Genomic DNA, 72089 nt, shown 5'->3' with positions numbered 1-72089 from the left:
AATTTTACAGGAAAAAAAATAGGAATTGATTTTGAGGAATCCACTTTATCCCTATAGCTCATAAACTTTTTTATTTGTTCAAAAATCGCAAACACCAGGCATAGTGGTGCACGCCTATAATCCTAGCAGCTCGGGAGTCTGAGGCAAGAGGATCACAAGTTGAAGGCCAGCCTCAGTAACTTAGTGAGGTCCTATCTCAGAAAATGAAAAGTGCCGGGGATATGGCTCCATGGTTAAGAGCTCTGAGTTCAATCCCCAGTACCAAATAAACAAACAAATAAATATCACAAATAAAAATAAATAAATTTTGTGTTGTCCTGTTTATCCCTATGACTGCCTTGTTTTTTCACCCAGATCTCATAAAAATGTGCATCTCCCCGTGGGCCTTTCCTCAAGCCTCCAAACCTGAAATATTACCACATGTTAGGAAGTTGTCTTTAGATGCGATCATAGTGGTGTGGTTTTGTATGATAAGAGGAAAATAAAATGGCTCTTTTTCCTTTGGAAATACTTAATGAAATACTTATAAATGAAATAATCAGAGCTGGTGGGGATCCAGAGAAAATAAAGTTGGCCATGGGTTGACATTGTTGAGGGGGTGTACGGTTACTTGGGTTTCATTTGATCATGGTTTTTTGCATGTTTGAATTTTTTTATAGCAAAGAAAATGTGTAGTCTTTAAATCACCATAAAATACACCCTTCTTCCCCCCACAGTCTCTCTTGCTTTGTCCCATTTGATAGTTTTTCCCAGGTTTGTCAGAGCAGCTTGACCCTGTGTCTGTCTTCCTCCCTGTTTTCCCCTGCTATGGACCTGGAGATCCCCCCCCCCCAGAGGCCCAGGAATTGAATAAAGATGGCCCTCCGCTAAGCACCATTGGACAGGGGTGGGATCTTGAGGGGGCGGGGCCTAGGGGGAGTGTTTAGGTCACTGGGGCTGCACCTCCAAAGGGGATGGTGAGACATGGGTCTCTCTTCCTCTCTCGCTTCTGTTCCCAGCCATGAGCTGAACGGGTCTGTCTGCCCTCCGTGAAGATGCGTCACCACAGGCTGAAAGTCACAGGTCTCCACTGACCATGGGATGACACCTCTATAACTGTAAGCCAAAATAAACCCATCCTCATGTTATTAGCCAGGGTCCTCTAGAGGGACAGAATCAACAGGAGGTACGATTATAAAAAGGGGACTTGTTAGGTTGACTTAGGCAACTAGAAGCTGGAGGGTCCACAGTGGCTGTCTGCAGGCTGCAGAGCTAGAGGAACCAGCAGCTGCCCAGTCCAAGAGACTGAAGCCCCAGAACAAGAGAGACTGATGGAGCTATGATAATCCAAGACCAAAAGCTTCTGGAGGATCACTGGCAGAGTCCACTTTGGAAGAGTGAAGAAGCCAGAGTCCTGTGTCCTCAGAGGATCCCAGCAGCAATCAAGAACATGTTCAAGAAGAATGGAGCTTGCATCTGATGCTGCTGCCTTGTTCTTCCAACTTTTATTCCATCTAAGCCATCATCCTATTAGAAGGTGCTGCCCGTGCTTAGGGAGGGTCTCCATTTCAGTTGGCTATCCCACATGCCAGTCATTTCTAGCCACACCCTCACTGATGCACCCAGAAGCCTCTTCATCATGGGCATCTGCTAATGCAATCCAGTTGACAATTCAGATTCAGCATTACACTCTTTATTAGCTGATTATCTCAGGTATCTTTACAGTAACAGGAAACTGACATTTGCTTCCACAGCATGAACAGACCTGTCCAAATTATTCACATCTGTGGTAGTCAGCCTCGTGGTACTGTGACCAGGATGTCCAACAAGCGCAGCTCAGGGGAGAAAAAGGTTATTTGGGGGCTCACAGTTTCAGAGGTCTCTGTCCACGCTCAGACAGCTCCACTGTTCCCTGCCCCAGCAGGGGCAGAGCATCATGGTAGAAGGGTGTGGTGGAGGAAGGCTGCTCAGCTCACGGAGCCAGGAAGCAGAGGGCAGAGGAGCCAGGTTATAAACATAATTCCGAAGGACAGGCCCCCAGTGACCAACTTCCTGCAGCCACACCCTGCCTACCTACAGCAACCACCTAGTCATTCCTTAAAATTATTAATCCATCCAATGAACTAATCCATTGCTGAGGTGAGGGCTCCCATAATCTAATCATTTCACCTTTGAACCTTGCTGCTTTGGGGGACACATTCTATCCACACTGTAATGGTCTTAGAGGACAAGACATGGAACATGTAGTAGTGGGTTTATGTCTCAGCCTCACTGTCTTCTAGCTGTAAGACCTGGAGGAAGGTGCCTAGACACAGAGCCCATTTCTCACCTGCTACCAGGAAATAATCTCTCTTTGGCAGGAAAGTTGTAAGCAAGAATAAAAACACCTACATGGGCCAATTGTGGGACTCGTCACTTACTGGATATTTTTTAAAGTTTTTTATTTGTTCTTTTTAGTTATATATGACAGTAGAATATCATACATGGAATATAACTTCCCATTCTTGTGATGGTACACGATGTGGAGTTTCACTGGTCATTTATTCATATATGAACATATGAAAGTGATGTCTGCTTCGTTCTATTATCTTTCTTATTCCCATCTCCCCCCCTTCCCCTCATTCCCCTTTGTCTAATCCAATAAACTTCTACCCCCTCCCCCATTGTGAGTTAGCATCTGCATATCAGAGAGAACATTCCACCTTTGGCTTTGGGGGATTGGCTTATTTCATTTAGCATGATATTCTCTAGTTCCATCCATTTACCAGAAAATACCATAATTTGATTCTTCTTTATGGCTGAGTAATAATCCGTTGTGTATATATACCACATTTTCTTTATCCATTCATCTGTTGGAGGGCACCTAAGTTGATTCCATAGCTTACCTATTGCAAATTGACTTGCTATAAACGTTGAAGTGGCCATTTCACTATAGTAGGCTGATTTTAAGTCTTTTGGGAATATATGAGGAGTGGGATAACTGGATCAAATGGTAGTTCCATTCCAAGTTTTCTGAGGAATTTCCGTACTGCTTTCCAGAGTAGCTGCACCAATTTGCAGTCCCACCAGCAATGTATGAATGTACCTTTTCCCCATATCCTCACCAATATTTATTACTTGTATTTCTGATAATTTCCATTGTGACTGGAGTGAGATGAAATCAGTGTAGTTTTCATTTGCTTTTCTCTAATTACTAGAGATGTTGAACATTTTTTCATATATTTGTTGACCGATCGTATTTCTTCTGTGAAGTGTTTGTTCAGTTCTTTTGCCCATTTACTGCTGAGATTATATATTTTTTGGCGTTAAGTTTTTTGAGTTTTTTTATATCAATGCTCTATCTGACTCACTGGACTTTTAACACATCCTTTTAGCTCTTTCTTTATTGTGAAAGTAGGATAATCGTTAATTTTTGCATTCTAATTGTTAAGGACTTGGGAGGGTTTATTGACTAAAAATATTTCTCCTCACTTTATCAATACTGGTCTTAGAAAGCAGAATCTATTTTTGGCTTTACTGACTTGATCTGCAAAATGGAAACTTAGGAGTAGATACATTGGGGAGATCATTAATAGAAGAGAGATAAAAACTATTTGGAACCCCATATAAATGCCAAGGCCAATTTTATAAAAATCCAAAGCACATTTGAGAAATTCAGTAATTTTCCCCAGGCTTGATTATAGGTCTGATGTCCTTAATAATTCTCTAATAAATAATCCTCTGTTACAGAATTCCACAAAATGCTGTGGTGTATCATTAATGCTTACAAACTGTCATAAAAGTACACAGAGCAGAAAACCTCCCAGCTGGAGAAATTTTACAATCTGAAGATAGAGGCAGTTAACTTTAATCTGAGGAGCTGGAAAATAACCACAGAATGGGTGGGGGATCTTACAGAGAATGTTCCAACTTGTTTTGAAGTAGGGGATGATATTTGGGAACTAACAGTGTTTTGGCTGAAAAAAAATCTAGAAAAAGATCTGAAAGTATTTATAGTGAAAGGAAAGAGAAATCAAACCGATGGGGGTCAATTCTGAACCTAACAGGGCTATCTATCAAAATTGAGCAAGGGAAAAAACAAATAATCCATCTGCAGACAGATATGTTTAAAGGGTAACACTAAGTCTGAGGTTGATGGAAATGTAAGACAAGACATCGTTATGGAAATTGGAGCTGTGCAGGGCCCCTCAGCATCCTTGGGTATCTTGACCATGACTTTCTCACCACCTGTGTCTAGATTCCACACTCCTGGGATGCTCTAGTCTCTGGTTCGCAGGTAACCAAGGTCCACCCCCGTGTGCACACATCATCTTTAGTGGACTGACCCTGCCTCATAGGATGGAAAGCCCATATCAGTAGATTAGGACTGATGACAAGAGTCTTTACACATTCAGTAGAGACATGATTTTTTTTTTCAAATATTTTTGATCCACAATGAGTTGAATCTGTGGATATGGAAGCAACAGATAGGGAGGGCCAGCTATGTTACCTGGCTCACCAAATGCCCTGTCATACCAAGAAGATCAGTGCCTGGTTTTGCAGTTGAAAATAATCCAAGCCATTTCAAATCTAGGATGTGTCTTCCAAGGGTGAAAGCATAAGTGTATCTCAACTATTGAAATCAAATGAGCAGATTCAAGTACTATTTATTGAGCACTTGCTATATACCAAGAACTAGTCAGGCACCAGGAACGTACAAAGGGGAATTGAATACACACCTCCTGCCCTCCTACCGTTTATAACCCATTGGAGAGGACAAATAATAAACAAACAGCTATAGAAAATTAAGGAAAATTAGCAAAACCGGGGTCAAGAATCCCCAGGAGCACTTAATAAGGAGGTCTATCTGAATCCAGAGGTATGGGAAAGGGGGTGAAGGAGATGTAGAAAAAGATCCTTGAGGAAGTAGCACTTCTTCCAGTTTAATCCTGAATAAGTGGGACTTGGCAAGGTTACTGAGGGGAAAGGCTCTCTGCAAACAGTGACTGGCTTGTACAAGGGCCCCGAGGCAGGAGAAGGCAAGTCGAGACTATAAACTGGGAGAAATTCAATATGGCTGAAGTGCAAAGAGAATGGGGAAGAGAAGTTAGGACCAGATGCTACGGGGCCTCGTTATGGATTTAGGACATTATTGCAGGAGCATTAAAAAATTATAGAAGTTAAAGCCAAAGCAAACATAATGATTCTTCTTGTAAAAGTCATCCCCCAGTGAAGCTGATTGTAATTGAAATGGGCTGAAAAACAGACCATTGGTAACCCGTTGGTCAGGACCCCCCGGATGCCTGGAGAACCATCGCAGGCTGAGAGCCCACTCTGCTCCTGATGAACCACGGTGCCCCCTGCTCCAGCCAAAGAGAACACGCACACCCTGAGCTCATCACTGGAAAGCAGACACAATCCTTCCAAACCACATCTGAGGCACAGGGACTTAGAAGAGATGTTGAGTGGGTGGTATGGACCCGCCCTAGAGGCCAGCTGGGAAACCAGAGGGAATAGCTATGGAGCGGGAGGGGGAGGGGGAGGGGGAGCTGCCCTGAGTCTTTGGCGTCTTTAGAAGGTGCCACTAGCTGCAAGTGGGAGTGGGGGACTGCCATCCCTAATGCTGGCCCCAGGCTGCCACCCAGGGCTCTGCTCAGCGTACCTTGGGAAGGTTCCAACCATTTGCTCAAGACAAAGCCCGGGACTCATCCTTGATTTCTTTCTCCTTTTTTTTTTTTTTCCACACACTGAATCCATCAGCAAAGAACTTGTTGTTCTTGTTTCCAAAATATATATCTTGCATCCACTTTCAGGGCTTCCGCCCACCCCCCCTCACCCCAACCCGCCCACCGGTCCAAGCCACCAGCATCTCTGGCTCTGACTGCTGATCATAGCCTCCAAGGCCATTCTCCGAGGAGTAGAGAGCAAGCTTATGAAACTTAACCCACAGCCCCTCACTTCCTGCTCTGCGTGCTGCCCTGGTTTCCTGTTGCGCTGGAAAGAGCAGCATCCATTCATTCCTCTATATGGCCTGCAGAGCCCTTTCTAGGAGATCCAGGCCCTGCCCACCTCACTGTCCCTGTCCAATGACACTTTTCTCTAACCGTCACCTGGCTTCAGTTTTTTGAATGGATGAAACACTTTTCTGCCTCAGATCCCCCAGAACAGAGCTTTCCCAAGTGTGGACCAACACCCTTGGTCATCATCTTGGAGGTACTGGGAAATGCAACTTCTGATGGTGGATTCCATGAGACTGTGTTCTAATGAGCTCTCCGGGTGGAAATGTTTAAGTGCTAAGTTCTGAAAATCAGTACCGTAGGAAATTCTGTTGCCTGGTCCTATAATACGCTCTACAATATTCAACTACAAATTCACCTAAAGCCAAAATTATAGAGGTTAAAGATATAGAAATGTGTTCCTTTTCCATGGGAAGAACTGGATAGAGAAGCCAGGGCTGGACTGCAATTGTGCTTTCCCTGCAAATCAGATCCTCCTAGGCCAATGGTCTTCTGTTCCCACCTGCGGTTCTCAGGTTCACATGATGACCCAGGTGTCACGTGATGGTCCAGCCATCCCTGCTTCATTCTAAGGAACTGAGAAATGGAAACCATCATAGCTTCCACTTGACAACATTCCCCAGAAGTTCCACACCACCTCCTTTTAAGTACCTTGGACCAAAATTCTAGGTACGTGGACACACCTCGCTGCAAGAGAGGCTGTCGGACACAAATGTCTGTTCTGACAGTTCTCTGTGTCCAGCTAAAATTTGGGACTGTATTTCCAAGGAAGAAAGAGTCTGTATTGGGGCATAATTATCAGACTCCTTCATCTCCCACTCTGCAAATGCTATACGCCAGGGTTCCTCTTGTCCTAGAAACAGGAAGAACCAAGCACAAATCCTACTTTTGCCATAAAGCAATATACTCTCAAGTGGTTCAGTAGAAGTCAGGAAATAAAAAAATCGTAGCCAAGAGAAACCCCAGGGAATATGATAGACAGGAATCTAAACTCACTAGCAGCCACAAAAAATGGAAACGAAGAAAACTCAAGTTTCAGATTTTAAAAATAAAACCATAGTTGACCTGAGAAACGGGTGAAGCTAATGGTATAGAAGAAAAGCCTGATAGATAATAAAAGGAAGATGCCCCTGTTCCGAACCTGTGTGCACCTCACAGAATTTCAGAATATGGAAGCCAATAATTGATAGAATTCAAAAGAAATAAGCCAGGTGTGGTGGTCACACCTATAATCCCAGCAGCTCGGGAGGCTGAGGCAGGAGGATCAAGAATTCAAAGCCAGCCTCAGCAATGGTGAGCACTGAGCAACCTAGTGAGACCCTGTCTCTAAATAAGATACAAAATAGGGCTGGGGATGGGGCTCAGTGGTCAAGTGCCTCTGAATTCAATCTTCAATCCCAGGTACCAAATAAATAAAAAGAAATAATCCAATCTATAATCATTAAGGGAGATTTAACACACCTGCCCCAGCAGACATTAAAGAGCCCAAAGTTAATAAGGCTATAAATGCTATGAACACAATTAACAAGGTTGAGCTAAGCCCTGTTTGGAGCCCAACAGTGAGTAGTTTTTAATCCTCTTCCAAAGTACATATAACACAGATTTTTGTAAAAATCAGTATCATGATGTATCAAAGCAGTCTTAAGAAGTATCAGAGGATTTAGATCATACAGACAATGTTCTATGTCTAGAGTAAAACAAAAGTTAAACTCCATAAAACGCTCTGCAAATCCACAGGGAAATTTAAAGCATGTACTTAATCATCAGCAAGGAAGAAAGCAAATGAAAACTACTTGGAGATAACTGACAAATCAAAACACCCTTTTTAAGATAGAGTAAAATCTCTCATTGGAGAGAAATGTAGCACCTTAAAAATCTATCAAACAAAAGAAAAACCGAAAGCCAATGAGCTAAGTGTTTAGCTTCAAGAGGCTGAAAAAAGAGTAACAGAGGAAAGTCCAGCAAGAAGGAAGGAAATCATAATGATAAAAGAAAAACTAAAGAAAATGTTCTAAGAACCCAACAGTAACGAGTATCAACCCAACCTGACTCCAGCCCTTTGAGAAGGTAATAAAATATACAAACTTATAGCAAAATTTATGGGAAAGGAAGGGGGAAAGATTATTGACAAACATGATAAATGAATAATTAGCCAACAGGTGACTTGACCATGTGATTATGGTCAAGTCACCTGTTGGCTAACTATGGATAAAATGGGATTATGGGTAAAATGGGATTATATAAGTGAAAAGTGTGGTCTACTGCCAGCAGCACCATAGAAAATTGTATTAGTCCATTTTATGTTGCTGTAACAAAATACCTGAGGTTGGTTGATTCATAAGGAAAAGAGGGTTTTTTAGCTGGAGACTAAAAAGTTCCAAGACTGTGGAACCAATATCCTGTCAAGGGCCACATTGGCTTCAGCACAGTGTGCAGAGAAATGGATCTGGTTGACTGCAGAAGGAAGTGCATGCATAAGTTGGCCACATTTTATAACACCCAGCTCTCTTGAGAACTCAGTTACAAAACCAGGTACAACAAAACCATATGGGCATTAGTCTCTTCTACAGGTGGTGTCCCCAGTATCCTAACTACCTTTCACTGTGCCCAATTGCTTCAAGCTTACACCACCCCTGGGGACCAGGCTGTACTCGAGCTGATCAAACCATAGCAGAACTCAAGCAGTGTCCGTTTCTCTACTCTAAATGAAATAGTAGATGAGTTAACATGTTCATGGGCCATGATGAGTTGGTGTCGTAATTTTGAAATGCCAACAACTTCTTAAAACAACACATCTTAAGTCCCTGAATGATGAAGCCCATAATAGCAAAATGTCTCTAATCAGAGTGCAAAAGAAACCCTTTCCTTATTGTCCCCCAGAAACCCTGTTACCCATTTTCAGGGAAACCCTAGGATAGTGAGATCCCAGCTTCAAAATGAGTCATTTAATTTGTCACCTAACTAAAGTGTCTCTTTGGAAGGCCTACGACCCCGCAGGGCACTCATCTCTACAGAATCTCCCTGAGTGACTATAGGAGAGAACCATGGGATGGAGATATGAAATCAGCCGTCTGCTGGATCTCTGCTGGTCTGCAGGAGTCTCCTGGCCTTGCTAAAAGCCCCCCAGATTCTGGGTCATTTTCTAAGTCTAGCCCCTGAACTTCCCACAGAGTCTGTAAGCCCCTTACATTCTCTAGCCAAATTCCCTTTTCCTTGCGATAACTACAGTCAGTGCCTGTTACTTATAAGCAGATTTCCGGCCAATACTAAGTGGCTTTGTTCAAAGAGTTGTGGGTTGTTAATATCCATATCATTGGGGGATTTTAGATTCACTGACATTGGAACAATAGGCTAGAATCCCATCAGTCTGTTTGGATTGAAGCCTAAAAATAGTAGGGGTCATGGACTTAACCTGGCTAAAAATATCTAAGCCTATACAACCTTTGGCAAAACCCAAAAGCAGAGCTGTCGTTTCCGTTCCTGGTGGCCATTATGCATGGGGACTCCAGTCTGCTTTCTGAGAGCATGGTTTTCATTGGTTGCAAATTGTCTTCTGGCCCTGGCTTACAAAACCCTGAAGTTCAAGCACAAGGGCCTGCCATGCCCCCTTAACCCTGCCAAAGTGAGTTTGTCAAAACAGCAGACAAACCGGACTCCATCGGACCATCCCAGGAGAATGGGACTTGGAACTCTTCAGCCAAAACAATGAAGTTCAGAGCAGGCCTTCAATCAGAAGGTGGCTTTTATCTCTGGAGACATCAGTAAGCCAACCCTAAGAAAACGGAGCCGTGTTCTCTGCAGCCTTTAAATGTGTGGGAACCAGACTGGAGTCTCTAAATGTCAGAAATTTTATTATAGAACTAACCCGAACTCCTCAAAGGGCATCGTAAATTCACAGAACACATCCATTGAGACGTTTACCCAGTCAACATGTGGGAAAATGCTGATCCTGCCCAGGCCAGTGTTCCCCCAAACATCCCAGAGACCATTAGTGACCCTGCCAAGGGGTGCCAGAGGCCTTCCCTGTGGTTTGGCCTTGACGTTGTCCGTTTATGGAACCAACTCCGTGTATAGAAAGTCTGCCCCACGAGAGCCGCTTTGTGAGAAAGAACAGAGCCCCACAAATCTAGAGGGTGTCTCTACGTAATGAAAACCATGAACTTGGAGAATTGAAAAAAACAAAGGAGTTTGCTATCTTTAGAATCCAGATGCATTCATCCTGAAGATCCTTAACCCTGGAAGATACACCAAGTAGTGGCCGTCTGATAAACAGCACTGGGAACCTGGCCAATTAATATACACAAAGTTGCTGAACCCCAGCAGCCATCGGGAAATGCAGTGAAAACCACAATAGAACATATATAGCCCCATAGCCATCAGGAAGCCAGAAGTTAAAAAGATTCACTTTGCCAAATGTCACAGAGGATGTGGGGAACTGGAACTTTCCTGAACTACAGGTGGAAACTTCAGTGGGTACAATGATTTTGAGTCGTGTCTTCTACAGTTGGACACACACGTGTCGTGTGGCTTACCAATTTGCTCCTAGGTACCTGTCCCATGTGCAAACCAGAAATATGTATATGGATGTCCTTAGAAACAGAATTTCCTCTTGTCATAAACTGGAAGTAATGAAATGATCCATTAACTATAAAAGAGACAAATTAATGTATGTAATTAATAGTACATAGCGATGCAAATGAGCTACACACCAAGTATAAGAATCTTACAAACAATGTTGCACTAAAGCCACACACGTGGGCGTGTGCGCAGACACACACACATGCACACACAGGGTATTATTCCTTTTATAGCAAGATCAAAACCAGGTACAACAAAACCATACTGTTAGAAGCTGGAGAGTGGCCACATATTTCTGGGGAGTGGGGTTTATTGAAAGGGGCTCCCAGGGGTCTTCTGGAGGCACCCAGAACGTTCCGCATCTTTAACCTCACAGATAGTTAACTGTGTACTCTCTTTATAATAATGCAACTTTGATTTGCATTTATGCATGGGACTCTTTTCTGTGAGAGTATGCTTGAAGATAAAGAGTTTTTGAAAATAGAGCTGGAGACCTCTGGGATAAACCCCTTTCCAGGCCTCGGCTGGAAGGAGGCACAGGGCTGAGCTCAGGGACTCTATTAGCAGGGCTTTGGTCTACTCCATAGCCCCCATTTCCTCACATGGCCTGGGAAGTCCTCCGTCAGGGTGGCCTTTGGACTTTCACACTCGCTGCCCCTCTGCCTGCTTCTGCCCCTGTGCCCCTTCCTCTCTTAGCCTGAATCCCCCCCACCCCCAACTTGGCTGTAAGATGTAAGCATTAACTTCTCAGCACTTGAGGGGATAGTGGCATCAAGCTGCTGCTACACCCTGTCCTTCCTGTATCCCAGTGGGTCTCACCAGGTGCCTATTCACAGGATGGAAAGTGACTCAGACTGATTGAAAGTGACTTGGTCATTAGGAGAGTCATAGGGCACTGGCATTTGAAGGAAACCTGATGAAAGGTCTAGGGGAAAAAAAAAAGTATCTAAAAACCATGCTCCTGGAGGATTTTGGTGAGAAACTGCTATCCCTGACACAGCCACCATTAGAAAAACCAAGTGCCAGGTCTCTCCCTATGACACCAGAACCCCACCTGAGGTCTAGCAAGCCCATGACATTTCTGCTGGGGATGCTGAGAGAAAATACCCAGAGTCTTTAGCTTTGATAGTGAAAAGAGGTCTTTGCTCCATCTCAGACTGATAAGGAAAGGGATTTCTCAACACAAAATGTCAATCAAAAGTTGAGAAGCCAAAATGGGTTGCAAGTTAACCAGGCTGGGGGTGCAGCTCAGTGGCGGAGCACTTGCACTTGTACTTGCACAAGGCCTCGGGTTCAACCCCGAGCACCACACATCATCATCTTAATAAAAGTTCAGCCTGCCATGTTGTAATCCCTTGTTTCCTTGTCTGCCTTCCCCAGTTGACAGCAGTAGCTAGAAGACCAGCCATCCTTTCCACCTCACTTGGTACCATTTTCGCCTTGCACTCAGCAAGATGCCTGACACAGAGCAGGCCCTGAATAAACAGCATTGATGGAGGGAATGACTAATGCAATAACTATGAAATGCCCAGCATAGTACCTGACACTCTAAGTGTTCTCTGAAGATGTACAGTATAGGCAGGAGGAAGCAATGGGCCCCTTGCAGTCAGGGGCCATCTCTCATTCTGTCCTGTATCTAGCGATACGTGAGGTACTTGCAGATGCTCAAGAACGTTAGTTCAGTGTTCGCTGAGTCCATGAGTGACCATGCGTGTGTCAATGCAGGGTCTGTGCGAGGAGATGCATAGCTCAGAGACTCAGGAGGGGCTTGAATGTGGAGCTGTGAGGTGGCTGGATTCTGCAAGGTGGGGGGCATCAGGAGAAGAGAGGTGACAGACTGAGTTCCTACCACTTCTCACTAAAAGTCCACGGAAGCTCATGTCTGCATGTGTTAAGCGTTAAGTGCTTCCTTTCTCTTCTTCACCTCCTTCCCGAGGTACATGGCTTCCTTTGCTCCCAACTGCCTAAATGCACAGCGGCAGAGGGCTATAAATATGATTCTCACCTTAAAAATCACTGAAGTCAGCTGGGCACGGTGGTATTCACCTATAATCCCAGCTACTCAGGAGGCTGGGTCAGGTGTATCCTGAGTTTGAGGCCAGTCTGGGCAGCAGAGCAAGACCTTGTCTCAAGAAAAATAAATTTGAAAAAGTCCGTCCCTTGGGTAGAGAGCCCAACTAATAGGATAGCAAAATCTCTGTGTCCACTATCTTCTTTTGAGTGTTTATGACTAAGCAAGATGGCAGCACAACTTCTGATTTCCAGTAATGGTATTGGTTCACTAACCCAGTTGGATGGAACTGTAACTTTAAGATCCCTTGAGATTAAAAGTATCTAACCCAGTGAAATGAGCACCTCCCCAAGTTTGGCCCACCCACATGTACTCAGGTGTAGCCTTCAACACAGGTGTGGAAATGGCTTTTATCCAGAGAGGAAGGAACTGTGTAAGACCTGGTGGGGTCTGTGATGCTCAAGACCATCAGAATACAGGCTACTGCAGGCAGCTGTCAGGAGATTTCAAGAACATCAGAAGGAAATCATCTAAGTTGGTGGCCACCATACCAGATATTGTGGGTACAGAACACCTGCCTCATGGCAAAGAGCACTAATGGACAGCCTTGGGCCACCAGACAGCTGATGGTCACTTTGGAAAGTGCTATCAGAGGTCCTTATGTAAAACAGGAGGTGAAAATCTTGTTACAAGATTGTTTCAACTGCCCATCCCACTAAATGAGGAGGAGGAGGAGGAGAAGTTGCAAAACTGCAAAAAGATTATATTTATTTATAAAAAAAAAAAAAGAAATTTTGAAGCCTGTTAATGTTTTCTACTTCAAAGTTAGAATAATTCAGGCACTAGTTTTGATGTGCATTTTTTTTTTAGGATTTCTGGACATCTTTATTTAGGTTGTTTTCTAAGTAATGATCAATTAAAAGGTAACAATGATAACCCAGCTGCTTTGGGAGTTCTTGCGAGATTTAAAGTCCCCAAGGACTGTGAGTGACCACCAGCAGGTGGCAGCACCACCCCCAGCTTTTTACCTTTCCTTTGCCAACCTCTGAAGCCAATCGACGTCTGAAAGTTAATAATCGCAAATAGCGCACCAGATGCCCAATTTGTCGGCTGTTGTAATCTTTCTTTTACGATCCACTCTTTCTCTTTTAAAAGAGACCCATCTAGCCAATATGGCCCTTGACTGTGTGCACCACACTGAAAATGTGCAAGCAGCCTGCCAACTCCCCTGTACCCACCACCCCCCTTGCTTTTCCCTTTCTATTGACTTTAATAGGAGCGAGTCTTTGCATGCCTAATTGTACAGAGACAATGATCTGATCTATAAAACGTTGCCTCCTCCCATCCTGTGTGTGCATCTACTCACATATGAATTTACTCAAAGGTACTGAGGCACTGCCAGTGAAAACAGAGAGGACAGGGGATTTATTCTAAACAGATTGTGGTCCACATCCTGATTCCACCTCCCTACTCCACAGACCCACACTGTGTGGTTGTTGTTTTATTTAATTTGCTTTGTTTTAAAGTTTCGCACATAGAGACATCATGATCCAAGTTAGCAACATCTGCCTGATAGCATTACTGTCATAAGTATATACAACAGTTGAACTGAGTAAGTATTTGCCAAGTGTCCCTGCTCTAAGCTGGGCATTGTCCCCAAGCACAGGGAGTAAATAACTCAAGTAGAGCCCTGCTTAGAAATGTGCTATGCCATGTGGTATTTGAATACCACAAGTACAGCTATTTAAATTGACAAGAATGAAAATTAAACAAACAAAAAACAATTCAGTTTCTCAGTGCAGTGGCCATGTTTCCAGTGTCCAATGGCCATAGTGATTCGTGGCCACCATATTGGATATTGCAGGTACAGAATACCTGGGTCATTGCAGAGAGCACTAATGGATAGCCCTGGTCCAGAGGGCTACCAGACTTGTGGATGATCAGTTTGGAAAGTGCTATCAGAGGCACAGGAGGTGACATAAACAGGGGAGAGAAGCGCTCTTTCCAGGGATGTCAGAGAAGATAGAGACCTAGAATTAGATATCAATGGTATCATTTTAATGGAAATTTTACACGAAAGAAGATTTTCAAGAAGTTTCTGAGGAGGGAGCTTCGGGAAGACTTGAGAGGAGGAAAAGCTCGCTGAAAATGTACATCATATACAAAAGTACTGAGAAAGATGGAAAGCCCCACGGTCTGCTCAGGGATCTGCATTGTCCCATCAGGGAAGGGTCAAGGCTGAGGTGCAGGCAAGGTCATGTGGAAGGAGAATCAGGAACTAGCTAGGCCTGAAGCTTCTGGAAGAAATCCTCTGTGTGTGGCTGCTGTTATCCCACAAGGTCAGGAATTAGCACAGGGAATGGGAGCAGAGGCTCATTCTTTCCACAACAGCATGAAAATGAAACCAACTGCTTTTCCAGCCTGTACAGAACCTCCCAGAACCAGGCTGCCTTCCCACACCTCTCTCAGGCCCTGAAGACAGCCCACCAGCCACGTCACCAACAACACAGCTGCCCCCACCCGTCACCAGGGACACCTGCTCCCCCCAAATGAGAGAGGAACGCCTCTCGCCAAGGCCACAACGTAGCCAAGCCTCATGAATCCCAAGCTTTGAACCAATCTCCAACTTTCTGTGGTTAGAGTTCACAGTCGCTGGCAAAATGCGACTTCCTGGTAGAAGATAAAAGACTCCAGCGGGAGGGGGGAAAACGGCAAAACTCGCGGAGCATCAAATGACTTTTGCAAAAGACAGCTTTGATGAGCCACGCACAGGAGACTCCTGGCCACCCCGATGGCGTTTCTGAAAATGTACACAATTTCAAAATCTTGGAAGAAGGAGGCTTTGGCGGAAATGTGTTGGGGGCTTCTCTGGCTTCAAGACACTGGGAAGGAGTCGGAGGCGTGTGATGGGGCACACAGCTGGGAGTCCAAGGGCTTTTTTTTTTTTTTTTTTCTTTTCCAAGAGGGGATAAAGAAAGCAGGAAAAGGGAAAAAAAAAGAAAAAACTGTTGTAATAGATGTTCCAAGAATCGTTGGTCTTTCATAAGAGGTGAGGGGGGTGGGGGAGAGACGGGGCTGAGCTCTTCATAAGGTTTCATTTAAGGTTGAACAGAGATAATCAGGTCTGCTGTTTATTTCCATCCCAAATGCTCAGGAGCCAGGATTCTGTCACATGCCTAACCCGGATAATTTTAGCAAGTAATCTTTCTGAAATAGAAAATGTACCAGGGAGACTTCCTGGTAAGCAGTTTACCCAGGGGATCCAGAAGAGCCCACCATGGAGGCTGATAAGAGGCCCCGTCTCCTTCTGCATCCAGGTGCCAACGGTTCCCGTGACAACACTTCAGAGTGTCCATGTGATGCCGTGGGACAGAGGAGAACCTGCACCAGGCTGAAGGTCCCCAGCTGGAGACCGCGGCCCTGTCTCACTGTCACCCTAGTTAGAAGGTGGGGAGAGGGCAGCGGGCAGCCAGTCCACCGCAAGTGCTTGCTTTGGTGGTGCACAGGGTGCTCTCCCGGGGGATGGGAGCTGGCAGAGTTTGCTGTAGTGCCCTGACGTGGCATCTGGGTCACACCACTTGGCCCATCAGTCTTATTTTTCTAGTCTGTAAAAATGGTCACTGTAGTCATGTCCACCTCCCAGGGTCATTGGGACATTCGGGCCATGTCAGCTGGGTCCTGAGCACGAGCTTGGCACACACGACTCTTGGATTCACACTCTCTCCGTGGGATTTCTTTTTACTCTCCTGAAAAACAAAAGGGGCTTCTAGCTTCCAATTTCTTTTTTCCTCTTTCAACAAACACGTGAAGTCTACAATCTGTTATCGTTAACAACAGGCACAGGGTTATGCAGCCAGCCTGCAGGACTCCATCATGGTGCACAACTCAAGATTTAAGACTCAGAAAAAACCCTTCCTAACCCTTTACCCAGTCACTGCCGGCCACCATGCCTGTTATGGTGTGGATGTGAGGGGTCCCCAAAGCCCCTGTGTAGGCAGCAATGGTCAGAGGGGAAGTCACTGGACTGTGAGAGCTGGGACTCATCAGTCCATCAGGAATGGACTGCCTGGGTGGTCTAAAGGGAGGTGGGCTGCGGCTAGAGGAGGTGGGTCACGGGAGACAAGCCTTGAAAGGGTGCGTCTTCCCTGTGGTCCCTCCTCTCTCTGCTTCCTGACCCCACTGTGAGCTGGGCCTTTCTGCCATGATGTCCTGATTCACGTCTGTCCCAGGGCAATGGAGTGGCCCCTCTACGGATGGAGACCCCTGAAATTGTGAGCCCCCAGTAAAATTTCCCTTCTCTGAGTTGTCCTTGTCTGGTGTTTTGGTCACAGCAACTAAAAAGCTAGTTAACTCAATTCCATTCTCTGCTTCCATGTACCTGACTATGTTAGAGACCTCATATAAGTGGAATCGTGCAGTATTTGATTTGTTCCTGCCTTTTTAAACTGACCATAATGTCCTTGAGCTTCATCCACATGATCACCGATGGCAGAATTTCCTTCTTTATCAAGGCCCTATAATATTCCACTGTCTGTACTCCGTGTTTTCTTTTTCTATTTATCCATGGATTGGACATTTAGGTTGTTTCTTCATTTTAGCTACCGTGAACAGAGCAATGGTGAACACAGTAGTGCAAATCTCTTTTGAATTATTGATTTGAAGTTTTTTGGTAAAACACCCAGAGGTGGGACTGCAGGATCATATGGTGTCTCCATTGTTATTATTTTCCACAGGGGCGGCGTGCCAACTTCACATTGCCACCAGCAAATGTCTCACATCCTCACCAACACTGGCTGTGTTGTTTTTTTTTTTTTTTCATTGTAGCCACCCTAACAGACCTGTGGTGATATCTCCTTGTGGTTTTGTTCTTGTTCTTCTGCTACAAGGGATTGAACCCAGGGGTACTTTACTCCTGAGCCACATCCCCAGTTTTTTTAATTATCATTTTTTTTTTTAAATTTTGAGATAGGGTCTCAAGAAGTTGCTTAGGGTCTTGCTATGTTGCTGAGGCTGGCCTTGAACTTAAAATCCTCCTGCCCCAGCCTCCCAAGTTGCTGGGATCACAGGCATGAGCTATCCCGCCTGGCTTATTGAGATTTTGGTCTGCATTTCCCCGGTGACTAGTGATGTCAAGCATCTCATCATGCACCTGTTGGCCATTTTTGTCTTCTTGGGAGAAATTATCCAAGTCCTTTGACCATCTCTTCACTGCTTTGCTGTGGTTGTGTTGGTTCGTTTGTTCTGCTGTGAGTTAAGGGAGTTCTTCAGGTACTTTGGAGAGATCTCGCAGGTCTTATAGGTAGTTGGAGAATTTTTTTTTTTTTCCATTCCACAATTTGCCTTTTCACCCTGATCACTTCCATGCGGCACAAAAATTTTTTTAGTTCAACATCATCTATTTTTACTTTGTCTCTGCTTTGGGTATAAGATCCAAGAACCCATGGCCAAGACTAAGGTCAAGAAGTCTTGCCCTGTTTTCTTCGGGGACTGTTATAGTTCCAGGTCTTACATTTAAGCTTCAACCACTTTGATGGTTTTGTGCATGGTGTAAAAGTCCAAGGTCATTCTCTGGCACGTGGACATTCGGTTTAACCACAGCCATTTCTTGATGTTCTCCAGGCGCAAATCTAATTTCTCCTTCCTTAAGAATGTTTGCGGGAGGGGAGGCTGTCATTGATAATAACCTGAGGGCTGACTAAATTTGGCCTGTACTTTCCCCTATTCACCTGGAATCATCTATCCAAACCGTCAACTTGGTTTCAACCTGTATCACCCCAGGGCTTCATTCCAGGTGTGTGTTACTGGTCAGGAAGGGGGCGCTCCCTTTCCTTGGAATCAGTGGTTTTCCTTAAGTGTGGGGGGCTCTCCCTGACAGAGTAGGCCCTGTCTGGGGAAGGAGGGCACTTGGGTCCTGGCTCTGCCCTCCTCCCACGCTGCCCACCCGATGGGGCTTCTCACTGCTCTGTTTTGTTTGCTCCTCATCTGGGATGTTCCCACCAGATTCCTGGTTTGCCTTCCTTCAGACCAACACCTGTTCTCCATGTGCAGACCAGGACTGTGTTCCATATCACAGGAGTTTCACTCTCCTTCCCTCCCCCTCCCTCTCTTTATCCTTCCATCAGGGGATGCTGCAAGGAGGAGTCCTTCCCAGATTCTGTCCATATGACCTTGGACTTCCCAGCATCCAGAACTGGCAGAAATAAACTTGTGCTCATTATACTTTGATGGGCCTCAGGCGTTCTGTTGGAGCAGCACAGAGTGCCTGCAGATGCTGGGGAAGAGTCCTTGAAGGAGAAAGGGGAAAGTCTGTTAGAAGTTGAATCCATGTTAAGTGACAGAAGCCAGACACAGAAAGTATGGCGTGTTTTTCCACACATGTGGAAACTCTGGAAAAAGAGGAGCTAAGAGTAGAGGGGGAAGGAGACTTGGAGGGGAAGAGACACGGGAAGGACCCAGGCACTCCATGTTCACATGGAGAAGGGTCTAGAAAGGTCGCAGTGAAACCTGTTCACTGGTATGACTGACCTGTGTCAGGGATTATGCTTTGTAAAAACGAAGTTGAGCCCGGGCCCCTTGCACTCCCTTGACCGCTCCCTTCTTAAGACTGCTGGAGATGTGTTGTATCATTAGATGTGAATTCCCTCTTTGTGGTTTCTGCTGCAGGTTTCCTAGAGCCTCTGGAATTTCCAGAGTAATAGGTACATCTTTTGTTATTCAAAAGGAGCCTCTTTCCCTACAAGTGTTGATGCTAATAGGGTGGCTAAGGGTGGGGCTTCTAGATCGTTCCTCAACCCAAAGACCTGGTGAGGAGCAAATTGGGACTTCCCACCCCAACCACTGTGAGCAAGGACTGTGAGCAAGCTCTATAAAGTTCTAGAAGGATGAGATTCAATGCGGTGTCTATCTGGATTCCTGGACAGGTGGAGGTGCTGGCCCAATATGGTTTTTGCAGGTTTTCTACCACTGATGTGAAGGAGGAGAGGAAGGAAGGGGCCATCCCTGCCGCAGGGGTCCAACATACCCAGGTGGCTCTCTAGGCCCCGGTACTCACAGAGTGGCCCCAGGCAGCCCTGGGCCTCTCACTCCCCACCCATAAGACCTGGCCTTCATTTGACTGTCCCCACACTGTCCTGAGTCACCCAGGGAGGACCAGTACTTGCTTCTCTGAGTGTTCCCTTTGAAATCCAGGCCTTGTGTTTACCCTCACGGAGCTCAGAGCTGCACCCTGCAGCTAAGCTGAGGGAGAATGGAAAACATAGTAGATCTGAAGTCAGAGCAACACAGGGCCAACACCAGCACCTTGACCTCAGCCAGCTGAGAACCTGGCCAATGTAGGCATTTAACTCCCTGTTGTCCAGGGAGTTAAATGCCTACATTAATTAATTATTTAATTCTTGAATCTTACTATGCCTGAGAGTTTTCCTGGGGATCTTGTGAACATGCAGATTCTCAGTCATGGGGTGAGATCTGAGAGTGTATATTTCCAACACGCTCTCCAATGGGCTACCCGCACTTCCCTACCCGCACTTCCGTCCCTGACCCTAGTTTGAACAGCAAGACAATAGAGTACTTGATCCCAGTACTGATAGGTATGAGCTCCTCTCTCCCACCTCCTGCTAAAGTGTGGGGTCTCAAGGAGAAAACTCAAATGGAAAGTTGGGGGGAGGGTAGCCCCAGACACTGTTCATTTTGCAAGTGATTTCCAGCGAGTTCTGGGAAATTTGTTTCCTTTGTAATAGTGACAACAAACACCAACTCGTCAGCCATGATGACTTTCACATGCAGAGGCTGGGATCGATTTCCACCCAGGGCGGTGTGTGCAGCAGGGCTCTGAATTAGGAAACGAAGCAAGAAGAGTTAAGCGTGCTTCTCTCTAGATTTCTTTGTTTCCTTAAGAGGACTACTGAAGTCACTGGTTTGTTTTTTCATTCGAATGTTTTATTCCACGAATAGCCTAACAGTATAAATGTGTTTCAAGTACAGGAATAAACAGCAGGATAATCAAAAACACATGACTTCCCGAGAATGTATCCCCACAGTTGTGAGCCAACCAGAGAGACAGCAACTTTCACTCTGGGAACAGGGAAGGAGAACAAAGTATCAGATGTGCTTAAGAGACTAAAAGAGGAGAGGGAGCCAGAGGGAGGGAGAGATTGGCTCCGGCTCCGCAAATGTTCCCCAGAATGGTTTTGGTGCATCAGGAAGGAAGAGCAGAATTTGGCTGGGGGTGGGGGGAGAATATTGCATCTGGTTTTGCACCAAGTGGAGGCAAAAAGGAGAAAACACTTTGCTCAGGAGAATGAGGAAAACTAAGAGGTTTGAAGTCAGGCACGGGCGGGTGCCAACTGGCCTGGTCCCTGTTGCAAGCAGGGCAACCGTGGGTGGGTTGCTCACCTGAGTCCCATATCCCTCCTCTGAAACCCTGGAAGAGAAACACCCACCCTGGTGAAGTGTTTGAAGAAGGTACAGGGTGAGTGTCCCTTGTCTTTAGTGCCTCAGAGCAGAAGTATTTTGGATTTCAGATTTTTGTTTTTCAGATTTGGGAAAATTTGCATGTAGTCCATAAGATATTTCAGAGATGGAACTCGAGTCTAAACATGGACATCTTTTATGTGTCTTGCATGCTTTACACACATAGAGTGAAGGTCGTTGGATACAGTGGTTTTAGCGCATTTGGACCGCAGACCATCACACGAGCTCAGGTGTAGAATTTTCCATGAATCATTATGCCAACACACAGTTTGAGATTTTGAGCATTTCAGGTTTCAGATTTTCAGGTTCGAAATGCTCAACGTGTACTAAAATCCCACGCAGCTTACTAGACCTCAATAAATATGTCTCCTACTTCCCTTCTCTAAGAAATGGAGGTTTCCATCACAGACCCTAAATCCAAAAAGAGTGCCATATTCTACTTCCCCAGATTCCTCTGTATCTCCAGGACTCATCTGTGCTTGGTGGAAATCCTGCTCCCAGAGACAGACCCTGGGACACACCCTGGGGTGCATGCCAGATGGGGCTGGTCTTGGTAGGCATCTGGGATCTGGTGTCCGTTTGCAGATGGAAAGAAGGACAGTGGATTGAGTGCTGCAAGGAGGGCATGGAAGGACAGGAGAGGGCGACCTAGTGGCCATACCTCTGCTCCATGCAAGACGCAGGTTTCGCGTACCTGAGGAATATCTTTACTCTCTCTGCTCCTTCCTTCTTTTTTTTTTTTTTTTTTTTTTTTTTAAGAGAGAGAGAATTTTTTTAATATTTATTTTTTAGTTTTCGGCAGACACAACATCTTTGTTTGTATGTGGTGCTGAGGATCGAACCCAGGCCGCACGCGTGCCAGGCGAGCGCGCTACCGCTTGAGCCACATCCCCAGCCCCCTGCTCCTTCCTTCTTGAATGTGCCAGTCCGTGACACAAATCGGGGACTGTTAGTTTATTCTCTCGTAGCCTAAAACCCCCTTCTTTCATTTCAAGAGAAATTCAGAGCCTGTGAGCCTCCGGGTAGACACTTCTGCAGGGACATCCACACACACTCCCACAAGTGGGGCCTCTCCTTCCTTCCATCCCCAGAGCAGAGATGGACAATGCATGGGTACAGAGTGCAATTCCTCTGTTGTCATTATAAGAAGACAGCGTGACTAATATCTCAGTCTGGTTCCATTTGGTTTTTCATGCTGGGGACAAAGAGTTAAGCATTTATGGATCACCTATTGACGCTCCTTGAGACAGAGGGTGTCGTGGCAGAACACGCCTGTCTGTATGGAACACATTCCACAATCTGCTTCTCAGGGCTGCAACTTAATCGCTGTGTGACCTTGGTGATGTGCCTACCACCTCTGAGCAGGGCTGCTATGTCTTCATTTGTAAATGGGGAGAATGCCGCTTAGGCTGTAAGAATTGTTAAATAGGAGCAGCCGGCAGGGTCCTGGCAATGAGATGGTCAGTGGATAGACGCTTCTGTTGGACCCGTAGCATTACAAGTCTTTAGGTCAGATGGCAGCAAATTACTTTCCATGGGTCCAATCCAGGCTGCCACTTGTTTTTGTAAGTATAGTTGTATTGTCCCCTGGCCACACTCATCTGACTCCACACTAACCCGGAGCAGAGCTGTGTGTCTGTCCCATGGACCATGAAGCCCACAGAGCCTCCCGTCTCACTACCCAGCCCCAACCAGGAAGCACCCACCCTGCTCTTGAATGTACGTGACAGTGCTCTGTCCCATGCTTCAGGATTCTCTCATGTTCCCCACTGTGACGTGCACGTAGCCGCAGTTACCACAGAGAGATTTAATTGCATTAAATGAAATTGAATTGAATTAAATATATATTTAATATGAACTAGGCCTGTTGTTGCTGGTGTTCAGCCTTTTAAACTTGTCCCCCAAGAGCCCTTCCCTTGTCTCCTATGTATTTTTTCAGGTCATTTTTTGGCTCCTGTATCTGCACGTGGCTGGCAGACATCAGTGGTTGGCAGCCACCAGGGAAACCTGGGCTCTTTGTGGGATCCAGAGTTCAGGGTCCCGCAGACCCTGCTGGCAGCTGATGTCCCAGCCCTCAGGGAACTTTGATGCCCCTCAAGGTGGCAGATGTTGGAAGGGGAACCAAGATTTTATGGAGGTTCCCAGGAAGGTCTTGCAGATGATGGGCCAGGCTGCAGGGGTCGCCAGCTGGGTCTGGGTGCAGCAGCAGGACCGTCCCTCTCACCTGCCCTCTGGTTTCATTTCCTGCTCCTCCGGCCTCTGCGGGCCCTATCCCAGACACACTCGTCGGCTTGGTGTTCCTCTGCCCCCAAGGGCCCTTGCTCCAACTGCTCCCTACAAAGAGCTCCCTTCCTGGGACAGAGTTCACCCTCTCGATGGTCCCAGCCTGACTACATGGAAGCACTGCCACTCACCACCGCTGTGGACTTTGGGATCCAGCCCCTCACCCTGCTGTTTCCCCGTCATGTTTATACCTTTTGCCACTCTCTCCTATTTAATTATTACACTCTTTGTTTATGAACTGTTCCCTCCATTCTTTGTAAGCATGATAAGAGCAAAGACTGGGGTGTGCCTGTTCACTGACATGTTCCAGCCAAACTGAGGACTCACAGATTGATTGGTTTATCAAACACACGCAGCGTGATTCTGCACCTGACTTTGCTCAAACCTCTTTAAACTTACGGACTCATTTCATGGTAGGCATTCAGGAAATATGTGTAGAATGGATTCTACAAATAGAACCCATTAGGAAAAAAATAAACCAATTAAAAAACAAAGGAATATATCGAAGGGCTCTGAGGTCAGACTGAGGGTTCCAGCCCTCACTCTTTGTATCTTTGCTCCATGTGACGCTGGGCAAGACACTTAACCTTTCTGAGCATCTTTTTCCATTTCCACTGAGAAAATGGAAAGGAGAATCACTTATAAATTTCAGAAAAGATTAAAGGAGATATTGTTTATAAGATCTTGGTATAGTTTAAGGCACAGAGAAAGAAGGTGACAAAGTGGAGGGTGAGAAAGTGATCGCGATATTGTGGTGACATTCAGTAGAGTATTTACAGTAACAGGTTGGCCATGACAACTTCCAGTCTCCCTGGTCCCCTCTCTCTCTTTAATAGAGCACAAGGTGTGTATTAGAGTCCTCCGGAAGGTATCACTTCTTTTGAGACAAATTAAAGGAGGGATTTGGGGGAGGGCAGATTTCCCTTAAAGATAGGAAATATGTAAAAATTTCAGTCCCTGTGACTTATTTTCATACCTTCAAGAATGGATGACTTCAGTATATCAGTGAGTTTATTTTCCATTCAAGAAACAACTATTGTGTGCTCTGAGTACTTGAGGTGTCCTTGAGCTTCTGTACCAAGGACGCAGGACACCAGAGGTCAGTGGAGCTGGGGTGACCACGGTCCCACAGCCCACCCAGCAGTGTGCACAGTGGGTTCACAGTGTACTAATGGCTGAGATGGAGGCAGGGCTTCCACACACCTGTGTGATGAAGACTTGCTCTAGTTCCCCACGCCATGCTAACGCCCCTGCACTTAAACCTGTCCTCGTTACCTCTCACGTTTGTGAGGGAGCTTCTATCCTTATCCGCTTTTTGCAGGGAGAAAATGAAATTGTAAGAAGTTACGTTTCCCCAGACCACAGGGTAAGTCAGGGCTCAAGGCAGAGTGACGTTCCTACCCCACCTCGTCACCCTGAGCAGGGTTGCAAGTGGCTGATGGCACCTCCTCCAACGTGGGACTCCTGGGCATGCTCCAAGCCATTTGCCTTCCTGAGATTGGTTCTGTAATCTGTGAAGACGATGTCTACCAGATCACCATCTCCACCACAAGATTACAAGAAGAATTAAACAAAATAATAAGTGGGCGGGAGCCATGGGCAGGACTGGCCGTGGTACTCAAGGAATGTGAGTTCTACGCCTCTTCTTCTCCTTAGATAACTCAGTGGAGTTCTGGAGGGGGGTTGAGCTAATGGCTAACATCAGCGGAGCACTTACTATGTACCGGGCCCCATGCTGGGCTCTTTCCATGAATCACTTATTACACCAGCACAGAACCCGTGGATAGCCTGTCCTTATCCCCTACCTTCTGCAGGGGGGACACAGGCAGAGATGTCAACTACATTGCTCCAAAGTCACTGTGTCCTGACCACTCTGCTATGTAACTGCCACCAAAGAAGAAGGAGAAGGAGAAGGAGAAGGAGAAGGAGAGAAAAAAATAAAATAAAAAGACTACAAGTATCTTTGGAAACAGTTGCTGGCCATGGTGGTACCATAGTTCGCATGATCCAAACAATGAGATGTAAAAAGTACTTTGTTCATTCTCAAAATAATAAAATATTTATGCATTCATTTCCAGAATAGGTATAGTCTCCTGCGTGACCTGGAGTTTCATTTCCCATTAATATCAGTCACTGTCACACTAAGCCCTGCATTATCTTCCTAAAGGACACCCTTGCTTGTCACCTGCCTGGCTCAGGGTCAATGCCAAGTCCAGTGTGGTAAATGGCCTCCTGGTTGATGGCAGGGAGCTTGCAGTGCCGGCTGTGATTTGTGAAAGTGCTCAGGATTTAATTTGGAGTTGAGAGGTTGGAAAGCCATCTCTATGTTGCTGCTCCTTCAAGCTCATCCAATATTTAGATCTCATTAATTAAAAGTCTTGCCAAACTTTCTCACAGATTCTGGTCAATTTAATAAAGCGGGGAGTACAATGTTTCAGTCTTCTCACTGTGAGCAGAAGAACTGACAAGAACAATGTAGAGGAGGGAAAGTTTATCTGGGACTCATGGTTTCAGAGGTCTTGGTCCATAGTTGGCCGACTCCATTGCTCTGGGCCCCGGGTGAGGCAGACCATCATGGTGGAAGGGCCCAGTGGAGGAGGAAAGCAGCTCAGGACATGGCAATCAGAAGACACAGAACTCTCCTCACCAGGGACAAAACATACCCCAAGGCACACCTCCAGCGACCCTCCTCCTCTAGCCATACCCCATCAGCCTATGATTGCCATCCAATTAATCCTCATCAGTGGATTAATGCACTGATTAGGGTAAGGCTCTCATAACTTAATCATTCCACCTCTGAACCTTGTTGTATTGTTTAACACATGAGCTTTCGGGGGACACCTCATACTTAAAGTATGACCTACAATTTGTAGAAAATACTTTCTGCATTTGCACAGAATTAGCAAAAGAAGACTTCAGGATGGTGGGGGTTGGGGTGTATTTCTCTGTGCTCCTTTTCAAAGCTACAAAACTCAGCCTAGGACCCTGACACTGGAGTCTTACCTCATCTGGATGCTGCTTTGCAAAGGGATCGGGCCTCTGCAGGCAGTAAAACATTTTCTAACTTCTCCTAATGAGTGGGATTTGTGGACTGTAATTTCTATGCAGCTTCATTGCCAGGGCAGGTTTGGACAGAAATACTCCAGCGATAAAGCAGGACAGGGCAGGCAGAGTTGGGTCATAAAACTCGGGTCCCCTGTGTGTTATGGGGCAGGACGCCAGCAGCCTTGTGCCCTCTGCCACCTGTGTGCGGTTCCAGCCCATCATCTTTGACTCACTGGAGGCTGATTAGACTGTTTCTGTCCCGAGGCCATTTTATTATAACGTTGGGTTGTGAATTTCATTAAGTTTTACAGTCCTCCACACATGTGTTTATAACCAGAGCTGTCTCCCCTGGTGGGATGACTTTTGTTTTTATAAAGCAAAAATGAAATCACAATCTAAGCTCATGAAAAAAAAACTTAAGTGTGTAAAAAAACAATAGGGAAAAAATAGTTGGCATGAATGTAAATGTGGAATGTAAATCAATGTCCACCGAGGGCTTGGAAAGCTATTTCTGGCGTTACTGAAAATTCAATAGGAGACGGGAGAGAAGGTTTGAAGAGCCACTCGGGAAACCACAGAGTAGCTGGATGTTTAGTTCTAGTGAGTGTTAAGACTCACCTTGGGAGTCGGTATGGAATTTTACCTGGGCAACTGGGTGTATTTGTATCTTACACAAAATGGCGGCTCCAGGCTGCAGTCTGTAGATTCTGCAAGGAGAGTCAGGGGCCACTTCTGGGGTCCTGCTTTCTCAGAAGGAAGCAGATACAGGAGGCAAATGGACACACCAAATACCCTGTTCATGTCTCTGTCTCATAGCACAAAGGTGTGACCGTCCAGACCTTTCAAGAGCACACAGAATTGTGGCTTTTGATATCCAAGTGGGTCAGGCAGGCCTAGAGGTGGCAAAGTGAAGAGACAGTGGATATTTTCAGCTTTGTGGGCCACACAGTCTCTGTCACAATCACTCAGTCCTGTGGCTGGCACACAAAAGTGGACAGACAACAGGAGATGAGCCTGGCTATGCCCCAGGAAAGATCTTTATGTCACTGAAATCTGAATTGCATGTCATTTTCACGTGTCATAGAATATTTTCTCTCAGCTTTTTCAATCATCAAAAGATCTAAAAAATGTTTATCGCTCACAGATAGTAGAGGGACAGGCAGAGAGTCGAGCCTCAGTGGAGCTATTTCTCAACAGGCTAGAATAGAAGATTCCAGAGGCTAGCAAGTAAGAATCATTTCTGATTGACTCTCTGTCCATTAATATACTCAATCTGTTTTATGATTTTTAATGGAGATTAAGTTTATTTGGTTTGGACTTTCACAAAGAGTAGTTAATAGAACTACCATGTAGTTCTATATTTAGCAGTCGCAACACAGGGTAGATATCCAAAGGCCATGGGCATATGTACATTCCCAGTTGTTTGCAGCACTGGTCACAGTAGCCAAGAAATGGAGACCACCTCAATGTCCATAAAAAGATGGGTAGATAAAGAAGATATAACACAAAGATAAGTTGGAATACTACTCAGCCTTAAAAAAAATGAAACAAGGAAATCCTGTGTTCTGAGACAACATGGGGGAGTTGCAGGTCATTGTTTTAAATGAAATAAGCCAAGCACAGAAAGGAAGGTACCATAGGTTGTCACTCAGAGGTGGAATCTAAAAAGGTTGACCTCTTTGTGTTATGGTTTAGATATGAAGTTTCCCCCAAAGGCTCATGTGTGAGACAATGGAAGAAATCTTAGAGGTGAAATGATCTGGTTATGAGAGCCGTGACCTGATCAATGCATTAATCCACCACTACGGATTGACTTGGTGGCAACTGTAGGCAAGGTGGGATGTAGCTGGAGGAGGTGGGTCACTGGGGGATTTATATTTTGTACCTGGTAAGTGGAGCGCTCTCTCTCTCTCTCTCTCTCTCTCTCTCTGCCTCCTGGTTGCCATGTCCTGAGCTGCTTTCCTTCTCCACTGGGCCCGTCCGCCATGATATTCTACCTCACCTCAAGTGCAGAGCAATGGAGTTGGCCCTCCGTGGACTGAGAGCTCTGAAATTATGAATGCTAAATAAACTTCCTCCTGTATGTTGTTTCTGTCAGGTCTTTTGGCCATGGAAAAGCTCACTAAAACACCCAGTAACTGAGAGTTGAATGATGGGGCTAAGAGGAGGGATTTGAAGAGGTGTTGATCAAAGGGTATAAAACTTTAGTTATGGGGGCGTGAGTTGGAATCTATTGTCTGACACAGTGACTGCAGTCAACAGCAATGTATTGCAGACTTTAATTTTGCTGAGAGTAGATTTTTTTTTAATTTGTCCTAATTAGTTATACATGCCAGCAGAATGTACTTTGACATATTGTACACAAATGGCGCACAACTTCTCATTCCTCTGGCTGCACATGGTGCAGAGTCACACCAGTCGTGCAATCATACATGTACATATGGTAATAATATCTGACTAATTCCACCATCTTTCCTACCCCTCCCTTCCCTTCCTCACTCCCCTCTGCCCTATCCAAATTTTCTCCATTCTTCCCTACACCCCACCCTCCATTAAGGATCAGCATACTCATCAGAGAAAACATTTGGCCTTTGTTTTTTTTTTTGGAATTGGCTTATTTCTCTTAGCATAATATTCTCCAGTTTGATCCATTTACTTGCAAATGCCATCATTTAATTCTTCTTTAAGGCTGAATAATATTCCATTGTGTATATATACCACATAGCTAAACTATGGAACCAACCCAGGCGTCCTTCAACAGATGAATGGATAAAGAAAATTAGAGTAGTTTTTAAATGTTCTCATTACACATGTAAAAAAAAAAAAAATCCCTGAGAACTATGTGAGCTGATGGATATATTACTATCTTGATTTAGCCACCCCACAACGGGTACATGTATCAAAACATCATGTTGTGCACCATAAATATGTGCAGTTTTCATTTGTCAAACAATACACAAATAGTGTAGTTACTAACCATTGTCTCTTGTTTCAAGCTAGATTTCTCTCTGCCTGTGAGATCCAATGCCTTATTTTATAAGTATTTTAAAAGGAGAGAGAGAGAGAGCATTGTTGCAAGTTTCAGCCATTTTCTTCATTTTCCCTCCTCCCCCCTCATCCAGGGAGGACCGTCTGCCCCTCCATCCCACCATGTGATCTCAGGTGTGGCCCAGTTGGTTCAGTTTGGTCAATTAGGGCAGGAAGGCCAAGGAGGGCCAAGTGACAGTGCTCAAGGCCTCAAGGAATCTGTGTTTCCATTTCTCCCTCCAGGATTCTGACCTCCCGTTAGAAGAACACACCGCTGGTGGCCTCTGCCCCTGCAGTCTGACCCCAGCATGATGGACCCTGCACCCGACTGCCCTTGACTGACAACCTGAGGCACAGCCAGCCCAGAGACAGCCTACAGCCGGGTGAGTAAGGAATAAATACTTACTGTGGTACGCCATAAAAATCCCAGGTACATTGTTCTGTGGCATAATCATGATTTCCATAATATGAAAGAAAGTTAGGACTTTGTGGGGTGCAAGGATCTATGAGCCCCAATTCTCTTGTGAATGTCGGCGCTACCCTGTGAGCCACCCTCTCTGTCTCTGCCTCCTACATCCTCCCTCATCCTGCTTTGAAAAAAAATGTTGCTGTATTTATTTTTTTTCTGTTCTCTTTGTTTTTATTCCCAACAAAGCTTGGCACTTTGAGAGAGAAAGCTCATTTTGTTTATCTTGAAAGCAGATTTTGGGGAAAAGATCATGTTTCCTCTAAGCGGGAAAGCCAGAGTTGTAGAGACAGCAGCCATGTAAATGCAAAGAACAAAGAATGATCCAAGTAGCTTCTAAGAATGCAGGAGAGACCCCTGGGTGGAATCCGTTTCCGTAGAACTGTGAATGTCTGAATTTTTTTTTTTTTTTTTTGAGGTCAGATCCACACATTCTGAGTGAGAAGCACAAGCTTAGTTATCCCCGACAATTGCTAAAACTGTGGTGTTGCACCCTACTTAATGGTTGGCCTAAATAGGACCAGGATTTGGCATACTGAATATGTACTTTGGAAAGACAATTCAGGAACAAAAGAAAATTGATTCAATTGGGTGGCGAATTTTCCTCCATCGCTATTGATCATTTCTCTTGGCTCAGCAGTTCAAGAGGAGTCCCTGCCTGGAAGACCATTTGATTTCCCCCCAAGCTCTTTAGAGTTTAAAACCACATTCAAACAGGAAAAAAAAGGTTCACTGATTTCAATAACTAAGCCTGTGCCCTTCAGATGGCTGGGAGCTTGGTCTCTCTGAAAACATAAGGAACCACACATTTGGGTCCTTCTAAACCAGGAATAGAGAGACAGAAAAAAACCAGAGAAGTGTTTGCAAAGAAGCCCTTCTCCACCCCTTGGTTCTGCACCCACATAGTTGGTGCACATAGTTCAATCAACAGATTCAATCAACCCCAGATTTAAAAAAAAAAAATTAGAAAAAGCAGCGCATCCGTACTGAACACGTGTAGGCTTTTTTTCCTTTTTGTTATTCTGTTGACAATACACCATGGCAACTATGTGCATCTCAGTGACACCACATTAGGTATTCCACATAACAGAGGTGATCTGAAGCACTGAGGAGGACGCACATAGGTTGTGCACAGCAGCACGTGCTTTCCATGAGGGACTTAGGGATCTGCAGATGCCTGAGTCCCCAGGTTCCTAGGGACACTGAAGGCTGACTGTGGTTATAGCAGGCGTGGCTGAACACCAGGCAAGAACAGAGGCCCAGAGGCAAACGGCGTCCTCCCTCATGACCAGTCAGAAGCCAATGTGCCAGCTTCCCTGTGGAAATGAGGCAGGGGCTGTGCCCCCTGACCTAACTGTCATCAGTAAGGGAGGGAAGAGCAAGTGACATATCTGGGAAATATTGGGAAAAGTGAATAAAAAAGGAGGGGGTTTTCAAATCTTGCTTTTTTTTTTTTAATTTTCACTTTTATTGTGGGAAAAACATCAAGAAAAAGTAAAAGAAAAGCAAATAACTTAATAATCATGTCTTAGATCCAGTTGAGCAGAGACACTGTGAGAGCTCTGACAGGGCCCCCGAGGACCCCGACGACCCCGACCAGGGGCAGGCCAAGGTGTGGCGTCACCTGGACTACCTCTCTGGGAATTGGGGCAGGTTCTTTAGTTCCTGGTTCCGTCATCCAGTAAAATGGGGACATGAGCGGTTTCTATATGGTGTGGTCGTTGTTATTGGGAGAAATGCATGAGCTAATCTTTTCATGAGCTTAGCCTTTACAACAGGACCTGGCGCGTCTTGGTGACTTCACCAGGGAAATGGATGGTCATTAAAACCAACCAATGTTAGCTCTTGCTATTGGCGACAGAAATGAAATGACTTGTGACTTCAGTAGTATCTGGGAGCTGTGGGTGAAGATTGAGGTGCACCGGAATTGGAATTGTTGGAATGAGCTTCAGAAGTCATGCATCTCCCCTACCCCCTGGTGTCTGCTCATTTGTCCAGAACTAGGGTTCACATTGGGTTGCCAGAAGCCCCTGAGCCTCAGAATTCAGGAGGTGGGACTTTTTAAGGAAAGAGGGGTCCTGGTCTTTGTAACAGACCTGTTAACATGCTGTAAAATCCTGCTAAGAATTGGGGTTTTCAGTGTGGAATGGAACCTCCATTTGACCCAGCTATCCCACTCCTCAGTCTATAGCCAAAGGACTTAAAATCAGCACACTACAGTGATGCAGTCACATCAATGTTTATAGCAGCTCAATTCACATTAGCTAAACTATGGAACCAGCCTAGATAAACTGATGAATGGATAAAGAAAATGTGGTTATATACACAATGGAATATTACTCAGCCTTAAAAGAGAATAAAATTATGGCATTTGCAGGTAAATGTATAGAGTTCATGCTAAGCAAAGTAAACCAATCCCAAAAAACCATAAGTCGAATGTTTTCTCTGATAAGTAGATGCTAATCCATAATGAGGGCTGAGGGGCATGGGAAGAATGGAGGAACTTTGGATTGGGCAAAGGGGAGATAGGGAAGAGGGGAGGGTACAGGGGGTAGGAAAGGTGGTGGAATGAGATAGACATCATTTCCCTAGGTACATGTATGAGTGTATGAATGGTGTGACTCCACATGGTATACAACCAGAGAAATGAAATCTGTGCTCCATCTGCGTACTATGAATCGAAATTCATTCCACTCTCATGTATAACTAATTAGAACAAATAACAAAAAAAATTTGGGTTTTCAGCATCCTACCCATTTCAAGAACTTAAAAACCAGTGTCCAGAGCCTGACGGAAAATCTGACCAATGAGCAGGGGAGGAGGTTCCCCAAAGATCAGGAAAATCTCAGAGCAGGGTGTGCTGGACACTTGTGTTCTCCATCAAAACGCTTCTGCCCTCAGTGCTGGTGAAGGTCCTCAGCAGGGCCCATGGAGTATCCTGTGGGAGAAGGAGGATAAATCACACATGAACTTTTTCATCTTTAGATATAAGGTTTCATTTTTACTGTTTGCGTGTAAGAATGCAGATGACATTGTGTCTTCTCGGCAGCTGGTTTGAGAAGTTTTTAAATGCAGTCAGAGTGGCCTTTTTTTGTTGAGAAGTCACACTCAGCCAGCTCTAGGGCAGAAGGGCAGGGCTGGGACAAGTTCCATGCAGAAGCACGAAGGGGCTGGGATGGAGACCAGGGGCCCAGGGAGCCTGAGAGGCTACGTGGGGAAGGAGATGAGAGAGAGGAGGGAACCCACGAGGCACTTGGAAAGAGATCCCGGATGGAGAGATCTGGGGGGGGCGGGGATGGGGATTTGTTCTTTCTGAGATAAACAGTGTGGACTCCAAGATGAAAATGCAAAAGTCCACAGAACTTCCATCGCCCACCAAAGCTCATGCTTAGGGGAGATTCTCTTGAGAGCATGCAGACATGTTGGGTATGGGGGGGAGGAGGAACAGCCCGAGTGGGAGGAAGTGAACATGGGCCATGCACCGGCCACCCCTGCTAACCATGGAAAAATGAGAAAAATGGGAACCACTAAAGGGAAGCAGAGAAACCTCCCAGATTTCCAGCGTCCCAGGGTAGTCATTGGGATGTGTTGATGTCCTCGGGTTCCTGTGCTTGATTACTTGTGAGTTTGTGTCAGCCTGTTATATTTTTCTCAAAAGAAAATGGGAGCCACTGGTGCTCTCTGTTCCACAGCCCTGTTTGCTTGTTCATCCATGTGCTGCAGCAATGTCCCCACCGCGGATGCCCCTGGCAGAGAATGAGGAGAAGAGTGACACCACCGACCGTGGCTCCCAGGTTTTGTTACTATAATGACTGATCTGATACATATCCTGAGAGCTACACTGGGTGCATTAAACCACACAGATGGACTTCTGTCAGCCCTGGAGGCTGGGAAGTCCACGGTCAAGGTGCCTACTGATTTATTTTCTGGTAAGGCCATTCTTCCTGGCTCCCCGGGTCCTCTCTTCTTCATATAAAAGAAAGAAATCACAAGTTCCTTGGTGGGGACATCCCCAGGGCTCAGCTTTCACATGCCATCACATCTGGGTGACAGGCTTTGTGGTATCTTTTCACAAGGGCACCCCCCCCCCCGCCATGTAGTCCAGAATGGTTGTTGAATGTTTCCTTGCTGTTGGGCAGTGGGAGAGGTTCTAGGGATACAAATCTGTTCCTCTTAATGTGGAAGACACAGCCACACAGAAAGAATGTGAAGGCAACCATTGTGACACAAACCACACCATTATGTTAGTGCATTTTTGTTCCTATGGTGAAATACCTGAAGCTGGCCAACTTTATTCTAAAAAGAGGTTTATCTGGCTCACAGTTCTAGGGGTGTAAGCCATGGTGCTAGTCGCTGCTTAGTTTGGGAGAGGACCTCATGAGGGTGGAAGAGGACACCTCTCAATGTGGGAAGCCAGAGAGGAGCATGGACATCAGGCCTGCTCTACCCCAACTTGCTCTCCTGAGAACTCACCCAGGTCCCACCGGAACCTCCTCCATCCCTCTGAGGGTTGTGTCCTCCATAACCCAGGCTCCTCCCCCTAGGCCACACCTCTCAAAGGTTCTTCCACATTGCCACACTTGGATGGCACATGGATCCTTACACAACAAACCACATCCAGACTGAACCACCAAGATACACGGTCCCATCAAGACCTAGAGTAGGGTATTTAGTTAATTTAGAGAAATTAGGGAAGATTGTACTGAGGAAGAGCCACTTGAGGGAGGACGTGAAGTACCAATAGGAAGTAATGAAGTAAAGAAGCAAGAGAAGAGGATTGCAGGGAGAGGAGCAGTCGGTACAGAGGCTGGGGCAGGGGAACATGTAAGATCAAAGGACCAAGTAAAGTCAGTCTCTGGGCAGTGGACGGAGTGGAGGTTGCAAGGATGCTGAGGCAAAGAACAAAGCATTTCCAGCTCTTATTTTAAGTAAAATTGACTTTAAGAAACATTGTATGGGCTGGGGATGTGGCTCAAGCAGTAGCGAGCTCGCCTGGCATGCGTGTGGCCCGGGCTCGATCCTCAGCACCACATACAAACAAAGATGTTGTATCCGCCGAAAACTAAAAAATAAATATTAAAATCCCCTCTCTCTCTCTCTCTCTCTTTAAAAAAAAGAAAGAAAGAAAGAAACATTGTATCACGGCCAGGTGTCACAGACCTGAAGTCCCAGAGACTCGGGAGGCTGAGGCAGGAGGATCACTAGTTCAAGCCCAGCCTGGGCAACTTAGTAAGACCCTGTCTCGAAATAAGAAATAAAAAGGACTGTGGATGTGACTCGTGGGTAGAGAGCCCCTGGGTTCACTTCCCAATACCACACACACAAAAGCAATGCAGCAATGCTTCACATTTCATCATATGATGTTTTAAATACCCCCTTCAGTGTGATACTGTTCTAATGAGCAAATGTAAGTACTAGATTGTGGGTAAGGTGTGCAGAAGGCTCAGTAAACCTGAGTGAATGTACATGAGTACCTCTTTATGTTTGTGACTCCCTTTGATAGGCCATGCCTAAGAGCTCATCTGGATTGGGCTTAAAGGAGACCCCTACTGTCCCGGCTGAGCACATCAGCAGAGAAACTCAATGCTGTCATATTCCGTAGGCTCACCAAAGCGCCCTGTTGCCAGTCACACTAAGCCTGGGTCCTGTCTTTTCTCAGCTAGCAAAAAAGACAGTCTTGCCAAGTGCAGTGGGCCACACCTGTAATCCCAACAACTTGGGAGGCTGAGGCAGGAGGATTGCAGTTCAAAGCCAGCCTCAGCAATGGCAAGGCACTCAGCAACTCAGTGAGACCCTGTCTCTAAATAAAATACAAAATAGGGCTGGGGATGTGGTTTAGTGGTTGAGTTCAATCCCTAGTACAAAAAAAAAAAAAAAAAAAAAAGACAGTCTCTACATATTAGAACAACTTGGACTAAAATCAAGAATGCTCTGGCTCTGTTGATAGAACTTCATGATTTTCTCCAATGAGGTAGAGAATTAAACATGTTTTTTTTTTTATAAAGACTCCCATATTTTTTGACATGGTTATTTGTTTACTATACCAGTGAGGCTTCTAGGGAAAATATAATTTGCTAATCAAATGCAGTATGTGGCAATCACTCTGATTTGCCCCAGGGCTGCTATCAGCTGATGCTCAGACTTGTATGAATTAGAAAATAGCACTCCCGCACTCCTGTGGCCAGCACTTGGCTTGGTGGTCTCACATGCTGTCTCTGTGACTTAGGAAAAGGAGACCTCCCCCAACATCTCTGGAGGTACCACTGAGGTTTCTGACTCCCAGGGGGTACACAGGACACCCTACCTGACAACAGATCCATGCTCCCACAACCCCCGGGTACTCCTGTTTCCCCTGTACATGTAACTGTCCCCTGCGTTCCTGTTGGCATACAGCTGGGGAGGGTTATGTGACATCTTTAGTATAGATGCAATAATAATTGTATATATTTTCAAAACACGTTTCCTGTTGTTTGGGTCTAGCGAATTTTAAAACTCTCTCCCAGTAGCAGTTAAACGTCTGAGTTCTCAAATGGTCAGGGATTCCTATCATCATGTGTCTCACCCTTGACATGGTAACTGCTGCAAAGAAAGTAGAGTAGAAGACAATTCCAGGATGGCTCTTATGGCACACAGCAACGTCATGTCACTCCACACTTCTGGAGAAATTGACGTGCATGTAGACAGGAACCCAAGATGGCAATTTTCTTAAAACATTATCGGAAAATATTTATTAGTATTTTGTCTTTTCTTAGCTGGATAAGCTCAAAGGTATATTAAAATTTATCTGTCCTTTAGAATTTGTTGTTTAAAAAAAAGAAGGAAAATACAATTTGTTCTTCAAGGTGAGTTTTTATGGACATAAAAATTCTGATCTTTCTAGACAAACACATGGAAATTTTCTTTGGGGTCAGATCCAATTAACCTTTCTCTTGCCTTCATACTAGAACAGTTTGTAAGTTCAACAAAAACAAAATGAAGGGTTGGGGTTGTAGCTCAGTGGTAGAGCACTTGCCTGTCACGTGTGAGGCACTGGGTCTGATCCTCAGCACAAAATAAATAAAAGTATTGCATAAAAGTAAATAAAAGTAAAAATAAATAAAAGTATTGCATCCATCTACAACTAAAAAAAAAATTAAATGAAAGCACAAAGAAAGTGCTAAGATTTTTGGTTTTATTTTCAAGTACCAAATCAAGGATAAAATTGAAAGCATATTCTGTTTACTATCCTGAGTCCTGACTTTTACTATGGAACATTACGTGGAGAAATTAATTGTGAAGAAAAGGTATTTTTCAAATTTTGTATCTTCACTCATCTCTATTAACTTTATTATATCTGTTTTCATGGTGCCCAAAATCAGATGCCCAGGGTACTTGGTTAGGGAGCTCTGTTTCTTGCATTCTTATCAGTAGGAAGTCCTACCGTCAAGTCAACCTGAACTCCAGGCTCAGCTCTGCTGTACCCTGGCTCGGTGACTTTGGGCAAGTTGCATAATGTCAGTTCCTAAGCTTATGAAATAGGGATATTTATAAAGTGCAGCTGAAATGGGAGAATAGCTGTAAAATAAAAGGCCAGCGCAGAGCCCAACTCTCAGAGATGCCTGGTATGTAGTAGTTCTCTTGACAATCCCAGCTCCCCAGTCTCTTCTCCAAGAGAATGGGATGCTGAAGTCCAGGGCCATCTCCCCTGCCCTGACACCCACCATGTTATGCTCTTAATAGCCATAGTCCCCAGCATGGCAGGTTTAATGAGCCCTTGGGGTTCTCTCTGATACTCCAAATCTCCCCTGTCTCCTTAACTCTGGGATGAAAGTGCTACTCTAGGAAGACTATGGTACCTTGCATCTGAGTCAGTGTTGTACATCACCTAGTTGAAGTGTGCAAAACTTCTGCAGAAAGAGAGCCTGGACAGAGGAGTTCTAAGGAGGGTAAGAGACAGGGAAAATACTGATCACGGTGGTGACATCAAGTGAGCACACACCTGCAGGGCCACATGCCCATCATCCTACAGGCAGCAGAAGAGGACCCTGCTTGCTACCTCCTGCGGGCACCACTCTCTCTCCCCTCGCCTGTGGCCCTCCTCTTCACTCTGAATCCTCTGGACTGAGTCTTGTTCATTTTCCCTAAAACAATGGAGCTTAACAACATTTGCACCTTTCATGATGTGGCCCTTCAGAGTCAAACTTCAGAACCACTGCAGAGCTTTCCCAGTGCCAGAGGACCATGCTCCAGTGCAGGCTCCGGTCGAGTAGGTCTGGACTGGGGCCTGAGGGGCCACAGCTCTTGCCATCAGATCTGAAGGTGCACAGGATGTTGACATGACGTGAGATGGAGGTCGAGGAGGAAGAGAAGGAGGGACAGACTCCAGGCAAGCTCAGTGGAGGGATCCGCCCATTGCCAGTGGCCGCCTCCTGTACCAGCTGTTGCTCATCAGCTCTGCCCATCGGTGGCATAGTCCAGAGAAAGCTCAGTGCCTCGCCTCTATGGTACCAGTGGCAGAGTGTAGTGTGGGGTCACATGCCCTTGAATGAACCTCTCTGGGTTCCCACATCCCCTTCATCCGGAGACTGAGTGACCTTGGGGAAAATATCACTTTTCAAGAAGGGACTTAGAGAGTCAGATAACACATCTCTCCTTGGTGAGTCATGTTCTCCTGGGCCATCCAAGAGCCTGGGGATTTCCTTTTTAGCCTCCTTTCATCCTGCTGGGTGGAAACATGACCTGTGCTTTGCCTTGCCAGCCCCTCTGGCTCACCTGGATGGATCCCTGCTTCCAGGATTTCTTGTTTAAAACCAATCTTGTCTCTACTAACCAAATCAGCCAAGCTGCCTTCCTCCACCAGTGTGGTGCTGATCACATAGCCGGAGGCTAAATCCTCCTAAGATACCTTGTACAAACGAGCCAGGCAGGCACAATACTGAGCAAACAGTTGGTACTCAATAAACGTCTGTTACTATTGTTCCCACTGTTGTCTTGCATTACCAACTTCACTTTGGGAAACCCCAGCTTGGGGTTTTTTTGTGGCTTTGCTGAACAATATCCCCCTGTGAATTCCTCTTCCGTTCCCTTCTATAACATGCATTGTTTTTGCACAATATCTGCTCAGTGAGGACAAACTGTGTCTGATTCCAAAGAGAAAGTCCCAATCCAAGGTCCTGTGCCACTGCCATCTTTAAGGTTTCAAATTACAGATGAATTTCCTCAAGTCTTTTCTGTAACCATGGAGAGCTTTATGAATGGCCACCAGACGAAAAACTCTTTAAAATACTCCAATGTGGTCTTCCATTAAGTTGTCCCCTTTGTTAATTTTTTATAAATTCCTTAAATGAACAAAAATCATTGCTACCTGCCCTAGAGCAAGGTCTTCCATTCACGCAGGGAACATCTGCTGCATGAGCAGATGCCATCTCCTGTCCTAGGGACTCACATTCTGAAGGAGGGCTGGCCAGTGTGGGGTTTGTGTGCATGAGAGGGAAGGCAGGTCTGAAACAGAGAAAACGTGCCTTCCAGGAAGTTTCAGCATCATGGTACTTTGAAATACTTGCAGTCACAAAATAATTAAACAACTAACATGTTGACAAGTCGCAGTTTATAATTAGCAGTCTAATTGGTCCTAGACTGAGGTCTCTCCATTGTGCGACGACGCTCCAAGTCATTTTCTACTTGAAGCAGTTTTTCTGCTTTTTGAAGAATGAGTTCTTCCTTTGAAAACCTACTCTTTGTTCAAATAAAAAATAATCTCAAATTAGAAGGGATAAACATTTTTTAAATGTTTCTTTCTCATCAGAAGTATCTTAATTGTATACCAATTTGAAAGTCAAAACATATTTACAGACTTAATGTTCAGGTCTTCTCTTAATAGACAGCCTCCATCAACACATTAGGAACTTATGTTCCTATTTAGTGTCCACTGTGCTCCTAGCTTGAATAATTATCATGATGATGGTCGCTGAGTAGTGACTTTGCATCCATCATTCCCTTTACCTCTATCAGATGGTGTTGTCTTGCAGGGAGAATCTTCCCTTTTCCTTAGTTAAATCATTTATTAACATCCATATGGACTAGTGGTTTTCTGTTTTGTTCAACAGATTATAATCTGTTACTTTCCCTATTTTGAAGCTCTAGTGATCCCAGGTTTGGGCAGCCCTTCAGGTGTGGGTGGCCACTTCTGAAGTGTCTCATCCTTCCTACCCTCTGGCCCAATGTGAAGTTCTACATTCCTTTTTGGTTTTGTTTATATTTTGTTCTGTCTTCCCTGGATTCAGCCATGTCCTCAAGAAATCTTAGTTATAGTAGGGAAGAAAGGGGACTTGGTACATAAGGTTGTGTCTGCTAGGGGTTAGTGCTTCCAGATCCTCTTAGGCAAGGAAGCTACAAAATACAAATATATATATATATATATATATATATATATATATATATATATATGCATATTTACAAATATATATGAATATATAATATGTACATTGTGTACATGTACAATACACACACATACATACCTATATATACATGTATGTATATGCATGTGTATATATGTACTATACATAGTATATACATAAAGTATTTATATAAATACAAATATATGTACATGCACACATACACATGCAGTCACATATATATGTATGTATGCATGTATATTCATAGATTCACGTTTTTATACATGTGCATACAATCAAACATCCATGTGTGATTATGCATCTGTATCCATCTCTGTTTGCATCTATACCTGTGTAAATTAAAGACCAGGAGTACCTCCAGACCTGGCTCAGCAGCACAGGATTTGTCCCAGTTTCTTCCCCTTCCGTATTTGTAGCTCCTCACCCAACACTCGGACACACAGCTGTTGGGATCCACAGTCTCTGTACTTATTTGCTCCTTCCTGCTGTCTGCATAGTTTCAAAACCACTAACTCATTAACTCTGTGGGGAAAAGAAAACCAGACTTAAATAGGTGTTGATAATATTTTTGTACTCTACTTGAAGGTTAATAATCCAAATATAGTGCTTAAAAAAATACAAATTTCTGAATAAAAAAAAAAAAGTTCAATGACAACTTACCCACCATTGAATATGGCACTCAAAAAAATTTGCTATTTTGGTTAATAAGAAATTATGACCATTATCATCTCTATTTCGTTGATCACAAATGCAAGTTACTATTGGAGGAAAAATGATTTTGACGCTCCAGTATCTTTTGTGTGTATAATTACCATCTCAGCTCTTGAGCTAAGGAGTTGGAACAGTGCCCAAAAATGGAAGAGAGAAGAGAGTCCTCACTGAGAATCCAACCCGGATGGCACTCTGATCTGGGACTTTCAGCTTCAAAATGGTTTCTGTCCCAGTATCATGTTAAGTATCATGTTACCAGATCCAGGTTGGACTGCTTATCACTTGAAGGTCAATACTTGGGAGCTGAAATTTGTGGGAATAAAATTGGTTTCATTGAAGGGCAGGCATCTTGAGAAGAAAGGATCCTGATAAGACACAGTGGGGCACTCAGGAATGCAGAGGATTAGAGAATAAGGAGAGGCAGTTACACATTCTGATATTTATCAGAAATTCAACAGAGATTCCAACATGGCGGCAGGCGCGGAGAGATCAAGTCTCTGACCTCTTCAGCTGTGCGGGCATAGGGAGTCGTAAACAACCTAAATCTGTTTGCTCAGGATCACTAGGCAATGCTGAGCTGACGTGGATCTGGGGCGAACAGTCTGGGCCTCTCAGAACACACACTGAGCCCGGATCGGCTGAATTCAAGCTCCCGTTCACCTGCTTCCCGCAGACAAACAGCTATGACTCAGCACTAATCCATCCAGCTGAAACAACTGGTCAGCCCTTCTGATCCTACGGAGGTAAATGCCTACCGAGCCTTCATAGGTAGTGGCCACATGTTTGAACCGGAGCTTGGGAGAGACAGTAAGGACCCACCCGTTGGATTGGTCGCCCGGCAAAGGGAAACGAACTGTCGACATTTGCAAGAGACACCACCATGGCAGAGAACTGACGTCATCAGATTGCGGCGGAGGAGATAACTTCATTGAAACCTGCGGTTACAGGTGTGTAATTCCCTAGCCTTCCCTCTCCACACATCGGGGAAACCTTAAGGGCCCCTCCCAGCTCTCCCGTAAGGGCCCCTCCCAGCTCTCCAGTGAGCGAGATAGCCAGCCCGAGGGAATCAGAGGTGGCGCGGGACCCGCGGCGCGGAAGTACAGCTCCCACCAGAGCTGACTGCTGAGGTCTCTTGCACCAGCTACCGGGGGCGTGGCTACTGGAGGGCAAGTAAACTTCGCTGAGGATTCTCAGCCCCAAGCTCTACAAACTTAGGGTCTGAGGGAATGGCAAACTGGAAGAGTGTGCCCAGTCGTTCATGAAAACAGGGCTCCCGGGAGCAGCAGACCTGGCGTGTAGCCAGTATTATGGTGAGCGGCACCCGTGAGAGGGACCTGGCTAGAGGAAAAAGTGGGAAGTGACTAGACACAAGAGGAGGCCCTAGGCACTCAGGATTGGAGACTCACCCAGTCTGGGAGGAGCTGCTGCACAGTGATTGGTTCCCGCGTATTGACAGTAGAAACTTGGCCTGGTGGGCACAGCGCCACCTACTGGAAGAGAAGTTAATCAAACTCTAAGACTGCATTTATTAGGTTTTTTTTTCCCTTTTTTTCTTTTTTCTTTTTTTTTTTTTTTTTTGATTTGGGTTTTTCTTTCATTTTCATTTTTCTTTCTTGTTGTTTTTTTAAATTTTTTTTTACAATTTTTTTTAAATTTTTTCTCTTCTAATTTTAATTTTAGTTTTTTTATTATTTTTAAAATTTTTTTTCTTTTTTTATTTCCTATTTTTTTTCTTCTTTTGTCATTTCATTTCTCTTATCCCCCCTTCCTTGAATTCTACCTGCTTACTCTCATTCTCTTTAGTGACTTCTTCCCTTCCCTTCTAATACCTTTCCTCCCAAGCATCAAATAAATTTATAGGAGTAAACAGTAACTCAGTCAAACAGAACAAGAAGTAACATGAGCAGCTTCAAGAAGCAAGGAAGAAAAGGAGTACAAACAATGCAGGACAGCCTAAATATTCAGGAGGACCTAGAGTCATCAGAAAAATGGTCATATAAAGAACTCAAGGAACACCTTAGACAGATGGAATGGAACCTTAAAGAGGATACAAGACAGCAAATTCAAGCAGCGAAAGAACACATTCAGAATGAATTACATAAACAGATAAAAGAAGAAGTTAAGCATCTTTATCAGGAGATAGAGATTATAAAAATAATCAAACAATAATTCTAGAAATGAAGGAAACGATAAACCAAATTAAAAACTCAATTGAGAGTATCACTAACAGAGTGGAGCAAGTAGAAGCCAGAACGTCAGATAATGAAGACAAAATATATCATCTTGAAAAGAGTCTAGCCAACTCCGAAAGGCTGGTAAAAAATCACGAGAAAAACATCCAAGAGTTATGGGATAACATAAAAAAAACAAACTTACGAGTCATCAGTATAGAAGAAGGTACAGAGATTCAAACCAAGGGAATGAGTAACCTGCTGAATGAAATAATTACAGAAAACTTTCCAGAAATAAAAAAGGGAACAGATATACAAATTGAAGATGCATACAGGACACCGAGCACACAAAATCACAGTAGACCAACGCCAAGACACATTGTTATGAAGATATCCAATATACAGAACAAAGAGAAAATATTAAAAGCTACAAGAGAAAGGAGACAGATTACATTCAGGGGTAAACCAATAAGGTTAACAATGGATTTTTCATCACAGACGCTGAAAGCAAGAAGGTCATGGAACAATGTATTTCAAACACTGAAAGACAATGGATGCCAACCAAGAATTCTGTATCCAACAAAATTAAGTTTCAGGTATGACAACGAAATAAAAATCTTTCATGATAAACAAAAGTTAAAAGAATTTGCAGCCAGAAAACCAGCATTGCAAAGCATTTGAGCAAAACACTACACGAGGAAGAAATGAAAAACAATAACCAAAACCATCAGTAGGAAGTGCCTCGGTAAAGACAGAGGGCGAGGGAAAAGATAATCATGGAGAAACAAACTAAATTTTTTAAAAAAAGGATAAATAATCAAACATGGATGGAAGTACAAACCATATATCAATAGTAACTCTGAATGTTAATGGCTTAAACTCTCCAATAAAGCGACATAGGCTGGTATCATGGATTAAAAAAACAAATCCAACAATATGCTGCCTCCAGGAGACACATCTGATTGGAAAAGACATACACAGGCTGAAGGTGAAAGGATGGGAAAAAATATACCACGCACACGGTCCTCGTAAGCAAGCAGGGGTGGCCATCCTCATATTGAATAAAATCGACTTCAAGACTAAGTTAATCAAAAGGGATAAAGAAGGTCATTATATACTGTTAAAAGGAACCATTCACCAACAAGACATAACAATTATCAATATTTATGCACCAAATAATGGTGCTGCGACATTCATAAAACAAATTCTCCTCAAGTTCAAGAATCAAATAGACCACAACACAATAATTATGGGTGACTTCAACACACCTCTCTCACCATTGGACAGATCCTCCAAACAAAAGTTGAATAAAGAAACTATAGAACTCAATATCACAATCAATAACCTAGACTTAACTGACATATATAGAATATATCAACCATCATCAAATGGATATACTTTTTTCTCAGCAGCACATGGATCCTTCTCAAAAATAGACCATATATTATGCCATAGGGCAACCTTCAGTAAATATAAAGGGGTGGAGATAATACCATGCATTTTATCTGATCATAATGGAATGAAACTGGAAATCAATGATAAAAGAAGGAATGAAAAATCCTACATCACGTGGAAAATGACCAATATGTTACTGAATGATCAATGGGTTACAGAAGACATAAAGGAGGAAATCAAAAAATTCTTAGAGATAAATGAAAATACAGACACAACATATCGGAATCTATGGGACACAATGAAAGCAGTTTTAAGAGGAAAATTCATCACCTGGTGGTCATTCCTCAAAAAAAGAAAACACCAACAAATAAATGAGCTCACACTTCATCTCAAAGCCCTAGAAAAGGAAGAGCAAACCAACAGCAAATGTAGCAGAAGGCAAGAAATAATTAAAATCAGAGCGGAAATCAATGAAATTGAAACAAAAGAAACTATTGAAAAAATTAACAAAACTAAAAGTTGGTTCTTCGAAAAAATAAATAAGATCGACAGACCTTTAGCCATGCTAACGAAGAGAAGAAGAGAGAGAACTCAAATTACTAACATACGGGATGAAAAAGGCAATATCACAACAGATGCTACAGAAATACAGAAGACAATTAGAAATTATTTTGAAAACCTATATTCCAATAAAATAGAAGATAGTGAAGACATCGATAAATTTCTTAAGTCATATGATTTGCCCAGACTGAGTCAGGAGGATACACACAATTTGAACAGACCAATATCAATGGATGAAATTGAAGAAGCCATCAAAAGACTACCAACCAAGAAAAGCCCAGGACCGGATGGGTATACAGCGGAGTTTTACAAAACATTTAAAAAAGAATTAATACCAATACTTTTCAAGTTATTTCAGGAAATAGAAAAAGAGGGAGCTCTTCCAAATTCATTCTATGAGGCCAACATCACCCTGATTCCGAAACCAGACAAAGACACCTCAAAGAAAGAAAACTACAGACCAATATCTCTAATGAACCTAGATGCAAAAATCCTCAATAAAATTCTGGTGAATCGAATACAAAAACACATCAAAAAAATTGTGCACCATGATCAAGTAGGATTCATCCCTGGGATGCAAGGATGGTTCAATATACGGAAATCAATAAATGTTATTCACCACATCAATAGACTTAAAGATAAGAACCATATGATCATCTCGATAGACGCAGAGAAAGCATTCGACAAAGTACAGCATCCCTTTATGTTCAAAACATTAGAAAAACTAGGGATAACAGGAACTTACCTTGACATTGTAAAAGCTGTCTATGCTAAGCCTCAGGCTAGCATCATTCTGAATGGACAAAAGTTAAAGGCATTCCCTCTAAAATCCGGAACAAGACAGGGATGCCCTCTATCACCACTTCTATTCAATATAGTTCTCGAAACACTGGCCAGAGCAATTAGACAGACGAAAGAAATTAAAGGCATAAAAATTGGAAAAGAAGAACTTAAATTATCACTATTTGCAGATGACATGATTCTATACCTAGAAGATCCAAAAGGGTCTACAAAGAAACTACTAGAACTAATAAATGAATTCAGCAAAGTGGCAGGATATAAAATCAACACGCATAAATCAAAGGCATTTCTGTATATCAGCGACAAAACTTCTGAAATGGAAATGAGGAAAAACACTCCATTCACAATATCCTCAAAAAAAATAAAATACTTGGGAATCAACCTAACAAAAGAGGTGAAAGATTTATACAATGAAAACTACAGAACCCTAAAGAGAGAAGTGGAAGAAGATCTCAGAAGATGGAAAAATATACCCTGTTCATGAATAGGCAGAACTAACATTATCAAAATGGCGATATTACCAAAAGTTCTCTATAGGTTTAATGCAATGCCAATCAAAATCCCAACGGCATTTCTTATAGAAATAGATAAAGCAATCATGAAATTCATATGGAAAAATAAAAGACCCAGAATAGCAAAAGCAATTCTATGCAGGAAGTGTGAATCAGGCGGTATAGCGATACCAGATTTCAAACTATATTACAGAGCAATAGTGATAGAAACAGCATGGTACTGGTACCAAAACAGGTGGGTGGACCAATGCTATAGAATAGAGGACACAGAGACTAATCCACAAAGTTACAACTATCTTATATTTGATAAAGGGGCTAAAAGCATGCAATGAAGGAAGGATAGCATCTTCAACAAATGGTGTTGGGAAAACTGGAAATCCATATGCAACAAAATGAAACTGAATCCCTTTCTCTCGCCATGCACAAAAGTTAACTCAAAATGGATCAAGGAGCTTGATATCAAATCAGAGACTCTGCGTCTGATAGAAGAAAAAGTTGGCTCCGATCTACATATTGTGGGGTCGGGCTCCAAATTCCTTAATAGGACACCCATAGCACAAGAGTTAATAACAAGAATCAACAAATGGGACTTACTTAAACTAAAAAGTTTTTTCTCAGCAAGAGAAACAATGAGAGGTAAATAGGGAGCCTACATCCTGGGAACAAATTTTTACTCCTCACACTTCAGATAGAGCCCTAATATCCAGAGTATACAAAGAACTCAAAAAATTAGACAATAAGATAACAAATAACCCCATCAACAAATGGGCCAAGGACCTGAACAGACAGTTCTCAGAGGAGGATATACAATCAATCAACAAGTACATAAAAAAATGCTCACCATCTCTAGCAGTCAGAGAAATGCAAATCAAAACCACCCTAAGATACCATCTCACTCCAGTAAGATTGGCAGCCATTATGAAGTCAAACAAGAACAAGTGCTGGAGAGGTTGTGGAGAAAAGGGTACACTTGTACATTGCTGGTGGGACTGCAAATTGGTGCGGCCAATTTGGAAAGCAGTTTGGAGATTCCTGGGATAGCTGGGAATGGAACCACCATTTGACCCTGCTATTGCCCTTCTGGGACTATTCCCTGAAGACCTTAAAAGAGCATGCTACAGGGATACTGCCACATCGATGTTCATAGCAGCACAATTCACAATAGCTAGACTGTGGAACCAACCCAGATGCCCTTCAATAGATGAATGGATAAAAAAAAATGTGGCATCTATACACAATGGAGTACTATGCAGCAATAAAAAATGACAAAATCATAGAATTTGCAGGGAAATGGATGGCACTAGAGCAGATTATGCTTAGTGAAGCTAGCCAATCCCTAAAAAACAAATACCAAATGTCTTCTTTGATATAATGAGAGCAACTATGAACAGAGCAGGGAGGAAGAGCAGGAAGAAAAGATTAACATTAAACAGAGACATGAGATGGGAGGGAAAGGGAGAGAAAAGGGAAATTGCATGGAAATGAAGGGAGACCCTCATTGCTATACAAAATCACATATAAGAGGTTGTGAGGGGAATGGGAAAATAAACAAGGAGAGAAATGAATTACAGTAGATGGGGTAGAGAGAGAAGATGGGAGGGGAGGGGAGGGGGGATAGTAGGGGATAGGAAAGGTAGCAGAATACAACAGTTACTAATAGGGCATTATGTAAAATTGTGGATGTGTAACCGACGTGATTCTGCAATCTGCATTTGGGGTAAAATTGGGGGTTTATAACCCACTTCAATCTAATGTATGAAATATGATATATCAAGAGCTTTGTAATGTTGTGAACAACCAATAAAAAAAAAGAAAAAAAATGGAAGAGAGAGCAGTGGGTGGAGCCTTGGAGGGGGAGATGAAGCCAGCAGCGGTGGGTGGAGCCTAGGAGGAGGAGGTGAAGTCAGCTGCAGTGAGTGGAGCCTAGGAAGGGGAGGTGACATAACAGCAGTGGGTGGAGCCTAAGAGGAGGAGATGGGGGGTGGGGCTGGGGAACAGTCACTAAGGAAATCCTTTGCCCCTTTTCAACTCCAGCCTAGGAGTTGTGTTTTGGGAGCCTCCATGTTCCCTGATCTAAGCATTCGTGGCAGCCTGAATGAATTGAAAGGTCAGGTGTGAGGCATCCACCCGGGGTGTGCCACCCACTCCAGTCCACCTTCTGCAGGCCTTGTTCTGAACGATTTCAGAAACAGCCATGTTGTTTTGAAGTCCTGCAGGTCTTATATGCTGATCATAGATATTAAATGCAATCTCAGGTCTATGAGAAGTAGTATCAGTGTTCAAGCAGAGGCAACTCATTCTAAGAAACAGACATGCCTGAACCACACCGGGACCTGTCGGGGATTTTAGCCCCCCACCCCCACTTCCCACCTGACCTGCGGGAGAGGTTGGGGGAGCATGCCCCAAACAGGATTGACTGGCCGCCCACACTCAGCCCTCCCTTGACCCAAGACATGCCAGAGGGACCAGTCAAAGCAGGATCTCGTTTATTGAGAAAATACACACAGCTAATATAATATACAGGAGCCAATCAGGGGTGGGGAGAGTGCACAGTATACCCACCCTACTGGCAGTAAAGGGAGACGGGAGCTGTCCTCGAGGGTGGAAGGGTTCTGAGCCTATCCTAGAGGTGGTCCGATTCTTCATCACAACCCATGGCAATGCCTTCTGGCTAATCTCCAGGTGCTATCTTAGCCACTTGTGGCCACAGGACTGGGAAGCAGGTAGCAGCCAGCAAGTTAAGTTTCCTCTTTTCTGATGCAACGTGCCCCACGTTACATCATGCCCTACAGGGACCTATAGGAGATGTAGCAGGACCCTTCAGGCCTCCTGACTTAGCCTCTATGTATGCATTCTGTGCCCACTAACAAGGCCTGCTGGCCCTTAAAATTTTAACACAAGACTAAGGATCCACCAAATGAACTCCCAAGCCCAAAGGATTGCCTGCAAACTTTAAAAGGACGAGTTGTAAGGTCTATGAATTATATCTCAATTACAAACCAAACAAAACCCACCACTCCCCCAGGCCATTGTAGTGATTAAAAAAAAAAAAAAAAAAAAAAAAACCTTTACAGCATGAAGCAGAGAGGCCAATCCCTGCCAGACCAGGCCTCTTATTTTTCCTATTTAACTCAGTGGGAAACTGAGGCAGAGGTTTTTGAAAATTCCCAGGAGCATGTCCTTCCTTAGTGAAAGAAACCAGGACTGCAGCCCCGCTCTCTTCCTCCCTGAACCCTCCGCGTTTGCCAACACACCATGGTTTCAGAGAGGACACAGGCCAGGAATCCTCATAGCTTCCCACAGAGGAAGGGCACATCAGGAGGAGTCTGGCTCCACCCTGTAAGGAGCCATCATGCTGCATGGAGGTGTGGGCATTTCCTGAGAGCCTATTCCACCCCTCCGGATTGACCCCCAATAAAACAAGAATAACTGTCTCAGCTCCTAAGACTCTGGGCTGGGCATCCTGAAGTCACAGTTGCTAAAATGAGATCAGAGCATAAAGGAAAGGATACAAGCACTGCTGAATTTCAATGAAGTACAACAAAATGAATCAGAGGTATGGACTGGGTGGTAGTGAAGCCAGATTTAAAGTTAGGTAGTCAGTGTAGTTAGGTAAATGGGGTCTAATATCGAGTGAGATCTAAAATGGAGGCCATGCTGAGAATGAATTCCCAAAAAAAGTTGAGCTACTCTTGAAATGTTAATGAAGTCCCAAGAAAAGCCCAAGGCTCAAAGTCCATCCCAAATAAATGTTAATGAACAGCCCCAGCAGATTTGAAGATAGCCCATACCAAAGAAGTGTTAATGAAGTCCTTCCTGCCCAGATTACTTCTTTGGCCTACCTGTGTCCCACCTCTGGGCCTTCCCACCTACATTCCATCACTGAAAACTATAAAATGGAGAGACAACCGCACTTCCACGGATTCCACCTCTTGGGTCCCCTTCTTCCTCCGGGAGAAGTCTTTTCTGCTGTCCTTTAATAAACTTCTATTTTCCACTCTGACCTTGCCTCGGCGTGCTTCTCTGGTGTTATACTTCAACATTGGGGAAGCAAAGACTCGTCACCGGTCAGCGGTAACAGTAGGAACCCTCTTGTTTGTAACAAACGCAGTGGGTGGCCTGGGGCAGCTCACCCTGGCCTAAACCAGCCCTTCTCAGTCACCCTGTGTGTGAGGAGCAGGTGCAGCCTGGGGTGGCTTTGTGGCTGCCTTCCAGGCACAGCTGGTACTCCTGGTCCGTGGACCTCCCTCTGAGCAGCACAGGTCGACAGGGTTGTAGTCCCAGATTGTCCCACCCTGAGAAACATCTGAGGTACCCGCAAATAGTGAGCATCCCCGGGAAGCACCACATCTTCCCCAGAAACTAAATCCCTAAGGGAGGGGCAGGAGAGCTGAATGTCCATCAGGTGTGCTAAGTGGCTCAGATCATCAGCCAGCTAGGAATCCTGGTCTAGAAGACCCTGAAAGTTCATCCTTGACTCGCTCAGACACCATGAATACACAGGAACAGCAATGGACTGCACAAATCCTTACGCCTCCTTCAGTGCGTTAACTGATGCATGCTTAGCAATTTATGGGAACTAGTTATCAGCCAGCTACGTATATCAGGCAATCTTTGTATCACAAGCCCTGCCTGTCTCAAAGACCCAGGTATAAAACTTCGCTGAGAAAAAGATTAAGGTTGACAAATACCATACATATATATTTGGGTGTTGGTATGGATGGATGGCTGGGGTTTATTTACACAAGAGTGTTAATTGGTCAGTGGTTGAAACTGGAGAGGGAGAAGGAAGAGAACAAGAGGAAATGTTATAAAACTAGGACGTGAATAAGTGTGGCAATATTCAGCAAAGTATATTTAATCATAAGTTGACAGTACTGTTTGAGGTGTTCCAGGCTCCCATGGTTTAGTGACTGCATGTCAGAGTGCATTTTGTAGTTAGCAAACGGATGTATATAAATGTATATATAAATACCAGCATACATATGATATGTATTTATGTAAGTATATGTGTGTGTGTGTGTGTTTTCTCCCCCAAAGAGTGGACAAGCAAAAAATGTATTTTCCTAAGTTGTCTTTAGGACTCCCGTGTTGAGCTCTGCACTCCTTTCCCGCCCCTACCACCCCCATTCTTGTAGAATACAGTTCTTGAAACTGATAGAATTATCTGTCTGACACGACTTAGAGTCCACGTACTATTATTAACTCTATTCTTCAGCTTTCTGGGACAAGGGGAAAAATGCTTTGTGGTATGTAGGTTGAAAGAGAAACCTCCAACCAGACCTGAGCAGTTGTCCTGGGAATGCAGATTTATGAAAACCGATAGCCTGACTTTGTCTGCAAAACAAAGTTGTCTTTCTTTCCCATTTTGTTCTTTGCTGTTGTAACAGAGACCAAAAGAAGGAAAATGAATTACTTGGAGGGTTTTTTTTTAAAACCCAACATGCCTCTTAAGTCCATGACAAGGAAACACTCTTGGGTCTCTGCATCTTCTTTGACTCCCTGACAAAAGATGTTGAATTTCAAATCCAAGCTAACATGAAGCTAAACTCAGCTGGGGTAGATGGAGACAGATGTTCAGGTCATGTGTTTAAACTGATGATAAGCACCCAGGTTATTACCAACAAAGCCAGACAGCTGGGTGTGGCTAGAGCCTTCTTATGACAAAAATAAATAAATAAAGGTCTCCTTTAAAAAATGATAATGTAGGGCAATGTTAAAAGAAAATACTTTTGTTCTATTTTGTTATCAGGGAGGAAGTACCAAGGGTTTTTTTTTTTTTTCCCCAGTTCCATAAGTTGTGCTTATAAACGGGTTGCATGTACCTACACTGACTTAGCATTTGCTAAAAATAATGAGGACTTCTCATCTCCTGGGAGATGTCACATGTTCCTCCAATTACCCTGTTTTCGGTTTTGGGGGCAGCAAGGAAAGTTGCTAAAAAAAAAGTAAATAAACAGCTGAGATAACACTACAAATTTCAAAGGTCACTCGAACATACCCATTCAATAAGGAGACAAAGGATCGACCCCTGTTTTGTTTGTTTGTTTTGTTTTCCTGCTCTAAAAATCTGCAAAGTCACTGCATTTTCTGTCACACTTTGGGGGACTTGAACAGGATCCAGACATCTGAAAGACGTGTATTTTTAATCACATCTGACTTTCACTTCCAAGACTTGTGTATGAAAAACTGGAGACTGCATGTGGCCTCCGAGCCCGAGCAGGCCGGCCAGCCCGCCCCAAACACTGGTAGTTCCAAGAGATTTGTTCTCAGTCTCCCCACTTGGAGCGTGAGCACATCCATGGGGCTGCTGACTTGGTAAACTGGAAACCTGGTTGGCCTGGTCAGGTTTCTGCTAGCTGCACGTCCCAAAGGGTTTGCCTTTGTTCTCTTCTTGACCCCATTTGCCTGGGATGATCTAATAATTTTACCACTAAGCGAAGAAAACATTTAGGGAGCACTTATTAGGCCTGTAACACTGCACTCGTGTTGACGTGAGGGAGGGTGGGGAGGTAACATGGGATCTGTGACCCCCCAAGCCAGGCATCAAATTAAAAGGGGACACAAGAAGCCAAAATGGTCCCTAAGAGCAAGAAATGTAAATTAGTATCTGGAAAAGAACAGGGAACAGAAGTTATGTTTCCAACCATTGCCAAAAAACAAGGTGTAGGAATGAATTGAGTTCAGAATGGCAGAGAACATTCCAGGGGAAGAGCATGCTGACCGAGGGACCCTAACTGGCTGAGCAGATGGGCCATCAGACTGTGGCAACATGTACTTGTCTCTTGGTATGCTGTCAGTCCCTTCCATTCTCAAGAGTGCCCCAGTTCATGTGAAAAATTCTGTGGCCATACTACTTATAGAAAAGTGAATTTAAGTATGAGGAATGGAGAGTGGGGAAAATACATTCATTCAGAAGATTTTAAAAAGAGCAAAGAGAAAAGAAGATATGAAGGACATACCAAGACTCAGTGACTAAACAATGTGTTTAGCAGTAGCACAGAAAAATGTATATAGTATGTGTGTATGTGTATATTAATATAAATATATATTTGGTACTGTAGATTGAACCCCAGGGCACTCTAGTACTGACCTACACCCCAGCCCTTTTTGTTTTTATTTACAGACGGGGTCTCACTAAGTTGCTTAGGGCCTTGATAAGTTGTTCAGGCTGGCTTTGAACTTGGGATCCTCCTGCCTCAGCCTCCGGAGTTTCTGGGATTACAGGCATGCACCACTATGCCCAGCTAGTTTATATTTGAATTTTCTCATTGTTGATTACCACCTACACATAAGGAAGTGATTTTCAAATTACCGTCTTAAAATTACACAAAGTCATACTCTTGTATGCACTAAAATAAAAATGAAAAAGTGATTCACACCTGATCTTCATTTCTAGCACCTCTTGTTCATCATTATTAATATGTTGTCATATGTCACTTGAGAGATTCTTTTTCTTTGCAAATGTCATCAACACATGGCATCTTGTCTATATCGATCTCAAACATCTTTTATCTGTTTACTTAATAATTGTGAATATCTTTTCATATCAACAAATGGTTCACATCTTTAATAACTATTTCATGGCGCTCCATCATGCAGTGAATTGTGGTAAAGTCAAGAAGCTTGTAGATAAAACTGGGGGCACTCAGGGTCGATGTGTTCTGCGGTTGTAAGCCACATCTCAGTGAATCTTCTCGGGGGACATCTGTGTTCCTTTGCCCAGTTACTTCCACAGACTCCCTTTCTGGAGGTGAGGTTTCTAACTGGATTCTAGTTTGGCATTTTTAAACAGATCGTAGAGAAGTCAGGTCCCTGGAGTCACAAACCTATTATTTAGTTTGTTGCCACAGGAGGAGAAAGAAGAATGTGGGGAGATCTCTGACTGGGGACAGCACATAAGGTCCTGCGTCCTTCCCACTTTTAGCCTGGTATTCTAACAGACCTAGGGCCTATGAGCGTGGTTGGTCAGACACAGAGGACTAAGGGGAAGTGTGGGCAGATAAACCAGGGTCGTGTGCAACCCACCTGGAATCTGGCCCCTCAGGTGCCCCTTGGTCCTGCACAGCTTGTTTGACAGAGGTGAACCTCAGCCGGGTAGAAGCCAGCCGTTAGGGTGCTGCCTCCTGGCTCTCTGGGGAAGAGCCTCTGTAAGCAGCAGTCACCCCGAGCGTGGGGTGAGTGACATGGCACAGCCGGCATGAGGATGGCCAGCAAGATTAGCTGGGTCAAGGCATCGGCCAGGCAGAGCAGCACTGCGGGCCCAACAGATGACAGGGGCTGATCCGATGTCACCGCTGCTCATCTCCATCTGTTTGCTTGGCTGACCCTGGGGCTCTTGGGCAGCTGGGACCCGAGGAGAAGGAGGATCATGGCAACTGTGAGCCTGTGTGCTCGTAAGTCATGGACGTGGCCAGGGTGGGGTGTCCACTTACAGCCTCTGCTGCTTCCTCTCCCTGGAGCCCACCTTGTGCAGGCAGAGGGAGGCGAGGAGGTGGGAATCTCCACGCAGGTAACGTGGGGGATAATCCACCTCAGGGAGACAGATGGCCAGAAGTCTCTCCAGGACGGAGCCTCCAGTTCCCTGTGTGCACCAGGCGAAGGGAGGGTCCTGAGCTCAGGGTGGCTGGGGTTTAAGGGTCGGCACCAGAGTGACCCTCTGAAGTTAAACTTCTTAGCTCTTGGCCAATTCTTAGCTCTGTGATCTCAGCCAAGATCCCCAATTTCCCAGAACCTTACTGGTCTCTTCCAGAAAATCACACTGAAGACTCCATCTTTTTATACAAATTTAACCAGATAATATTATTCAGGGTCTTAGCACAGGGCCTAGAATATGAAGTTGTCAACAAATGGTGGCTATTGTCATTATTAAAATGCACACATAGAGGCGTCTTGCCCAAGGGCCTTAGGATCTTGGTTTTGTTTGGGTGGTACTGGGGAATTGAACCCAGGGCCTTGCACATGCTAGGCAAGCCCTCTACCCCTGAGCTTCCTCCCCAGCCCAGGCCTCATATTCTTCAAGAAAAGAAGGAATCCTGGCCTAGGGCTTTCATCCCACTCCCCCCAAAATCCACCCACCAAGAGGGGCCCAAATGCCCAGCTTCAAATACTGATCCCATAGTCATCAGGGAGAAGTTCACTGCAAGAGACATGTCGCAATATTAGAGGTGACACGTACATGGTACAGAAAGTATTCTGCCGCGTCCCAGAGTAAACTGAAATCTGGAAACTTTAGCTAATGAAGGTCTACAATAAATGGAGAAGAACATCCCTGTGTTAGGTGATTTTACAGTCTCAGTGAAGAAATAAATGGGTCATAAGGTAATTAAAAACAGGATGAGGAGTCGGATAGGAATAGTCACTGGATACTGTCAGGGCACAGAGGAGGGACACCCACATCACCCTTGGAAGATTGTGTGTGTGTGGGGGGGGGTTGTGTGCATGCACATGTGATATTGCACCTTTTTGAAAATAGAGAACAGCATCTGGATACAGCTAGCAGTTAGACTCTGAATATGAGATAAACGTCCCAAGGAGAATGTGAGGAATGAGAAAATGTAGTTACAGGAAGGGAGTAAAATGCAGTCATGACGTTGGGCTTCCGTGTCACAGCCATGTGACCTGCAGCCAGTTGCTTCACCTTCTGAGCCTCAGTTTCCTCGTCTGTCAAATGGAAACACTAGCCACTTGTGGAATGTAATGTTGTGATACTACGTTACATAAAAATAGCTCAGTACATGTACCTTGAAAGGGTTTGATAAATAACAGGCCTTTTTATTACCAATAATATAAATTACTATGGGCTTCTCGTAGGCCTCAGACGGGAATCAGAGACTCCCCCAAGCCTTGGAAAGTCTTGTGGCTGTTTCCATAGCATTCTTGCTCCTGCGCTCATCTGCTTTGAGAGAACAACGCAGGCTCGTGGAACGGTTAGGTCCCTTCTTCTGTCTCCTCTTGAGTGTTAACACCAATCAGTTGCTAATGGCCTCCTAGAGTAGAAGGGTGCTGTTATCCATTGGCAATGTCTGCCATGGGCATAGTGAGGAGGCAATGATACCTGTGCCTGGCATCTGCTCTGCAGGTAGAGCTGTCCCCATTTCTGTCACCAAGAGGGCCTGCTGTTTTTCTTGAAGAAACCTGTTTCTCTAGTCTTACCTAATACCGCCTAATATGGGAGGTGTAATCTTTCCCCTTGGAGCCCCCCACCCCCACCCCCACTCTTCCCAGAAAGACAACAGTGGAGCAGCCATCTGCTCCCAACACAACCCCTCTCCAGCCTCTCCTGACTCACTTCCAGGCATCCAGGCCCTCCCGCCACATCTCAGCCACCTCCGCCGCAGTGTGGTTTCCACAGCCCTTCAGCCTTCCTGTCCTTGGGACCTGCTTTCTGTCTGATTCAGGGCACCTTTGCGGGTCTGGGAGGGCAGCCACCTTCTCTCCTCCAGGGCCTTCCTGAAGATCTCTTCTTCTCCACATCAAAGCCCATTAGAAACAGAAACCTCAGGCCAGCAGGGGTCATGTCCACATGTAAACCGCGTCCCTCAGCTCTGACCCTGGCTTGGGTCCAGAGGAAGTCCTCTGTCAGGGAAGAAGCGGCTCACTTCATGGGGCACCTGACTTGCTCAATGGCCCAGTACGCTGAGGGTGACAGCAGGCATTTGCCCCTGCGGTGCAAACCCCTTTGTGTCACCCATGTTGTAACGGGTGTGCTCTCAGAGCCTGAGGCCTTGTCCCTCACTGTCACTGCTCCCAGTCCTGCTAAGGGAGACCCTTCAGAGTAGCAATGAGATTTGCACACAGCCCAGTGCGGGCCATAGGTTCTGCAGCCCAGGAGATCCCACTGTGGAGGAGGGAACAGAAGTGTCAGCAGCCCCTGGCCCTCGGTGGGCAGTCAGAAAGCCCAGATGACAAAAGGACCCTGCAGCACCCTGCAGCAGGAAAGACTCCGCAGCCTCTGCTTCTCCAGCTCCCCCCACCTCCACGCAGGAGAAAAGACCAGAATCACCTTGTCTACAGATTCCTGAAGCTTCAGTCAAATCACCAAATCACCAAAATCAAAATGGGGAAAGGGTGAGAGGATTGAGGGAAGGTAACCACCTGATTAAAGTGCTCCCAGGCATCTACAGGTAGGCTAAGATGGCCCTCCCTAGGGCCGAACCTGAGTGTAAGGGTTTGCTCATCACACCCAATGCAGCAAGGTGCAAAGGTGGGGCTTTTAGGCAGCAGTTAGGGAGCTGACCTCATCAGCGAATTAATCTATTTGCTGGATTAACCCATTGATAGCTAAATGGACTGCTGTTTGGTAGCTGTAGGCAGCAAGGGCATAGCTACAGGAAGTAGGTCCCTAGGGGTGTGCCCTGGAGACTATATCTTGTCCCTGGCTCTTTCCCTTCTCTCCCTCCCTCCCTCTCCCTCTGCTTCCCAGCTGCCATGAACTGAGCAGCTGTCTCCCCACCACACCTTTCTGCCATGATGCTCTGCCTCACCTTGGGCCCAGAGAAATGCGGTGGAGATCTCTGAAACCGTGAGCAGAACAACCCTTTCCTCCTCTCCATTGTTCTTGTTACCACTACAAAAAGCAACACGCTACAAATCTGATCTGCACCCACACGTGCATGCTCACATGCTCACTCACACCAAGATTCTCAACCATGCAGAGGTCTGAACCTCTGCAAGAAGAAAACTTCACTGGTCAACGACAAAGTGCCCTCTTCAGAGTCCAGTAAGGAAATACACTTCTCGATGGCTGAGCAGAGAGGGGAGCACAGAGCGCCAGTTCCCAGGGGCAGGAAAGGGTTGGTTGCCATCTCTGCTGCCCACGTGGAAGCTTGGCACTCTGTCAATGTGCAGTTGAAGTTTCTCCATCTATGGTCCATATTCTTAGATGGATAAATTCAACAACAACATCTGCTGATAAAAGGCAATGAACAAAATAGACTGGGATTGTGTCTAGAATGGTCCCTTTTATATTTGCAAGAGAGCCGTGCTATTTTTTCCTCACTTACAGCTCTTCTCCCACCTGCCTTTGTGTTACTTCTGGATATTTTTGGTGGCAAATATGGTATCTATTGAAATAAGTTGGCAGGGTTAGATAGGCCGCCAGGCTCCCCGGGAATTAAAAATCAGAATCTTGACAAACACTAGAAATTCTGGTGGACAGCATCCCTCCTCCTCCTCTTGCTCAGAGCCCCTGTCCCCCTGTAGTGACTGTCCCTGTGTCTACAGACGGTGCAGATGAACCCTGGGGGGCAGAACCACCCCTGGTTGAGAACCACAGATAAAGACTGATACAAGGTATGTTTTGTTGGTAACTCAGATCTAACCAACAGTGTGGTTGTCTGTGATGGGATTTTTCTGAAATGGAAAGGAATTTCTGGCAAAGTTGCAAACAAAGCATTCTGCAGTTTCCCCTTGGGTTGACTGCATTCTTGGGAAATTGTGCAGTTCTACCTTGCCAAACAGTGCTCTGTGTGTTCATATACATCGGGGTCATGTAATGCACTCAAAAATCCTAAACAGAGATATTCTCACCTGCAGGTCAGGTAAGGGTTTCAGATGGGGTGGCTGCTTTAAAAAATTGTCTAGCGGTTCCTCCAAAGTTTAAACAGAGTGATTATGTGACCCTGAAATCCCACTCATAAGTAGATACCCAAGAGACAGGAAAGCCTAGGTTCCTGCAAAATGTGTCTGTGAATACCCAAAGCAGCCATCATGATAGCTAAAAAGTGGGGACAGTCCAAATGACCATCAACTGATGAATGAATAATAAAACATGACATCTATACAACCAGATATTATTTACAGTGTCAAAGAATGTCATTCCGAGGCATGCTTCAACATGGAAGAGGCCTGCTAAGTGAAAGAAGCCGGTCACTAAAGGGCACATGTGACAATAACAGTTCCTTAAATGTACTCCCAGTGCCAGTTTCATGGAGAACCATGAACCACTGGCTAAGTCATTTACATAAATCCGTACTTCCTTGACAGCGATTGGCTCAGGAATCCAGATTTAGACCAATCAGCATAGTTTTAGGCCAGAGTGGTCACATGACCTGTGTTGGCCCAGTTGGAACCATATCCATCTCTTGCTTTGGGAGAGTCTCTTCTTCTCTCCCTGTCTTTGATGAAACGGTAACACACGTGTTTCTAATTGCCCCTGACAGCCATTTGTCAGTGACTAATGGAACCAGCTGTAGGATGGAGCTAGTGGTGTGGATGGGGAGGCAAAAGGAATCTGGGTCCACTACTAAACAGCTGAAGTCACTGACCCTAAAGCCCAGCCCACACTCTTATGTGAAATTGTAAATTTTGATGTCATTTTAGCAACTTGGAGGCCTGTTTTCTGTAAATTACGAACCTAAGTAGGCAGAGGACAAGGGAGTGAAATTTACTTCTAGCCTAAGTGAAGCCAAGGCCTCAGAACATCTGTCCATTCCTGGACACACAGCCAGTTCTGCCAAAGAAATGCAAGAAGTTGACTCAGTCCCCATCAAGGGAAGGTCAGTGCCAAAGAGCATGTGTTAGGGCCCCAGATGTAGGATAAGGGCTCAAGCCAAGGCTCAGGCAGATGGGGCTGGGTAGAGAGCACAGGAGAAGGGAGCACAGAACAAAGACCAGTCTCAGCTACAAAGAAACCTGCCCTCCACAGCTGCCCTTTTCATTTTCCTCTTGCTTGTAGCTATTTTCACGCTTGCCTTTTATGTAGATAAAAATTGCAAACTCATTTTTTAATCATCTTTCATTGATAAATACAACATCTGAAGTGTTTATGATTTTGGTTTTGCTCTTTGGTGCTTCTGCTGGTTCTCACTCCTGGTGCCCTTTTTCCTCATGTGCTTGATCACTTTTGACTGCATGTTGGTCATTGTCCTTAAAAGGCCTCTGTGGGGATTCTATTGACTTAAGTTGAAGATGCCTGGATATAACTTGAATTACCTCTGGTATAGGCCTAGATGCTTATTCCAGGATAACTTCAATGCAAATGCCTAGGTTGAGATCATGAAGGATCTCACAACTTGAGGAACATATCATCAGCTTCATCCTTATTCCTGCCGCTACTGGGTGCTTGCTCTCTACTAAGAATTTCACATGCATTCTCACATTTAGACTTCACAGAAACCCTATGGGGCAAGTATTACTGTCATCCCCATGGTAAAGAGAAAAGGGGAGGGTCCAATTCATTAAGGAATTATTTAAGCCAAAGTTAGATAGCCAGCTATTGAAAGAGATACTAAAGCTGTATGGAACAAAGTCCTCTGTGCCACAGCTTGATTACTAACACACTAAGGACTTCAAAAATGTGTGTTGATGACATTCATTGCTATAAAGCTCTTGTTCTTGTGAGACAAAAAGGAAATGGAAATCAAAGCACCATTCAGCTGGGTTTAGGTTTGGGATATAGTCTTCCATTTCCATTTCTCTTCACTCTGTATGGTTGGATGGAGTCCAATAGTGAACACCAAGAAAGGTTGAAAGATGCAGGCAAATGCTACGCCCAGTACACAAGACCTTGGCCAAATCCAGAAAAGACTAGACTTCTGAGAACCACCAATACCATTGAACTTGCCATGAAATGTAAAGTTATTTTTTAGGAAAAGAGAAAGTTTTGCAGAAGTAGTAGCAGTTACAGACTCAGTTATCTGGGATCCAAAAATGTTACAGAAAAATTTCCTGATGTTTCCTGTTGACATGAAGTCCCAAGAATCATTATGAATGAAAGGTCCCCAAATATAACCTCCCAAAGGAACTGAGGACCACCATCCTGCTCTGCCAGCCAGATTCCCAGTGTGTCGGCACCATGCCCAATTACTGAGGTCCATCGGGGAGGTGATTGGGCCACCCACCAGGTGAGACTGTGTATATCACATGGCCTTACCTGGGATGGTCCTCATTCACCTGTACAAAGTTGAGTCCAGCCTGCCAGCCTGAACTCTGACCTTTAGTTGACTGAGCTCCTTCAGGGCAGGGAAGGATCTCTTATTAATTCATGCTCATCACAGCAGAGCACTCAGGAGCACACAGATGCTGACTCATGAGAGCCAAATGCGTAGTTACAAACGTTGATAAAAGTGTCTAAGGAAAGGAACTCGGGACATGGAGAGTCTGACCTAGTCTGGGGGCTCAAGGAAAACTGCAGCAGGAAATGACATTTGAGTTTGGATCTGAAGAGTATGGTTTAATCAAGTAAAGAGGAGAAGAACATTCCAGCAAAGCCAACTCTGGTCACAGAGCCAAGGAACTGTGGCACGGAATACTCAATCGATAAAAACCAGATCTATGATTGAATGACTGACTGACTCAGAATAACAACTATATCTCTGTGGCGTGTAGAGATTCCCGGCCCAATTCCAGGAATATCCTACCTGCTTAATTTTCCTCAACGTGGTCAACCTTCACACCCACCCTATGTGGTGAGTATGGTTATTTCCATTTTCCAAACAAGGAAACCAAATTATAGAGAAAATGTGAAGCTTACCCAAAGCCGACTGACCAACTGTGAAACTGGGATGTAGACCAGGGAAGCTGGGCTGAAGCAGAAAGCTAGGTGATATGTGCAATCTTCGGAATAATATATGATATGAAAGATGGGCAAAGAAGTGAGCGCCAGTTCTGATCTTGAGTCTGGGAGATCTGAGAGCAAAGACCTTTAAAAGACATCAACTACTTGGAGGGATGCTGAGTATAAGGAACAGTAATAAAATCAAACATATATTCATATTCTAAAAACTCAGTTCAAAATACCATTGTAAGGATTGCTTTGGCGAATGTGGGCCTCTTATTTTTCCAAATGAATTTCATGGCTGCCTTTTTCTGTCTCTATGAAGAACATCATTGGAATTTTAATAGGAATTGCATGAAATCTGCATAGTGCTTTTGGAAGTTTGGCCATTTGGACAATGTAAATTCTGCCTATTCAAGAATATGGGAGACCGTTCCATCTTCTAAGGTCTTCTTCAATTTCTCTTTTGAGAGTTCTGTTTTCATAACTTTCCTATGCTCACGTATGAATACACAACCAGTGAAACTCCACATCATGTACAAGCACAAGAATGGGATCCTTGGTGCTGGGTCTGTGGTTCAGAGGTAGAGCGCTTGCCTAGCACTGGGTTTGATTCTGAGCATCACCTAGAAATAAATGAATAAAATAAAGGCATCAACATCTAAAAAAAAATTAAAAGAATGGGATCCTAATTGGAATAAGTTTTACTCAATGCATGTATAATATGTCAAAATATACTCTCCTATCATGTCTATCTAAAAGAGCAAAAACAGTAAAAAAAAAAAAATGACCGTTAAACCTTATAAATCTGGAGTGAAAATGGAAAATTATTAAAATTACTAAAAACTAAATCAAAAGCAAGCTCTAAAATATTAATATGTTCAGCATTTTTCTCTTGAATGTTCTTCTCTCTTAGGGGGTGGACTCTAAATGCTGTGAACGTTCTTTCTTCTCAAACTCCTTCCCTCTCTCTGCCACGTATGAGGGGACCCCCGGTTGTGATTCTTCCTGCAAGTTAAAGACACAAGGAGAATCGGGAAACCCAGGAAGGTCCCCAGTCTCTTTGTCCTAATCAGAGACTTCAGAACCCCCCTGGGAATTTCATCCTGGTTCTCAGTCTGTCCCCCACTGACACTTCTCTTTGCATGAGCCCCACATTCAAGGGAAGGTCTGGGCTGTAAGACTGCACAGGCCGGTGGCAGCGTTAGCTGTCTTCCTCCACCGAGGCATCTCTTATTACCCGAGGATCCTCCAAGGGCAGTTTGCCCTGGAGATCCCTGATGTTTTTAGCAGGTCTGAACATTCCAGGGTACTCCAGCTGCTCGTGCACGCTTTAAAATCTCCTCTGTCCTGCTCCCTCACCCTCGCCCCTCCCTCCCTCCTCCTTTCTCTCTTATTCTCTCTTCTTTTGTGTTCCTCCCCTTGCCCCCAGCTCCCTGCTCCTCCTGGCCACCCTTAAGAGCGAGCACTAGCAGGCCATGAATCAAAGTGGGCTATTTTTGCTCTTGCGTGAGAATGTTTACAACATACCGAAAACCCGGCCTGTGGCTTAAAGCTGTGTATATTTTCAGAAAAATGGACTGGATTCCAAATTCAGTGGTTGACTGTAAAAGCCACAAGCTTCACATGCGTGGCTAATACTGTAGGGGGCTGCCCTGAACCTGGCATGGCCTCTTCCCAGCCCCCACGTGGACAGCAGGCACCATGGTGCTGCTGAACAGCCCTCCTGGTGACACCAGCTCAGCGAGAAGCAATTCAAAACTGGCTCCTGGGGACAAGGGATTCTGTGTACACTCTCCGTGGCCTGATTGCAGTATTTTTCCTTCCCGCCCAACCCAGCTGCCCTCAACCGTTTTGGAGACACGCACCATTCTATTAGAACACAGTTAATCTTGAATATATTTTACCATGAAATATGAACATAGTAATTACAGAATTTCCCATTCAGATTCTCCTATCACATTCCCAACATATTGGATTCTTTTTGAACAGCATTTAACTGTTTTCATATGGGCTTTAGCAGACGTCCTGAAAGATCTGAAATAGCCGATATTTGCCTGCACTCAGAAGACCCGAGTCACCTCTCCACCCCACCCCTCGACTTTTTAAATTTTTTTTTCTTTTTTCTTTTTCGCTATGACTCCAAGTTTTAAAATAAGATTAAGGTCAGTCCAATTTCCTAAGAGCCTCCTGCTGATTTGTCAGCTGATAGCAAGGCTGAGGTATTCAGACCAATTAAACTGGTTCTCAAGTCTTGCTCATGGGAGAACTATGAGCTGGAGAGGGCCAGGAGGTGGAGAGGGCCAGAGGTGGTCTTTTATCTGTGGCTGAAATCGGAGGGAGCTGGCCAGACCCGCTGTGAGTCAGGGCAGTGGGACAGCAGACACTGCTATTCCAATCGGCCTGGAGAGTCTGCCCTCTCCGGGGCACAGAGCGTGGGCCAGGAACCACCGCCTTGTTCAGCAGACTTAGAGAACTGGTTAAACCAGGCTGCAGCTCCCTGGGTCTCAGGACCTGCTGTTTTTGTTTTTGTTTACCTTTCCCTTTTGTTGAGAATACAACTTTACTTGCTTTAGACCAGTGAAAACCATCAGGAAATGGGAAAGGACACGTGGGTCGGGGACTTGACTGTGCTGACCCAGCTATCTCACCTTTAATGAAGCATTTCTTTAATGTCCAGCATTGGCTGGTGGCACTGCTTGTGGGGATCCATCTGTGCCCCCCAGATATATGGTTCTCAAACTCCCCCATTGTCGGAACTGCCCGGCGGGCTTGTTCAAACACGGCTGCTGCCCACCCTGGCAGTGGCTCACACACTGGGGCCGGGTGGGGCCGAGGTTTGGGGGTGATGCCGGTTTTGCTGGTCCAGGCAGGACACCGAGCGTGACTCCACAAGACCCGTGAGGTCCTCGGGGGACTCTCTCATCCCTGGATCCATAGTACCTTGTCCTGTTCTGCTGTAAATACATCTTCCAATAAATGACTAACCTTAGCTGTTCATGCCATTAGTATTTATTTCGTAATCTTCAGTGTGCCAAAAATCGCTCTCAACCCCAGACATTCCACAATGAAAAGGCAGAGAGGCTCCACGGGCTCCGAGACCTCCCCTTCCAGGAGGGCAGCCAGGGAAGAGACAGAAGGCAGTGTGGACAGTGATCATTTTGCAAATAAGCACTGAAGAAAACAGACAGGCCAAGAGGACAGAACTGAGGAGTAGGGCTCATGTTCGAGGAGGTGTCAGGGAAGCCTAAGGACGACACCACAGGAGAAAAGTGCAAGACAAAGTGAGCAAGTCACATAAAGATCTACTGGAGAAAGATTCAGGGGCCCTGCTGCACCACAGGCTTGGCGTTGTCAAGATTCCTCAAGAAGGCCAGGGCAGCCGGAGCAAGGTGACGAGGTGATGAGAGACAGTAAGGAGCCTCCTAGAGAGCGATGGCAGGGAATTTGGATTTTATTCTGAGAGAGAAGGTAGGATAATGGAGGTTTTGCTTGGGTAAGCAACATGATGGGGTTATGTCTGAAAGGTAACGTGGGAGGACATAATATAAGAAGGGAAACCAGGCAGAGGCTGCTGCCATAATCCAGACACTTGACAGTTCAGCCTCCAGCACGGGTGGTGAAGGAGACAGTGAAGATACACCTGGAAGGAGGATCCCGGTGCAGTTTCCGGGGGATTGCAATGGGATGGACAGGGTGACTCAGACTGTATTATTCTTTAATTGAATGGGGGGACATTTGCCAATGTGGGAGAGGAGCCAAAGAGGGTGATTTCTGTTTGGGATAAGTCACAAGCTGCTGCTGGTGACACCCAAGTGGAGGCTGAGCGGCATTTGAGTCTGGAGCTCAGGGGTGAGGCCCATGTCAGAATATCCATTTGGGAATCATCAGCAGCAAGACAGTCCCAAAGTCGTGATGTTGGCAAGGTCCCCCAGGGCCTGCGTGCAGAGAGGAAGGGGAGGAAGGTGAAGGCTGCGTGCTGTGGCCCATGCCAGTAATCCCATGACTCTGGAGGCTGAGTCAGGAGGATCACAAGTCCAAACCCAGCCTCAGCAACTTAGTAAGGCCCTAAGCAACCGTCTCAAAATAAAATTTAAAAAAAAGAGAAAAAGACAGGCTTCGTGGTTCAGCGTCCCTGGGTTATATCCCCAGTCCAGGGGGTGGGAAGTGAATCAAGAGCTGAGCCCCAGAGTGTCCACATTTCATTGGGAAGGGAAGGAGGAGCCATCCCCAGGTGCTTCCAGGAGGCAAGGGTGTCCTGCTGGACTGCAGACAGTTCAGCCACCTGGCTAGACGAGGACCAGGAGCTGACCGAAGGGTCTGGCAAGATGGAAGCCCTCGGCCACCTTGACACCCTTGGCCACCTTAACGAAGCCAAGCTCAGGGACACGGCAGGTGTGAGACTCATTCCTCAGGGGAATGTGCTCAGGAAGACCAGCACACGGAGAAGGGAAGGCAGCGAGTTGAGTGTGTGTGATTCTAAAGAAACGGTCCCAAGAAAGGAGGTGGTGATTGGAAATGGAAATTTGGGTTTAGCAAGGTTGTCAAAGAATGTTTAAGAAGCACAGGAAAGTACCCAAAATGGGTTAAGAGGGAAAAAACAAAAAGAAAAAGAAAAAGCTAAGGGACTGAGATCCACTTGCCAGCTACGCTGCATCCTGCTTGGCATTTCTGGGTTCTGATGCAGTGTGGGTCCCACAGCCTGTTGACAGGTTTTCTGGGTATGTTGTAGGATCACGTGTCCCTGCTGGGGATCAAGCGCAGTGCAGAGAGAAGGTTGGTTTGAATATACAACTATTGGGGAGATGTGCCAAGTTAGGGGCACGGAGTGTGGGGCTCTGGGTCAGACAAAAGACCTGACAAGGACTTAGAGGAGGAAAAGTTTGTTTGGTCTCATGGTTTCACAGTTCTCAGTCCATGGTGGGCCAGCTCCACTGCTCGAGCCCAACGTGAGACAGAAGTTTACGGCAGAAGGGCAGGGAGGAGGAGAGCTGCTCTCTCGTGGCAGGCCAGGAAGGAGAGAGAGAGAGAGAGAGAGAGAGAGAGAGAGAGAGAGAGAGAGAGAGAGATAAAGAGAGAGGGTCAAGGGGCCAGAGACCGATGGAGTCCCTAAGGCCTCACCCACAGTGACCCACCTCCTCCAACCACGTCCTGCCTGCCTACACGTCCTGCCTGCCTACAGTCACCACCCGTCGTCCATTCATATTATTAATCCACCCATGAGTTCAGAGCCCTCAGGATCCCATCGTTCCCTAGAACCCCCACCTCACAGCCTTGCTGTACTGGGGACGGTGCTTTCAGCCTGTGAGCCCCGGAGCAAGAGTGATGGCAAACGTTGCCCCCTCAACCTGGGGCACCAGGGTCAGGAGGAGAGAGTTCTCAGAGGAAGACAAAAGGGGCAGAATCAGTGGCCGGGAGTCAGGAAGGGACGGACGGCGTTGGTGACAGCGCCCGGGAAGCGCCCGGATGGGGGAGATGGGAGGAAGTCCTTGGTTATAAAGACAGATTCACACTGTCCCGGGTGGCAGCTGATGGAGATGTTACAGAAGGGATTGACAGAGCGGGGAGGTCGATGGCAGAGAGAGGCCACCCGGGGGACAGTCCAGCAACTAACTTCCTTCCACTAGACCTGCTTCCCTCACCTCCCAACAGAAACAAGCCTTGGGGAGAAATTCAAGATACAAGACACACAAGAGTCACTGTGACGGAAAGAAATAGCAGAAATTTCTCGCAATCTCACCAGGAAAAGTGTTCCTCTCTTCCCGTTGGAACCTTGCTTTGGTCTGGGTGTCGTATAGCTTTCACATATGAAAATCAGTATGGGGACTGTATCATTGGCGGCTGTCACCTCTCCAAATCTGCAGGCTACTTAGAGAGACAGGTCCTGGGTACAAGAAATGAAGTAAAGCAATACATTATAGGATAGGTGATGAAAGAATGCTTAACACGCGATCTATATGATGGTGTGACACATTTCAAATGAGATCCTGCAGTCATTCAGCAATAATTTCCTGAGGACCTGTTGTGTACCAGACTCTGTCCCAGATGCTTGGGATATATCAGTGATAAAAACAGACAAGGGGTTCCTGCTGTCCTGGTCTGTTTTCCATTGCTATAACAAAATAGCTGAAGCAAGGTACTTTACAGAGAAAAGAGGTTTATTTAGTTCACAGTTCCAGAGGTTCAAGGGCATGGTCCCTGCATTGATTGAGCATTGGCGAGGACCTCATGATAGATGGCACCACAGAGAGAATGTGTGTGAAGAGAAGATCACGTGGAAAGACAGGAAACCAGAGTCAACCTCCCCCCAAGTCCTGCCTCTTAGCCTTCTTATGCTAAGGATGAAGCTCCCCACACTTGAACGCTTTGGGGACATGCTCAGACCACATTTGAACCATAACACTGAGGTTCCACACAGAAAATAGACAGTGCAGAGTTTATTGAGAGGTGATGGACACTGGAAACAGGAAAATGGGCTGAGTCGAGGGGACTGCAGAGGCGGCAAGGCCGGGTGGGAGTCGCTGAGAAGCTGATGTCTGAGGGGCCGTTGGGAGGAGCCAAGCACAGGAGCCACGTGAGCATCAGAGGGAAGAGCGTTGCACGCAGAGGGACAGGGGACAGAGGCCTTCAGCCGAGGGGTCCTGGAAGGTTCTAGCAGCAGCATGAGGTCAGGGCAGCTGGAGGGGAGCAAACCCAGGAGAGAGGAGGAGCCTGTGTGTTGAGCAGTGGGGCAGAAGAGGGCAGGGCAGCAGATCCAGCCACCCTCCGCCTTTCCACGCCCCCCACGCTAGTGAAGTGGGGCCATTGTGGGGTCGGGTCGGGGGGGCGACCTCTCTGAGGCCCACTTTTGAAGGATCACCTTGGCTGCTGTGGGGAGGACGGGTGGTGGGGAGAGGAGGAGGAGCAGGTGAGACACCAGGAAGTAATCAGGAGCGCGATGGCGGGAGCTGGGTCTGGGGTCAGCCCTGGAGGTGGATTGAGCCAGACCCCGAGTGTGCATGGAAGGCATAGCTGTAGGATTTCCACTTCACAGAGGACACGAGGGAGAGAGAGAGACAATGAACAGTGCAGACTGAATGAAAGAGGCCAAGCACCGAGGTAGAAAATACAGTGGACGGAGCAGCCACTGTGGGGGGAGACTGGATCAGAGCAGAGGGCTGATCAAGGAAGGACCAGAGGTGAGGTTGGATTAGAGGTTGGGTGCTTTCAGTGTGGGTGAAGAAGTTCAGACCTCATCTTGCCTTGAGTGGGAGTCCTGGAAGTGTTCCGAGGGGAATCTTAGGGCTAGAGAAATGCAGCGGGCCTGGGGCACCTGAGTGAGGACTCTGGGGCCAGGAGCTCAAAACCCTCACAGAATTTCTAATGAAGTCCACAGTTGAAGGTGACCCCACAGTACGTGGGGATCCAGAGAACAGGTTTTAGTGTCAGACCCACGTGTAGGATTCTGACTCCCTCCTATTAGCCCCGTGAAGTTTTCCTGGCCTCTCTGGACCTCCCTTAGCTGATTGGTAGGAGGGCGAAAGAGTTGCCTTGGCAACCAGGTGATGCCATGGGGGCTTCTGTGCTGAGGCCAGGCCTGGCCCAGTGTGGTGCTCAGAAGGCTGCTCGTGGCTAATGTGGACATGTTAGATGAGAATGGAGCAGATGCACTGAGCCACGTCAAGGGAACAAAGCAACAGGGAATCGCCACTGGGCTGTCACAGAGATAATTACGGCAGGCATCGAGATCTGCTAATGAACGCTGAAATTAGTGGACAAAAAATGAACAAAAATGAAGTACACATAGTAACATAGAATATATATGTATCCTATCCAATAATATGTAACATATAGGATACAACATGTATCTATACCATATAGATAAAATATAGATCCTCTACAGGGTGTAGAATGTGACGTGCGTCCCACACCTACAGATCAGAGTCCTCCCCCAAGATGCTATCAATGACCCGGGGGAGGCATTAACCTTAGAGGGGAGACCTGGAGGTCGTCCTGTTAGCCACGGGGTGAAGATGAATGGCACCATTGTCCTGGACTAGAGGTGACGGGGAGATATGACAGTGAAATGCGTTGTGGGACCCCAGAACGGAAACAGGGCCTTGGAGGAAAACTAAAATTTCAATAAAGACTGTTGTTTCGTTGACCTTGCACTGAAATGAAGTCCTCGGCCTTGACGACCGTCCGCAGCCGTGTGGGCAGCACTGGGAGAACTGGGCGATGGACGGGCGGGCATCCTGGGCCCTCTTTCACTTTCCTGTATGGCTCAAAGTATTTTTTTCAAGTGTATTTTTAAAAAACATACTGGAGTAAATCATCTTCAGAATACGCTGCCAAAGGAGGCCTCAGTATTTTCGGAGCGGGTGACTTTGAGGGGATGAGCAGGTTGGTCTCGTTCCTTGGGAGATTTTGGTGCAGCATCCAGAATTAGGAAGCCGAGCTTCATGTGCAGGTGTTTCTGTGTGTGCAGGAGGTGAATGCAGGTGAGTGTGAGCACATGTGTGTGTGTGTGTGTGTGTGTGTGTGTTGTGTGTCGGGGGCCAGGTGTCACTCCCAACATAGACTCGCATGCATGAGCCTCCTAGCTGTGGCCCAATGGCGTGTAAGATGAGTGCAGAGAAGATGTCCGGCAGAAGGATCAGGTCAGGTGTGAACGGCAGAGAACGAGATTCGGGACGCGGGTGGAGGAGATGCTCAAAGCAGGACTTGGCAAGGAGGGCTCAGTGGGTAGCGATGTCGTCCCCGGGAATGGGAGAAAAGGCTCAGAGTGCCAGAGAAGTCGGAGGGAGAGAAAGGAAACGAGGCCAAGTAGCAAGAAAGGGGTCAGAGGTCAAGCCAGCCTCGGTCAAGGCCAATGTCAGGCCAGGTGCAGGAGGACCAAGAGGAGGTCCGAGGTGGTGATGGGCAACAAGGAGTCATTTTCAAGAAGAGCATCCCCTCAGACCAAAGTAGACAGAGGCCAGCTGTCAGCGGGCCATGGAGCCGAGCCCACAGGAGCCTGGGAATCTGCGTTCCTCACTCCCTGCTCTGGGTGGGTGTTGGATATTTCCTCTGGAGGTTCTTGTGTCGGTGGCTTGATCCCCAGTGTGGCAGTATTGGGAGGTGGGGCCAAGTGGGAGGTCCCCAGGTCACCTAAGGGTGCTAGGCTCAGGTAGGAACTGAGTATCTCTCATGTGACGCCTTGGTAGATCTCATGGAGGGACTGTCACCTTCAGGTGACCCCCAGCTGTCACTGCTCCCCGTATGGAAAGATGACTGCTCACTCTGTTAAGTGTTCCGCCATTTCCCTGAGCCTTCTCATGCAGCTCTGAAGGCCCTCACCAGTACCAAGCCAGTGCCAATAAGAACCCCAGGAGCCTCCCAAACTGTAAACTAGGTAAACCTTTTCCTTCATGGGCTGCCTGTCTCAGGTATTTTGTCATAGCAATGAAAAGCTAAATCACTCACTGATTGAATAAATATTTGAGTGCCCTCTATGTGCTTGGCATAGCGATACACAGTGGTCGCTACCTTTGGAAATCTTCATTGTTAGTATGCTCTGCACAGTGCCATTTGAACTCTTGAAGATGTGAATTTTCTTTGGGGAAAAGAGTAGGAAAGGCCTGGATGAGTTAGCAGTAATACATCCTTTTAACTCACTATCAGGAATGTGGTTGAGATGATGGTGACTTCTGTTGTGTGATCCCGGCTTTGAGCATCTGATCCACAGTGTAATCTCCTCGGTACAACTTGTTTTGTTCTTGGGTTTGAGGAAATCCCCCTTTTGTTCCCTGTGAAGCACAAGGCCCATGACATGGTGCTTAGCTGGCTGGACTACCCCATTTCCCATCAGGAACTTCATGAGTAATGTGCTTTCTCTGAAAACCTTCTTCACAAATTGCTGAGTTTCACTGTGTAGAAGAAGAAGAAGAAGAAAAAAAAAAAAAAAGACCCAGCATCTTAGGGCAAGGAAACTGCATTTTCCTTTCTAAGAGTCGACTCACAAACACCTGTAGAATAAACATTGTACCTGGTTTAAATGGAACAGCCGTAATAATGTCTCAGGCTGAGGTGGCAAAACACACGCAAGAGCCAGGGACATCAGGTGTGAGGGGCATCTTGATTGACATAAGCAAATGACAGCTCCGGGGAGCACATCCCAGGGCCTTAGGAAAGGAGAAGCTCAACATCTGGGCAAGGAGGAGAACTGGA

The 72089-nt window shown here is 45.4% G+C and overlaps 1 long non-coding RNA gene across 1 annotated transcript; it reads right to left on the bottom strand.

The window, feature by feature from the left end:
* Positions 1-32175: 32175 nt before the first annotated feature.
* Positions 32176-54532, bottom strand: LOC308638626. The gene is made up of 3 exons (XR_014019890.1): positions 54431-54532; positions 40581-40773; positions 32176-32795 (listed from the first exon to the last, which is right to left on the bottom strand). It is a non-coding gene; the product is annotated as an uncharacterized lncRNA (long non-coding RNA).
* Between the last annotated feature and the right edge of the window lie 17557 nt (positions 54533-72089).

This window comes from Spermophilus citellus, assembly GCF_964194105.1.
Source record: "Spermophilus citellus genome assembly, chromosome: 19".
In the NCBI taxonomy this organism is placed as follows: Eukaryota; Metazoa; Chordata; class Mammalia; order Rodentia; family Sciuridae; genus Spermophilus; species Spermophilus citellus.
This window is presented reverse-complemented; position numbering and strand designations above follow the sequence as displayed.